A 66,631-nucleotide genomic window follows, 5' to 3' on the forward strand; every position below is an offset into this window, starting at 1 on the left:
TTGTGAACATTGCATATATATATATATGTGAATAAGTAATATTAAAAATACATACAAAACATATTTCTTTGTTAACATAATTTTAACATAATCCACCTTACATTTATGATTAATTAATTTTATAAAGTAAAAGGTTTGCTTATAGAATACAAAATGTAGCCTTAGCACCTAAGCTTTGCAAGCCACAAAGCATTATGAAATATGATTTTGGATTTATCTTCTAATTTTTTTCAGAAATGAGTGTGATAGACGGTTACACAGACGGACAAATGCACATTTTCACAAACAGATTTTTCCCCTTACGGGGGCGGCTAAAAAAGTAAAAACTAACCATTATCTGAATTCAATGCTGAAATTCTATTTTGTGATTCTCTTTGGACTGTCTCTAATTTATCTATAGGAAAACATGAACAATTTTTAACAGGTGAAATAAATGGCTGTGCGATAAAACTTAAAGTTACTTTGAAATGTTTCATAGTTTTTAACCAAGCACACATTTCCAGGAATTCTGTTATGAAAACGTAACAAAGCTTTTTCTAAATGTAATGCCTTATTTTCTTTTTGAGCTTCTTTGAGGAAATAAACTTTGCAGTCTGTAGTGGTCAATCAAATCATATATAGGTCATTAACTTAAGTAAAGGATTACAAAAATAAAAGAAAGAAAATAATGAAGAATAATATGGTTGCCTTATCTAACATTTTGTTTTTTATTAAGTGGGGAAGCGTGCACGAGATGCTAAGTACGCTTGAACTTGGTGTGGCTTGGCAGAACGGTTTGGATGACAATTCCCCAAAGTACGCTGCTCTGCATCAACGTGGCGCCCGGGTTGAAAAGTCGTGCGAGGGGACGACTAGGCTAAAAGGGTAGCAAAACAAGGCTCCCATGGGAGTGCCTAAGAGGGGGAGAGAGTATCCTCATTGCACTGTGCGGGGATGTCAAAGAGCTCCCGCAGCGATCTGTCAACGTCCAGGCGCCGTCCCTCAAGGGGCCGTTACATAAATGGCTGGCCCCACACGGTTAGCCTGGTATATTAAGGAAAATGGTGGGGGCCCCAGTGTACGTAAGTCCGGGATGTCCATGCCACTGTATGCGAGGTGTACACCTTTCATCCAAGCCGGTACAAGGGAGCTCTTGTTCATTTTTGTTGGCGTTAGGGTTTTAATTGCGATGTACAACTCAACACAATTTCAAATGGATGATATGCGTTTTTTATTTCAATTGTAAGTCTGTACTGGGTCTCTTTTTCCTTTTGGTTTTAGTTTCCACCTTGTCGGTTTTGTCTTTGTCATGAACTATACGCTACAATATTTCTTTCTCTATAATGTTCAGATCGCTAGTCCAATGTCTCATTCCTTCAAGTTGATTGATTTAGTAGTTACTATCAATTGGTAGGAGAACACATTAAAACGTTTCTTCTGGTCAATAGTGCAACGTTGACATAATTTTGAAAAAAAAATGTTTGTGACAAAATATTTTCAAATGACTTCAAGATGACATCTCAGTATTATACAATGGTAATAAGGTAAACCTTAAATGTAAGAGAAGTAGAAAAATAGTACAAACTTTTGTCAGCTGTTAGATCTCTAATCTCTTCTTTATACTCTTGAGCTGTCAATTTACAAACGAATATACAACCATATACTGAAACTATAAAAGCTCAACAGTTTAATATTTCAATATTCTCAACCTTATGTTATTTCTACGCAGTACAATTACTTATGTAAATTTATTTTACAGGCAAATTGTCAAATTACATATAACCCTGATAAACCAACATGACATGCAAAACTTTAACGATACATGTAAGGCTTCAACAAAATCGATAAATAATTGCTTATTTAATAGATAGGTCACTAAAAAGAGATATACGACATTGAAGGCTTACAGGATAAGGCATTGCTTATCGTACAAACATAATTTCAAACACAATAAAGTATTAAAAAATAATTTTCAGTTTAAAAAGAAATATATATATTTCTATAGGAATAGGGTTAGGGTTAGCCAAGAAGCGCTTGGCTTCCGAACCTGAGGTCCTGGGTTCAAATCCCGGTGAAGATTGGGATTTAGAATTTCTTGATTTTTAGGGCACCCCTGAGTCAAACCAACTTTAATTGGTACCTGACTTTAGTTGGGGAAAGTAAAGGCGATTGGTCGTTGTGCTGGCCACATAACACCCTGCTCGTTAACCGTTGGCCAAAGAAACAGATGACCTTAACATCATCTGCCTTATAGATCGCAAGGTCTGAAAAGGGAAACTTTACTTTACAGATGATGGAATTAATAGTGCCAATAGAGTTATCCTCTGCAAACATTATTGCCTTTGATATCAATTTGAGAATCGAACATGCCTCTTTCTTCTTATTTGTTATCACTACACATGATTCCAGTGGCTCTTCGCCAATGTTCTTCTATCTTACTGTACATTTTGCCTGATGTCCCTTTAATTAAACATATCCAGACAAAGTTATCCTACACATATAGGAATTTCTAGGGTGTGCCATTAGTGACTCACTTAATAGGAAATGAAATGCACTGACACTGTTTTCCTCATAATTTTATCTGGATTTTTGCAATGATTTAGTTGATTCTAGCAAACTTAGCTTATAATAGAGGCACAAAACCAAAATTGAAAGCCTAAAAGAACGGGCTTACCGCGCTAATAAATGTGCTTAGCGCGCTAATAACTGGGCTTACCGCGGTAATAAACTGTTTGCACTGAGACCGATATGTGTAGCCAGCTATGCTGTTTACAAGTAGAAGACTAAATTGCTGGATCTTTGTAGGCCCAGTTTAAAGACTGTGCAGGGTTTTAGAAGCGAGAAGTTTGCTACTGAGACACAGCACCTTGAAGCAATAAAGTTACCAAACATGGGCACATTTACTTGAAATCTCTATTCATGTGACAAAAAAAAGAAACTCACACACTTCACTGATTTGTATTGGACATTCTTGGCCTCTCAGGCATCAGATAGGCAGGTTGTGGAGAAACTACAACAGAAGAAGGTCACACTATTCGGTATATTGGCGATGAAAGGAACCATCTACACGGTGTTGGATTTATGCTCTCCAAAGAGAAAGCTAACTGCATTATAAGCTGTAAACCTTTCAATAGTAGATTGCCAATTAAGTCGAAGCTAGACCTCTCCAAGTAACAATAATTCAAGCGTATGCCTCAACGTCCGATTATGAAAACGAGGTAGTAGATGTCATAAAAAAGTAGATCACGCCTCTGCATTGGTCAACTCACTAGTTATTGTAGAAAAGAAAAGGAGTGGACAGCATGTACTGAACCTTATAGAATAAGATATGTGTAATTATAGTCTTCTCAGTGTATATACGATATCTATTATCTGTCAGAAGGCCCGACTACGCCCGCCACAACCGCTGGAATGAAATGGCATCGTAGCTGAAATCTGTAAACGGTTTTAATAGTTCTTTCAGATCTATACAATAGTGAGTGGATTGGACACAAAAAGCAGAGAAGTTCAGTCTATGACATTATTGCATGTGATCGACCAATAAGTGGTAGTAGTCTATAACATTATTCAATGGACGAATAATGAGTTTATTAAATGTAAGATTAGCACGTTCTTCACAAACGTCACTGCATTCTTAAATTTGAGAAGTACAGTCTTCCAAGAGAAAAAGTTACCATTGAAAGACATGTTTTTTTTTTCCAGTGATCCCAACACGAAGGAATGTAATTTGACAGCTTTGTCACTAAAATCAAACTCAATAAAAAGACATGTGAGTTTGACATGCTAAAGGATTTCCTAATAAAAGATAGGATAGTTGGGGAAATATAAGAATGAGAACAATCATGCCATACTTTTGAGAGAACCAAACTTAGACTTTGAAAAGGCAAATACTATATGCCGGGCAGCTGGGGCTTCTGATTGGCTGCTTAAAACCATAAACGTTAAAGTGAGGTACAAATTATGAATTCAGCAACCAATTACTTTAAAAAACAAAAGAAAATGTGAGTTGTAGATACTGTAGCAAGAAAGACAAACCACGTTTGTGTCCAGCTTATGATGAAATATGTCGCAAGTGTCATAAAACAGGCGATTTCTCGTCGGTGTGCAGATCAAAGCCTGTAAGTGAAATCAGAAAGTCGAGATGACTCAATTGATGAAAAATTGTTTCACTGATATATTGGTTCACTGAATGAAAGCGACGAATGGAACCCACTCATTATTGTTAAAAATAAACAAGTTGCGTTTTTTTCTCCTTGGATACAGGAGCACAAGTCACCCTTTAAGATGATATGAACCTCTTTTAAGAAAATGCAGACCAGGTATCTTAATTCAAACTGGATGCTGCAGTAAGATCAGTTGGCATGATAATCATTGCAGAAAGATGGACGATCAATAAAAAAGTTCAAAGCAGTTTAAGATTGACATGAGCAAACTGTAGAAATCTAATACAGTAACATCAGCTTCCAAATAAAATTAAAGCTGTATTCTTCGCTAGTGTTGTATTTACTCCTATATGGATGTGAGAGATAGACATGGAAGGATGAAAAAAAATCAAACTTTTGAGAGTAAATACGAAAAAAAATATGTTAGTACTGTTACAAGTCAACACTCTGGCTGAGAAAAGGAGAAACTCCTCAATACTGTGCAAAGACGAAATCTGAGTTGGTTTGGTCATATTGTATTACATGACTCAATGTCAAAAGTCATTCTTGAAGGTGCAGTAGAGGGAGCATAAAGAAAAGGTCATCCAAAGAAAACTTGTCTATATAATATAAAAGAATGGACTAACCTCTCTCTTGGCATCCTACTAAGAACAGCAGCTGACTGGTAAAAGTGTTACGCCAAATGTCACGACACCCATAAGACAAAAGTCAAGGGAGACAGGAAACACGAAACATTATTTCAAAAGTTTAAAAGATTGCAATTTGGAAAAACAACACTTTTCAATATTTCTCTTGAAAGGATAATGGAAGATGCTCTTGGCGACTACAAAGATAGTGTGAGCTTTCAAGAAAACGAATGACTAGTTGACTAGATGATCGAGAGAAAGGAAGATACTGTAACCATTGGATGAAGTAGAATATTTTAATTGCAATTAGCTGACTTGATGTTTCCAATATATCGGATGAAGGAACTAGTTCTCAACTACTGGCCAGAATTGCACAGTCCACAGCAGCACTTGCACAACTCAAAACAATCTGGAAAGACAAGGCATAGCCCTAGACACCTAGACACAAAAATCAGATTGATGTGCTCCTATGTCATGGCAACATTCTTATATGCTAGCAAATCTTGGACGTTGACAGCAGAACTAGCGAGGAATATCATAGCGATGGAATTTAGATGCTTCTGAAAGATCCTAGATATATACATAGACGGCATTAGCAAAAAATGGAAACTAAAACGCTAAAAACACATACAACATGGTCCTCAGGGCTCAGCAATACTTTCCTTCAGAGAACAGAACAAGGAAAAAGAAAAAGAGGTAGACAGGGCGAGCGATTGGAAGACAACAGAAAACAATGGTCGCGCTACTAAACAGTGGATATCTTGAGCCGGTCATTGATATATTTTTTTATATTTTCTTTTTTATTAATATTAATATTAACATCTTACAGATCAATTTGTTTCATATCTGGACAGTTGCCGAAGAGATATTCAAAATTTGCAATCAGACAAAGGTTTGTTTGTATGAAAGTGTTTACAAATTTTCAGCATTCAACATGTCTATAATAGTTGTAATAAATTATTTGTTCGCATTACTAAAAAACACATTATAAAAAGTAATTTTGTAACTTCTTTAACTAGATTTTTTTTTTAAATTTTGTGAATTTATAAATTTATTTGTTTTTTTTTACAGTTTTAAATTACCGTAACATTCTAAGGCAGTAACGATTATTACCAAAATGAATCTAGTTTCAATCTTAAACGTGAACTATATCTTGATGAATCGCGCAACTTGCCTATAAAATACTTTTCTTATTGTTAATAAATAGATGTCACTAATTCATTCGTTTTCTATGATGGAAAGGTGCTGTTTTTCTCTTTACAATTAGATCTTAATTTATATTTTTAAAATGTTTTAATTTGTGATAAATTCCTTGATACCTGGCAAAAATCTGTTAGAGAGAAATCAGAAAACATCGAGACATTTCATTGTTGTTTTGTTTTGTTAAGAAAATGGACACAAATTGAGAACTTTTACTATTTTGATAGATAAAGTCTAACTGAATTAGAAAAAAATTACAGTTTAAAAATTATTTGCTCATTTTATTTTAGTTCAATTAAGGACAGAGCTTCTGGATCGTGAGGTTCAACTTGAGACCATGACAAAAGAAAAAGGTAAGTTACTATTGAAAATGTTGTTTTCACCAAACTTATATCAACTCACTTTGTCTTTCTGTCGGTCTGGTAAAAAGTTTGTGCACCTTATTTGTTCGGTACAAGTTTAAAGTGAACAATTATTTCTTGTAAGTGACAAAATACACATTTGTATTTAAAAAAACATTAACCAATTAGTTATTTAACTATTGGTAATTAATTATTTTGTTCGGTATCGAAAACAAGTGGTAGTATAGGTTGAATTCTGTGGCATTTTACGTCTCGAGAGACGCTCTATTCCCTTTGCAACTTCTTGTGTGACTAAAGAGGCCAATCCTTGATACACAGCTGCGATCGCAGGTTGGGCATATATAATCACCAAGCGCCGTTGCATTTTCACCCTTCTTTCTGCTTCTGTTGTGTATGACATCTGCAATCTGTGACCCTTCCTTTATGCTCTCTCTCCATGTGGATCTGTCCAGTGCCACCTCTTCCCAGTTGCCAGGTCGATTTTGAAGAGCTTCATGTCTCGTTTGCATACATCCGTATAACGTAAGAGTGGGCGACCAGCGGCTCTCCTGCCTTCTATTAGATCGCCATACAGGATGTCATGTGGAAGTCGACCTACTAGCATTCTACGGACGTGGCCAAGCCAGCCAAGGCGTCTGCTGCTGATAACAGAGCGGATGTCCTTGCATCCTGCTCTATGTAGCACTTCCTCATTGGTTATCTTATCTTGCCACCTTATTTTAAAGATCTGCCTTAGGCATCGGAGGAGAAAGACATTCAGCTTTTTTTCCTGCCATGAGTAGGTTGACCATGTTTCACTTCCGTACAGCAAGGTGCTCAACATACAGGTCCGTTAGACTAGGGCTTTAGTACTGCTAGTTAGCAATATGTTGGCCCAGACTCTTTTCTGCAAGATCTAGTAGAGAAGCCAGGGCGACATCGTCTACTGTATTCTGTGTGGCATAGACTTCGAGGTAGTGTTCTGTCCATCGTTCTAGCTGCATGGTTTGATCTGTAATTTTTCTCCTGATTTGGATAGAAGGGGGGCAGGCTTAGACACTGTTGGACCCAGGACCGCTTTAGTGACATCAAATAGAGCTTTGCTATTTCCTGAGTGGATACTGTCTTGGATTCTGTTGCAGGTATCCCTCCAGAAGTTTTTAGCACATTTTCTAGCCATTTGTTTCGCCTCTTTATTAGCACTTTTGAAGGCCTCCACAGATTTTGGATTAGGCTTTGTCTTGTGAGCGAGGTGTGCAGATCGTTTTTTCTCGATGCAAGGTTCCATATGTGCTAGATTCGCCTCAAACCAGTCTACATTTTTGTGTTTGTGAGGCCCAAAGGCGGTGATTGCCGAACTGTAGATTATGTCTCTTAATTTCTCCCATCTGATTGAGATGTCTTCTTCATCACTTAACGAGGGAATTGAACTGTTCAGGAGCTCGCCAAAGAGTGCACACTTCTCTGGGTCACCTACATGGTTGACGTTAATTCGCCTAGTTCTGGGTTGAGTGGAAGTGTAAGCCTTCTTTGAGAAGTAGCTTGATTTTGCTTAGCACTAGTGAATGGTGTTATGACATGATTAGGAAGTAGTTAGGAATTAGTTATTTGTTTCGGGAATAGGGTAAAGTTTTAATTAGCGACAAGTGACGTGACAGATCTTTTAAAAAATAAGAACGCTCTAAACGACGCTAGAAGGAGGACGCTTATTGTAGAGTAGTAGACTTGAGTACGACATTATTGACATCGGACGATTCCCTTTTGAGTATTAAACATATTTGTAGAACAACATATCAGCGTCGACTACCTATTTGATTGTTTCGGCCTTTCGCCGGTGTTACTGAAGTGTTGAGTTCAGCGTTACCTACAGTCAGATCTACACTAGACAGATTGTCAAGAAGCAACACCGCGCGGAGGCTTTAACAACGTTGCGACCCCAGACTCGGAGCTCACTGGCATCAACATCCAGAAGGATAGAAGCCCTCTGTTAGGAGGAGGCAGAAGTTACGTCATCGGCCTAGTCTGCAGCTAGACCCTGATTATACAGCCACGTCGGCGAAGGAAAGCCAGTGAGACCCTGGACTCGTAGACCTAGGAGGTAACGAAATATAGATCTAGATCTACATTTGTAATTTGTAAACGCCCATACGTTGGGGCATCGTATTGAAGCCTGTAGTTCGGTATCGAGAAGGCTACAGTTTGTGGAAAGGAAGAAAACCGTCCTGTCGAAGCCGTACTGAAGAGATATCGCCTGCCCGGCATCTTGAGAACGAACGTGAAGGTCACCTCTGCAAGGCCAAGATCGACCGTTGAGGTCACGCCCGCCAAAGAACTTTTGACGTAGGAGCCATCTTACTGCCTACGGCACTTAAGTACAGTAGTGCTAATTTGATCTACGTCTCGGCTGAATCTGTGCTACACGTTAGATAGCCAGATAGCCGGTATTTTAGCACTGGACTTTGACTTTGTCGCTGTGTCAACTGTTGGACCGTTCCAGTTTCACTTGGGACAGACGACCACCAGGAACCACCGTACCTGCGTCGGAACTAGCAACCGGAACCAGACTCTACGTCACCGACGAACCGGAGCCAGACGACAGATCACCGTGAACCAGAACCAGACGCCGTACCACCGAAGAACCGGAGCCGTTGCAGACCAGTACCGAAGGACTTTGGAGAGCCGAAACGTTCGCTGTCCTTATCGCACCGCTAGGGAAGACATCGCCGTGAGCCTTGCCGCCGGGACAGACATTAGCGTAGGAAGAGTGGACCCGAGTGTTATTTAACTACTTTCTCCTTAGAATAATTAGAGTCTGTAGGGAAGTGACCACTCGCTAGATTATCACTACCAGGTTAAATCGTGGTGGATTGGGGATATCCTTAAAAAATTAGGTGTAATCTAGCAAGAGGTCCAGATATACGTTTAGCTGTTAATTCGTCCTGTATGTGAATGTGAATCATTTAGTTAATCATTTTTAGTAACTTCATGTATTAATTGTTTGCGATACTCCTGTCTTAAGTCTTACTGTCAGACGAAAGTCTCATTCATTAGAACTAGATCTATAGTTTGGTGTTTAACGTATTTAGGTTTAATTTCATAGTTTATTTGTATGAGTAAGTTATATACACTCCTGGCTGTGAAAGCAGGTAAGAAGTAACTAAGATCTAGCGTAATCTAGACTAGATCTGGGGAACAATCGAGGTGAAGCCTGATTGCCCATTTGTAAATTTTAGTATTTGGAAATAGACAGGTTGGTCTATTTACCGGCGACTCGTGTGAGAAACACGTAGTCGGGTGTGTGTGCGTGTGTCGCACAGCGTATTCAGTCGGGGGTCAAAGGGTAGTCTACACACTGGTACCAAGGATACTAAGTGTATCTTGGAAAGTACAGAAGTTATTATAAGTCGGATTTGGTAGTTTAGACGCCAAGGATAGAGTGACGAATTTAATTTATTTGAATCAAGAGGTATTAGGTAGCCGCGGAGCGAGGTTACGCTCAAAAGGTAATTTGATTTATAGAACATAGGTAATAGACGCTATTAGGCCTGTGTGTAAGATAATTTAAATAAAAAGCGAGGTAAAGTAACAAAGGTAATATGGCAGCTACTTCAGGTTACGACTTGGAAGAATTTAGAAAAAAGCTAATTCATGAAGCTAAGACAGAACTAGAACTGCGCGTCAAAGAACTAACTGCTTATGTAGAGCAGATGGTGGCGGCAGAAGCAGAGCGCTTGGAGAAGGAAAGAAGTAGAGAAGCAGAACGCTTGGAGAGAGAGAAAGCTAGAGGCAGAGAAAAGGAAAAAAAAAAAGAAGCAGATCGCATAGAGCGGGAAAAGGTTAGAGAGGCAGAAAAATTGGAAAGGGAAAAGGTTAGAGAGGCGGAACGGGTAGAGAGGGAGAAAAAAGAAGAGGCGGACAGAAAAGTGAGAATTCAAGTAGAACAGATGAGGATAGAGGCTGGTGTAAGTGTGCCCACCGAAGGAAACAGCAACAATAGTGCCAACATAGAAAGCCATAGTAGCGCCGCATGGATGAAGAAGAAAATCCAACCTTTTGCGGAAGACAAGGACGACATCGGCGACTATCTGAAACGCTTTGAAATTAAACTTGCAAAGTTTAATGTCCAGGAGAAGGAGTGGTCCGAAATCTTGTTGGACTTCGTACATGGGAAAGCCCTCACGATTTGCCAAAACCATGTCCACGCCATGCAAAACAGCTATCAGGTGCTAAAGAAGGAACTGCTAAACGCATACGGGCACAACGCGGCAACATTCCGAAAGAAGTATTACGAAAACACTCCATCCAGCCAAGTTGATCCGCAGACAACCATCAACTCAGAAAAAGACTTCTTCACTAAATGGCTCGCATTCGAGAATGTGGAGAACACCTACGAGGGGTTGAAGAACTTCATTCTGATTGATAACTTTATCAATAAGTGCGACCCTCAGCTACAGTCCTTTGTAAAAGAAAGAAACCCTAAGGTAATTGAAGACTTGGTAGAAATCATTAGGACCTTTAAAAACGCGTACCCAAACAACCCACTTTCAGTTAGCGACCACAAAAAAGTTATTGACCTGGTAAATTATGTAAAGAGAAATGATGGTAATGATAGGGATTATGGTAGGAGAAACGATAGGTCCAGGGAACGTGGGAACAATGGTCGTGATAGTTATGATGGCATAAAGGATAGATCCTGGGAAAATGAAAACAATGGCAGGGAAAGTTATGATAGGAGAATAGATAGACCTAAAGCGGGTGATAGAAACCTTAGGGATGTTACATGTTTTAAGTGTCAGGAAAAGGGACACATGGCATACCAGTGTAGGAAACATAGAGGGAATGGAGCTGGCAATGGGAATACACAGGATAATAGTGGCACTAGTGATAGGAGAGGCAATCAAGAAAACCGTAGACAAGAGAGGGATAATCGGCCATCGGATAGGGTTAATTTTGTAAGGAGCATCCAAGACAGGGATCGTGATAGTGGACATAGTAAACTAGATGAAGAAATTAACTACGTTGATTGTGGGGAAGATAGATTTAAACTATATCCAGGCATGATAAATAATAAACAGGTAAATGTGATCCGGGACACAGCTAGCAGTACACTCGCAGTTCGAGGGGGATTAGTGAAATCTAAGGATTATTTAGGCTATACCAAATCAGTCAGGTTGGCAGACGGCGCAGTTAAGAGATTCGAAGCGTGCAAAGTGTTCCTTCGATCTCCATTGTACACAGGGTATTGCGAAGGGGTAGCCATGCCGAGGTTATCTAGAGATGTTTTACTTGGAAATGTAGCAGGTGTCAGCGCCGCTTCTGACAAACAGGTTAGAAGTTGGAAAAGCAGGTATGGCAACAAGAAGCGAAACAAACCTAGAAAGGACATAATTTGTTTTAACTGCCATAAACATGGGCACATCGCTAAAGACTGTTGGAGTAGGGCAGAACAGTCTGAACAGAAGATTGCGCGTTCGGATAGGAGGCGCAGGTCTGTATCCGACAGTGATGGTAGAAGAGATGACTATGGTAATCGCAAGTCATACAGAGGTAGAAAGCCACAAGCGGGCTATAGTGGTGTAAGAAGAGATGTTAACTCCAGTTGGAGAGAACAAATGTATGAGTCGTGTAGATAGCCTGTGAAACATAGCACTATGAGACCGTAGTGTGTAAATAAGTTGGATTTTATTTAAATTGTTTATTCTTAATTAATTGACCTAACTAGTAGTCATAACTAGACGGGTATTAGGTTGTGTTAAGGTATCATTGAATATGATATTTATATTATAATGTAAATGCGATTGCGTTATTATTAGATTAGCTCATGTTGGTTATTTAATTTCGGGTAGTATGTATGAATTGTATGTATGTTGGTATGAATAAAAAGGGCATTTATAAGGCGACGATGTAGTTACATCAAGGAAAAGTAAGTTTTATAATTTATTCTTTGTATTTGATCATGATCATACATCAGTAAAGAGTTAGGTCGTGTGGGGACAAGTAAGTGGAGAGAGGAAATAAAATACACTTGTAAATGCCCGAAAGAACGTTAGGTGTATAGTGGGAGAACGAATATTGATAGATGTCAATTTGTCATATTAGGTAAATTGTCTGTCCTGACGTGTGAGGGAAAGCGGTGTAACCTCTGGAACGTAATGTGATGAAGTATAGATAGACACACCTATAGTGTCAGCGCAAACGAACTATGTCTGCACATCACAGTGGACAGTATCAGTTAGTGACACTTGAGGGAAATAGGTGTTCAGAGGAACTTGATTGTGGACACAGAAAGAGAAGTTGAAATCGCAATCAAGACTCAAGTTGTGTTGTCTTTTATGTTTCCCTACATTTTGGCCCTTGCACATTGTAAGACTAAAACAGTAGATTAAAAATTGACAGGCAATTTTTTTTTAGCGGGAGGGGGAGGAGTTGTTATGACATGATTAGGAAGTAGTTAGGAATTAGTTATTTGTTTCGGGAATAGGGTAAAGTTTTAATTAGCGACAAGTGACGTGACAGATCTTTTAAAAAATAAGAACGCTCTAAACGACGCTAGAAGGAGGACGCTTATTGTAGAGTAGTAGACTTGAGTACGACATTATTGACATCGGACGATTCCCCTTTTGAGTATTAAACATATTTGTAGAACAACATATCAGCGTCGACTACCTATTTGATTGTTTCGGCCTTTCGCCGGTGTTGAGTTCAGCGTTACCTACAGTCAGATCTACACTAGACAGATTGTCAAGAAGCAACACCGCGCGAAGGCTTTAACAATGGTCTGAGTTGCAGTCCGCACTATGGTATGAACGGGTGTGGATGACACTTTTCAGATCCATCCTTCGGGTGATGCAGAGGTCAAGCTGGTGCCACCTTTTTGAGCGTGGGTGCTGCCAAGAGACTTTATGGCGTTCCTTGCCAGAGAAGAATGTATTTGTTACACACAGTTCATGAGAGCTACAGAACTCGAGTAGCCTTTGGCCATTATCATTTATTTTGCCAACACCATGAGGTCCCAAGCATTTTGGCCATGCATCATTTCCATCACCAACACGGGCATTAAAGTCTCCATTTATATATCGTCCCGAGACATGACGTTAAACTGCGCTCCTCTTTCCTTAGCACTTTTGGAGCTCAAAAGTGCCCTACTTCTTTTCTATCATTGTGTCTGCCTCCTCTTTTCCTAAGTCTGCCTTCATTGATCATCACACTGTCTCCTTAACTTTAAATTCTCACTACGTCCTAGACCAGTCCGTTTGCCGTGGACTGCGACGGGTAAGGGGGGATAAAGAGATCCTGGTGTTTGAGTGGTGGCTATCTGAGGATAAACCACAACAACACAATACTTTGGCTCCAAGTTCCCCTAGACCTGAGACCCAGATGGCCCGCTCTGGGTCAACCGGCTGGTCATGCCGAGCTACCAGCATAGGTCGTCGACCTATGCTGGAGGGCGGTGGCTGGAGGGTCAATCAGGGAGCTGCTGTATCGGACACATGTCCGATGTAGCAGCTGACTGAGTATAGCACCTGTGTAGCCCTGGCGGGCTCATTCTGGACATCCGAATGGCCCGTCCCCTTGTTGGACTCGATGGCGGGTGGGGAGCACAGGTGCCGAATTAACCAAAATATATATGGACAAAAAAACACACACAAAACTACTTGCCCCAGACCTATGTCTGGGCAAGAAACGTCGAATTGACGATAAAAAAGAGGAGGTCCCAAAAAGCTGTGCCACCTGGCCATCATTTCTGGTGGTTAGGTGCACAGAGGAGGGTAAAAGCCTGACAAAGTTGAGCCCTTTTATTATCTATAAGGGACTCAAGTCAGTAGTGGGAGAGCCCAAGAGTGTGTCTAAGCTACACAAATCAATGGAACTCCTTGTAGAAGTAGACAGCAAGACACACTCTGATGGGCTTTTAAGATGCAGAAGACTCTGTGATCTCCAAGTGGAAGTCATGCCACACAAGAGTCTGAACACCAGCAGAGGTGTAATCAGCTCTAGGGACCTACTGGAATGTTCCGAGAAGGAAATAGTGGAGGGCATTGAAGGAGTCACCCATGCCCGGCGCATTACCAGGCGCAGGGAGGGTGAGGAGGTCAAAACCGCCACTATTATCCTCACATTCGGAACTAGGACACCGCCAGAGTATGTGAAGGCAGGATACCTACGAGTTCCAGTGAGGCCCTACATACCTAACCCCATGAGGTGCTTCAAGTGCCAGGGTTATGGACACGGCGCGGCAGTCTGCAAGAGGAACACTGTGTGTGCCAGATGTGCTGGAGAGGGTCATGAAGACAAGGGCTGCACAGCCCAGTTCAAATGCCCAAACTGTCAAGCTGGCCACTCAGCCTACTCCAAGGACTGCCCTGTGTGGAAACAGGAGGTTGCCGTGCAGGAGTACAAGGCAAGAAACGGATGTACCTTTAGCCAGGCCAAAACGGCTGTACTGGCCCTACCCAAGGGCCAATTCGGCTTGACAAAGACCTACGCCCAGGCTGTTGCTAAGAAAGGAAGATCCATAGCCACACAGACGGACACATTGACCCCACCACCCCCTCCTCCTCCTCCAACTCAGAAGAAAACACCGCCAAAGAACACACCTCTGAAGAAACAAGAGAGCCCTGTTGTCATGCTAAAGAACAGATTCTCTGTGCTCGCTGATGAGAGCATGGAGACTGAGCAGCATGTCAAAACCAATACTCCGGGAGAACCCGGAGACATCATGTCTGACACAGGTTCTCCTCAGAGAACCCAGCCAGACACCCCAACCTCTACCGAGTTAGAGGTTGACCAACTCCCTAAGGGGAGAAATCAAAGCGGAGAGGATGCCCGAAGTGAGAGAGGAGGAAATAACCTCCGCTCTAACCAAAGGGATCTCCCCTCTCCAGAGAGAAAGACTTCCCCCAAAAGGGGGTTGTCCTCCTCTCCATCCAAACCCAAGAATAAAAATACCAAGGTCACTGGAATAAAGGGAAACCCCTCCGGGGGCCTCCCAAGGCCAAATAGCTCCAAGTAGGTCATCTAGAATAAGCCATGGATTCCAGAATTGTACAGTGGAATTGTAGAGGCCTCAAGGCCAATTACGAGGAAATGCAGCTACTGATGGACTCTGAGACTCCTGTAGCTGTCTGCTTACAGGAAACATTTCTGAAAGATTGCATCAGCTTCCGAAGCTACCGTGCTTACACCAAGAATGTTGAGGATGCAGAGAGAGCATCAGGTGGAGTCTGTATCCTTGTGAAGGATAGCATCCCCCATGAGAGGGTAGAACTACAGACCAGACTACAGGCCGTAGCAGCTAGGATAACCCTTCACAAGGTTATCACTTGCTGCAGCCTGTATCTACCACCAGGCGCTCCATTAAACCGAACAGACATGGAGGACCTATTGAAACAACTCCCCCGGCCTTATTTAATCCTTGGGGATTTCAATGCCCATAACACCATGTGGGGATCCAACAATACCGACACAAGAGGTTGTATGCTGGAGGATATCTTCCTCCAACATGATTTATGCATACTTAATGATGCATCACCGACCTACCTGCACCCAGGAACTGGATCATTCACATGCATTGACCTCACCGTATGCGTCCCCGGACTTCTGGACGATTTTAAATGGTCAGTTAGCAATGATCTACGGGGAAGTGATCACTTCCCAATCATCATTACTAACAATCTCCCTTCATTGGGACGACCTCAGCGGTGGAAACTGAATAAGGCCGATTGGGAACAATTCCAAAAAAGATGCTCTGAGGATATCACAGAAAATATCCTCCATGAACAGAACCCAGCTGATACCTTTGCTAGCAAGCTACTAAGTATAGCCAGGAAAGTTGTACCCCTAACCTCTGCAAATCCAAAACGGCCTAGCAAACCATGGTTTGATACAGCTTGCAAAAGTGCTATTGGTGATAGGAAAAAACGACTGGCTGCATTTATAAAGAATCCTTCCCAGGAAAACCTAAAGCTATTCAGAATAGCTAGAGCAAAGGCTAGACAAACCATACGGTCAGCCAAAAGGAATTCCTGGAGAAGTTTTGTCGGCAGTCTGGATGCCAAAACTTCTGCTAGAGCGGTTTGGAAGGCAGTAAGGCGAATCAAAGGGAAAGAATCAAATGCAATAGGGCATTTGAAAAACCAAGGACGAACTGTCACGTCCCCCAGAGAAATAGCTGACTGCCTTGCATCCTCAATAGCAGAAAAATCATCCACTGCACACTACACGCCAGAGTTCCAAAAAGTCAAAACCAGGGAGGAAAGACACCCCATTGATTTCAGGTCAGAGAACAATGAAGACTACAACAAACCGTTCTCGCTTGAGGAACTGAGGGAATCGCTGGACAAGTCACATGACACAGCGCCTGGAGAAGACGAAATCCATTACCAGTTCCTCAAGCACCTTCCCGAACCCTCATTGGCAGTCCTGCTAGGGGTCTATAACTGTGTGTGGCAAACAGGCGCTTTCCCAAACAGCTGGAGGAAAGCCACAGTTATACCGATACCTAAACCGGGAAGAGACGGCTCTGACCCAGCTAACTATCGACCAATAGCACTAACAAGCTGCATCTGCAAAACCATGGAAAGAATGATTAACAGTAGGCTGGTCTGGTACCTGGAAAGGAATAAAGTGATCTCAAACTACCAGTGCGGATTCCGGCAGGGGCGGACAACAACTGACCACCTGGTAAGGCTGGAAGCTTATATTAGAAATGCATTACTCAGAAGAGAACATCTAGTAGCTGTATTCTTCGATATAGAAAAGGCCTATGACACAACCTGGAAACATGGCATTCTACGTGACCTGGCGCTTATGGGGCTTAAGGGACACCCCCCCCCCCCCCGTTTTGTGGAGGAATTTCTGAAAGATCGAAAATTTCAGGTTCGAGTGGGCAACTCCGCTTCTGACACTCATGACCAGGAAATGGGTGTACCCCAGGGCAGCATTCTGTCAGTCACCCTGTTCAACATTAAAATAAATAGCATCATAAATGCGCTGTCCCCTGGCATAGAGTGCTCTTTGTATGTTGATGACTTTGTCATTCTTACTTATGGGAAAAACATGAACACCTTAGAAAGAAAATTACAGTTATGTTTAAACAAAATTCAGGGTTGGGCAAACTATAATGGTTTCAAATTCTCAGACTCCAAAACAGTTAGTATGCATTTTTGTAATCTAAGGGGACTCCACCCAGACCCTGAACTATTTATACACAAAAAGAAGATCCCTGTCGTGAAAACTACAAAATTTTTAGGCCTCACCTTAGATTCCAAATTTAATTTTCTCCCCCACATTAAGGAACTTAAGAAGAAATGCCAAAAGTCATTAAACATACTAAGAGTACTCAGCCATACGGACTGGGGAGCTGACAGAGATACCTTGCTGCTGCTCTATCGGAGTCTAATTCGATCCAAGCTAGACTACGGATCCATAATATATGGAGCAGCAAGGAAGTCGTACCTAAAAATACTGGAACCAATACAAAATGCTGCCCTGCGTCTCTGTCTCGGCGCGTTTCGTACATCACCTATCCCAAGTCTCCATGTGGAGGCTGGAGAACTCCCCATGGATATAAGAATGAAAAAGCTTGCAATGCAGTATATAGTCAAGCTAAAATCCAACCCCACGAACCCTGCTTTTGACTCCATATTTAACCCCACAGAGGTAGAATTATACAATCGAAGGCCTAACGTCATACAGCCGTTGGGCCTTCGAATGAGAGAACCCATCCAAAATTTAACCCCACCCATTGACCAAATCTCTAAAATAGAAACCCCTCAGAATCCTCCTTGGCTAATGAATAAACCCAAATTAAATTTATCCCTCCTTAATTTCAAAAAAGAAAATACAGACCCAAGCATACTACAAGTCCACTTTAGGGAACTGCAGGAGAGCTACGGAGATTGTGGCACCATCTACACAGACGGATCCAAAATGGAGGGAAAGGTCGCGTGTGCCTGCTCCTTTCGGAACAAAACAATCTCCCGTAGACTCCCCGATGGCTGCTCCATCTTTACGGCCGAATTGCACGCAATATTGCTTGCACTTATGGCCGTAAAAGCATCAGAAAGGAGTAAATTTATAATCTGCTCCGACTCCAAATCTGCATTGCAAGCTTTGGGGCGGATGAAGACTGACATCCCATTGGTACATAAGAGCCTGAAGCTGTTGGACCTAATAACAGCCGACCGTAGGGATGTCACCTTCATCTGGGTCCCCTCCCATGTTGGCATTGAGGGAAACGAAGCCGCAGACAGAGAAGCAAAGAGAGCCCTAAATCATGCGGTGTCAGGAACCCAAATCCCCTACTCGGACCTGAGACAAAGTATTGCCTCTGCCACCTATCGAGAGTGGCAGAACCGATGGGAGGCTGAGACTCACAGTAAACTCAGGCAGATTGTGGCGGATGTCAGGTGGCGGCCCACATCTAAGGGTCTGACAAGGCGTGGTAGCACAACCATGTCCAGACTTAGGATTGGCCACACCTACATCACGCACTCTTTTGTACTGAAGAGAGAGGAGCCCCCACTTTGCGAGTACTGTGACTCTCGCCTCACCGTGGAACATATCCTCGTTGATTGCCCCAGATACCAGGATGTCAGGGCGAAACATTTTAGAGCCACTAATCTAAAAACACTATTTAATAATGTCGACCCTGGGAAGGTACTGGGCTTTATTCGGGAAGTGGGGCTATCTACGAAGATCTGATTTCTGAATTTGTGAACATGCACTATTTACATTAGATTTTTACCAAATATTTAAATTTTTACTACCTTTACTATTTTAACTGTGAATAGACCTTAATTTTAATTATATTACTGTATAGAATCTGGCCCTTGTTGTTTAGAGAGAGAGTAGTCCTTAAGGGACTGCAGGCACGACATGGCCTAAATTGTGCCGATGTGCCTCAAATCAACAAATCAAATCAACCATTTATATAGAGGTGCTCGGATTTTGGAATACTTTTAATTACGTCCTCTAGAGCTTGAAAGAATCTGTCTTTGTCCTCTTCTGGTGCAGCAAGGGTTGGTGAGTAAGCACAGATTATATTAACTTAGCCTTGCGGTGATGCAAATTTCATGTGTGCTACTCTTTCATTGCCAATGTAAAACATTGCAATGCAGGGGACGAGACTGTTTCTTATTGCAAAGCCGACGCCATGTATTCTAGGGCTTTGTTCGTGTTTTCCTTGCCAGTAGAATGTATAGTTGCTTTCTGTAAGAGATCCGCTGTCTGCCAGTCTGGTTTCTTGCAGGCAGGCCACATCAATGTTTAGTCTGCTGAGTTCTCTGTCGATGATAGCTGTTTGTCGCATGTCTGTGACGAGTTCAGGGTCAGTATTGAAGCCAGGACACATTGTCGTATGTTCCATCTTGCTAAACGCATTAATGTTGAGGGTTTTCTTTTGATTTTACTTGCAGGTGCGGGTGAGCAGCTTGCTTTTTGATTTTGTCTTAGCACCAAGCACCCAGTGGTGCGGCAAGCTGTGGCGTGATAGCACTTTATTGTCCGAGGGCTGCTCGGCTTAAGGCAGTAGCTATCCAGTGAGGCTAAAAAGCCCCTCCTACCGTCAAGAGTGGTCCCTGGCGTCTAGTCTGTCCAATGGCTGTGTGAAGCGTCTAGTGTGGTAGCTTAACTTGTTGCCACCGCTGGCTAGCATCTGTGAAAGGGGAGAATTTTGTAAGTCTCTCTTGCCAGCACCTAGCCTCTCCACAGCAAGTCCTATGCAGTACCTCCTCGTGGTGGCAGATGGAAACTGAGGCTGCGAAGCCTCAGGCTAAACTGCAAGGGTCTCGGAGGAGGTTTGGCCCCAAGATGTGAGGCAGGCATGGCCCGTCGGCGTGCGGACACGCCCTGTTGCCCACAAACCAAACCCCTAGCTATAGGTCAATAGCCGCACTGCCTTGTGTGTGTGTCCCTGTAAGGTCTAAGGCTAAGGGAGTAAACCCTAACAGAAAATCCGGTCCTGGAGCCCCGTAGGCGGGGGGACAGTACTAAGACTACTGCTCTCTGGCAAACTCCTGCAGCCACCTGTCCCCAAATTGTGATGGCTCGCCATTCCTTTGGACCCGGTCAGTATGGAAGAGAGGCGTGTGCTGACGTGTGGGTAGCCTAGCACTCGCAAATTTACCGCCCAGGCTTTCCCCCAGCAATGGAGAGGTCACTCCATCTCTGACAGTAATGTCTTTGAAAATACAATGAGAGTGGTAGTTACCGGTGATAGGTTGAATTAGTTCCCTTTATATTTGGTGTAGAGAAATAGATAACAATAATAATAGATAATTATAACGCCTACTGTTATCCAAATCTTTTCGCTGGTTAGTGCATTGATCTGAGAGGGCTTGAGACCTTGAGTTAAAATTAAAGTCATACAGTTTTTGTTTTTTCGTTAAATGCATTTATGTGACCTAGTGACCTAGATACATTTATGGTTTGCACCCTCCCCTCCTATTTTCCAAACTGGTCCAGGATCATATAGAGTATTGTGAAAACTTAAGCGTGACGTTGCTCTAAACAAAAACTTAAAAAAAAAAATATTTCTAATCGCACGAATTTATTATGTTAGTCTAGAACTATTACACATTTAATTACATGGCTGATCAAAACTAATTGATGCAATTACACATATTATAAGCTTTTTTTTAAATATTATTTTGTTTTAATGTTTCTTCCATTTATTTTAAGTAGGCGCCCAAAAGGAAAAGTAAACTTAATGAAGCTTTTTAAAAGTATGCGTTTTGTTTGTCTGGTGAACACTCAGTTGATAATCTTGTTTCAGTAGAGATTAGCTCAAATGTAACTCAAATGTTTGTACATACTAACTTTGTATCGTTGTACAAATAGGGTTTAACTTCTAAATTATAAATATGTTTTATTCTTTGAAAGATGAGGTAGATTCAAATTTTCGAAAGAGTTTGGAAGACAAGCAAATGTTGGAAGCTGAAAAATGTTCGAAACATTACTATATACATGTACATGTGATTTATTTTTTGTGTGTGCCATATTTATAATCCTATAATATTTCTAAAATTTACTTAGATGAATTAGCAGCATCATTACAAGCGTTACAGCAGAAAATAAACGAACTATCATCAGATAAAGGTTAGTTTTTATATTTCTTTTTTATTGAATTTATTTTATTTAAATTCATTTTTAGTGTCAAATTTAAATGGTTTTGTGAATACTATTAAAACATATCTTATACAAAATCTGCAATATTTCTCACACCCCAACAGAAAAACTTATAAATGTGATTATGGTCAATAAAATTAGCTTTTGATGTTTGATGTTAAAAGCTCTAGTGGTTACATTTTTAGATGCAGCTTCTAGATCTTTTCAGAAATATAAATAATTAAACATAGAAGTAAACGTAAAAATTAAAAAGCTACTTAAATTTAAAAAAATGAATTTTAAGCTGCACGAAAAATTTTGTTGGTCACTGTAGTAGACTTTCTTTTTATGACACAGAAACAGAAAAAAAGATAAGATGCGATAGTTTTATTGGTCCAAACAAATGGAAATTCTGTTTGACAACTGTCCACCTCAGAGAACTACAGTAACAATAGCAATATATAGATACAAACATGACAGCCATGTACACTCGAAATAAATACACACTCACACACACATAACCAGTTTTTATGAAATAAGCTTTTATGTACTTCTTGGTGACGACAGATGACCTTGACCTTAAAACACTGAAAAAAAGAAAAAATCTCTGTTTAAGCCCCGAGAAAGATTAGACGACCACTACGTCCAGAATAGATGTAACATTTGTTTGATGGGTGCAGAATGTCTTTAAGGATCGTTTAGATATTTATAATTTATGAATAAGTTCTTCAAGAGATTGTAGCTGTGTTTGATATACGATGCCTTTTTATTATTATTTTTTTTTATTTCAACGATGTGCCAGTAAATTTCTACCAAACCAGCAAGTTATGGCAAAGTCAACTAGAATGGAGATGTTTGATTTCTAAAATTAAAAGTTTAAATAATGTATTTTTTTTTTTATTTTTAATTTTTTTTTTTTTTGGCTTTTTAAGAAATTTGTTAAAAAGTCTTTTAAATGTTAATATACTTGCATTATTTGCAGAAAGGATACAATTGAATATGACAATATTACAGATAGATAACAGAAAATTAAAGAAAGAAATAAGTTTTTTTTTTAAATAATAATCACTTAAGTGTAAATTAATTGTGTAAGAGATATTTTATTCTAGTTAAACATTAAAAAATATACTTTTCTTTACTAGTTCATTATGAAAAAAATGCTTTTAACAAATTAATACTCAACTGATAACATTTTACACATGCGCACTGGGTTAGTAATTGAAATCCTAATGTAAAAGTTTTCTTAATTAACTAATAATGTATCAATTAGAGACTTAACAAGTTTAGGCTGAAAGAAAGATGTGAGTCTTGGGGATAAGAAACAAACACTGCGCTTTGTTTGTCTCTAACTTTATAAACAGAAATAGTGACTAATGTTTCTTAGTACTAGAGGCTATTAACAATTCTTACATTTTGGTATTAACTCATTTGTCTGAAGAACAAAATATGTTAGGGGGAGCAAATAACGAACGTTTGCCGTCATCTATCCCAGTATCTGAGCTTCCTGATTCCTTCAATAGATTCTTCATTGGGAAGATTGAGCAGATTAGAAATGACATGCCATCCCTCTCATCACAGCTTGACCACTCTCCAATTTTTCAAAATACTCCTTTTTGCGAGTTTCAGCGAGTATCTGAAGATTATGTCAAAAGTACTATTTTGAAGATGCCAAATAAGTCATGTGACCTTGATCCCATTCCAACCTCCTTGCTCCTTGAATGTTTAGATGAGCTTGTACCTACAATTACCAACATTGTGAACTCTTCACTGACTTCAGGCATTGTACCACAGCAATTTAAGCATGCACTTGTCAGGCCCTTATTAAAGAAATCCAGTCTTGACCCGGAATGTCTAAAAAACTATCGCCCGGTTTCAAATCTTCCCTTCCTGTCAAAGCTTCTGGAGCGCATCGTGTTAGTGCAAATTCTTTCTCATCTTGAACAGTACTGTCTCTTGGAAGAATTTCAATCTGCATATAGGAAGTGCCGTAGCACAGAGACAGCAGTGGTCAGGGTACTAAACGACTTACTTCACAATTCCGACAAAGGCCACATATCAATTCTTTCTATGCTGGACTTGTCCGCAGCCTTTGATACGCTAGATCATGAAATTATGATAGCCAGATTCTCTGCAACTTTTGGTTTAGCAGGAGTCGTCCTAAAGTGGCTTGGATCCTACCTGACGGAACGCACCCAAAGTGTCGTTGTTAGCGGGACGGAATCAACAAGCTTACTTTTGAAGTACGGAGTACCCCAAGGATCAGTTCTAGGCCCAGTACTGTTCACTATGTACACATATCCACTCAGCGGTGTCATACGGCCAACCGGCATCTTATACCATTTTTTTGCCGATGACTCACAGTTATACGATTCATCAGTACCCTCAGAGGTGTCGCATCTGGCAGAGAAAATCAGTAGTACCGTTGCAAGGGTGAGCGATTGGATGGTTGAAAATAAACTCAAGATGAACGAAGACAAGACAGAAATAATTAAGATTGGCACTAGGAACAATGTCTCAAAAGTTGAAAGCACAGATTCTCTCTTTATCACGAACTGCCATGTTCCTTTTTTCCATGTAGTGCGGAATCTTGGAGTTTTCTTCGACTCAACACTATCTTTCGACCCACACATAAATCAGCTCTGCAAAGGTCTTTATCTGCAGCTGCGCAGATTAGGCCAGATCCGACCATATTTAACAACGGAGTCAACAAAAACGCTAGCTGTGGCATTCATACTCTCCCGCCTTGACTACTGCAACGCCGTGCTAGCAGGTATACCTGATGACAAAATAGCCAAGCTGCAACGTATACAGAACAACGCCGCTCGAATAGTCCTTAAAAAAACTAGACAAGATTCTGCTACTACGCTCTTGCGCACGCTCCATTGGCTTCCCGTGAAAGCGAGAATCGATTACAAGGTCGCCACACTTTGTCATCAGTGTATATATAACAATGAGATGCCCTTGTACCTTAGCGAACTGATTACTCCATATGTCCCCCAGAGAACCCTGCGCTCAATGGACTCAACGCTTTTAGTAGTGCCACGTTTCTCCCTCAAAAGCTACGGTCTGCGTGCTTTTTCAGTTCACGGACCAAAGGTTTGGAACTCACTCCCCATTGATCTCAGACAGACAACATGCTATACCACTTTTAAGAAGAACATTAAGACCTACTTGTTTAAAACTTTTTTAGATTAACTGTTATTCTAGCAGTTGTGTTTATGTTTGTAATGTTGTTACAGCGCCTTGAGCCTACATTTTTGTTTGTTAACAGCGCTTTATAAATAAAATTATTATTATTATTATATATTTTTTTATTTTAGCTTGAACCGGCTATATCCAAATAATGAATCCATCCACTGTATCTACATGTATTTGAAAGAAAAAAACAGTTAAAAAATTTTAAATTCTTTTTTTTTCTATGCTGTAAATAGAATTTATTTTGTGTGTAGATCTATTGAGGAATGTGAAAGAAAATTTGCGACTTCAACTTTCTACTCAAAATGGTTTGTAAAAATTCAATTATTTTTTTAATTTATTTATTCTTTAAATATTATTAAAAAACATAGTTTCCATGTTGTCGGCAGTTGAAGTATACATTTTCTGTTGTTGTTACGTTGGCTAAAATATTGTTTAAATCCCATTATCCAAAATTGAAAATGACGCTAATAAAAGATTTATAGCATCGTTTCTTTGTTGTTATTAATGTACAATAATTCTAAATGTTATATATATATAATTTGATGTAATCAGCGTGTAGAATACATGTTTATAACTTTCAGCTTGTCTGGAGAAAACAAGTAAAAACAAAACATACTTTTTAATAAACTAGCTTTTTTAAAGGAATAGATCCGCACATTTATAGCCATATGTCTTAATTTTAGCAAGAATTATCCCATCGTTCCTAAATACAACAAAATTAATTAATTATCACTTATTAATTTGATCCGAAAGTGGAAACTGGCAGAAAGAACTTGACCAGGATTCCCCCCAGACTGACAGACAGACTGACATAATTGATCTTAAACCGCAGATTATATAAGCAGCGTTTAAAAAATGGTTTAGTCCATTGAATCCCCTCTGAACGTATTCATTTATACGAGGCTTCCGATGGTTCAATTGGCCTCACAACAAGTCACGTGTGATTAGTTGGGAATCACAGCTACTTAAAGATTTAAAGAAAAAAAAACTATATACCATCATACTTACCTTACCTTTATTGACTGAAAAGAAATAGTATACATTTAGAGTAATGTAGTTTGAAATTCTACCATTGAGACATTTCCATTGACAGAATTGTTGACTTCATTTAAGGACAGAATGGAACAAGAAACTCAAGCAAATAGACTCAGAGAACAAGGTTTTTTTTATATTTTATCAATTACAATCAATAAAGCTTAGCACATGTTTGTTTCAAAGCTAAACGTTTATTTCATCGCTTAATATTTGTTACACCTGTAAATATTTCTTTCACCTCCAAACATTTGATTCACATCTAACCATTTCTTTTACTACCTTTTTTCCAATTCAATAATTATGCAAAAGACTAATATACTTTTACAACTCACCCATAACAGGTGATTCCATTTTGTCTTGGGGATAATTCGTAATTAGGTGTAACCTGGCTTAATTTCCACCTAAAATCGTCATCAAATTGCAATGTTTCAATCAAACTTTTTATTTCCCTCCCACTGTGACTACCACACTGTGACTACAACACAATAACTACCACACATTGACTACTACACAGTGACTACCACAATGTGTCTACCACACTGTGACTTCCAGACTGTGACTTCCAAACTGTGACTACCACACTGTGACTACCACACTGTGACTACCACACAGTGACTACCACACTGTGACTACTACACTGTTACTACCACACTGCGACTACAACACTATAACTACCACACATTGACTACCACACAGTGACTTCCACACTGTGACTTCCACACTGTGACTACCACACTCTGACTACCACACTCTGACTACCACACTCTGACTTCCACACTGTGACTACCACACTGTGACTACCACACTGTGACTACCACACTGTGACAACCACACAGCTACTACCACACTGTGACTACCACACAGCTACTACCACACTGTGACTACCACACAGCTACTACCACACAGCTACTACCACACTGTGACTACCACACTGTGACTACCACACTGTGACTACCACACTGTGAGTACCACACTGTGACTACCACACTGTGACTACCACACTGTGACTACCACACTGTGACTACCACACTGTGACTACCACACAGCTACTACCACACAGCTACTACCACACAGCTACTACCACACTCTGACTACCACACTGTGACTACCACACTGTGACTACCACACTCTGACTATCACACTGTATCTACCACACTGTAACTACCACACTGTGACTACCACATAGCTACTACCTACTGTGACTACCACACTGTAACTACCACACTCTGACAAGCACAATGTGACTACCACAATGTGTCTACCACAACGTGATTACCACACTGTAACTACCACACTGTGACTACCACACTGTGACTACCACACTGTAACTACCACACTGTTACTACCACACTGTGACTACCATACTGTGACCACCACACTGTGACTACCACACTGTAACTACCACACTGTGACTACCACACTGTGACTACCACACAGCTACTACCACACTGTGACTAGCACACAGCTACTACCACACTGTGACTACCACACAGCTACTACTACACTGTGACTACCACACTGTGACTACCATACTGTGACTACCACACTGTGACTACCACACAGCTACTACCACACTGTGACTACCACACAGTTACTACCACACTGTAACTACCACACTGTTACTACCACACTTTGACTACCATACTTTGACTACCACACTGTGACTACCACACTGTAACTACCACACTGTGACTACCACACTGTGACAACCACACAGCTACTACCACACTGTGACTACCACACAGCTACTACCACACTGTGACTACCACACAGCTACTACCACACTGTGACTACCACACTGTTTCTACCATACTGTGACTACCACACTGTGACTACCACACTGTGACTACCACACTGTGACAACCACACAGCTACTACCACACTGTGACTACCACACAGCTACTACCACACTGTGACTACCACACAGCTACTACCACACTGTAACTACCACACTGTGACTACCACACTGTGACTACCACACTGTAACTACCACACTGTTACTACCAAACTGTGACTATTATACTGTGACTACCACACTGTGACTACCACACTGTAACTACCACACTGTGACTACCACACTGTGACTACCACACAGCTACTACCACACTGTGACTACCACACAGTGACTATCATACTATGACTACCACACTGTGACTACCACACTGTGACTACCACCTTACTGACTATTTTTGCACTCGATTAGAAGTTTAACTAATCAGTCGCACCACGTTCAGACCTTGTAATCAGATGATGGAAAGTCTATCTGTTTATGTGACCCACGGTTAAAAAGTTTGTCATGTGTCCAGCACAACCCTTTTACGGGTTCTTATAAATAAACGTTAACTAACACAAGGAAGGGGCCTTACATAACCCGAATTTAAAAAATCCAAGTCTTAAACGGGATTAGAACCCTAGACTCCTCTGATCAAAATCAAAAGATTTTCTACTCAGCCACCGCGCTCCCATTTTGAGTGAACTTGCTAAATCTCTTCATATCCACCTCAACAATTCCTTAACAGAACGTTGCATGTATTTCAATTGATCTCAAACTTGCCTTTCTTTAGCACTTCTCTGCTTGTGACGTCATAACATCAAACAGCCTTCCATGAGAAAGCCTCATGGCTAGAGACGCTGAGTGTCTCACTTCTGCTGGCCAGCTCAGCCGTCCACCTACTTTAAGTACTAGAAGAGATAGGTTAACAGTCGATATAGCAAGGACAATGTCTTCTTATAGCACATACAATCTATGATGATAAACACATAGGACAGCCTCTTACAGATGATGACACATTGTCTAAAATATCCGACTTCTTCTATTGAACGTTATCAATTGCTTGTATTGAACTAAATGTCTACAAAGTTTGATATGCGTTAACTCGGGTTTTCCACAAAACATTTTGTGCAGTTTTTGATTGACTCTTTATTTTAGTTATGAAATCAAAATATAAACAAAACATTTTACACACATGTATAAAGCGTTCTGAAAATACTATGACGCAGCATAAATCCATTGTAATATATTAGTGCATCATTAATTTTGTATTTCATTAAGATAGTCTAAAGAAAATGTGAACACAATAAATTATATAATTGATTTTTGTTTTTTTTTAAGAACAAGCTCAGCTAACTCAACTGAACCAGAGAAATATATTTCAAATACAGGTAAATAAACACAATATTTCTTCGGTATATATATATATAAACCTTGGCTCTAAAGATGAAGTCATGTGTCTTAAATTGTTCATAACTAAGTACATTTGATTGAAATCAGCTTCAATTTTGGAAGAATCATACTTGCATTATAAAATTTTTTGCTATTCTTTTCATTGAAACTAAACTTTTTATAAAAAAAACAAACAATGTAGAGAAACAGAACATTAGGTTTCGTAAAAATACGAAATAGAAATCAACAATTATAAAGTGAGTTGTGTGATCGAATTTAAAAGTGCGCTTAATTTAAATCATTATCTTTTTTTTTTAATGCATTTATATACCTCAACTATCGTTCTTATATATATATATATATATATATATATAATATATACTCTGGTATGAGTGTGTTTATTATGAGATAGGTTGTCAATCAAGGGTCTGGACCACAACCCACACCTTTTATACTATTGGCAGGGACAATAAGTTTGTTTACTTAAAGTCTCAATTAGGAGGCTGGACTACAAGCCAAACAGACACTGACCAGGGGTATCTTTAAAGGGAGGGCTCAAGAGACTCAACACGCTCAACTTCTTATTTGTTTAATCCATGACAATGTATTGATAGACATTGACCATTCTTAAGCCAGAATGGATTAACGCAGATTGTTGAGAAACATTGACACTGTCTAGAGGTGACTAGATGATGAGACTAAGTTTGTTTACTTGGAGAGAAATGTCATTTAGGGCGCTGAACACACGTTCGTTGCACAATAAAATAAAACAAATATGTGCATGTGTGCGTGTATGTATTTTTTCCCCTTGTATTAAAACTTTTAGAAAGAAAACTAATATCATTGTTTTAATCTATTGACTTAATATATTAAGGAAAACCTTACAGTAAAATTTAACATCGCAGAAAATAAATTAATCTAAAACACCACAATTAGATCTAGCAAACAAAGAAAAAATATGCTGGAATATTAAGAAACACTTGACCTCTGTAACTAAGGCACAGATATAATTTATCTATATGCTTGACTGGCCATGCCATTGTGTTATCTTTTTTCGCCTGCACACTAAACACTATTGCGAATGCCCAAGAACAAAAACGCGTGATGGTCAACACAATCATCTATACACACTACACTAGGACTACATGTGTAGGCTCACTACGTCTATCTGACCAGATTGTTACTATCAGTCGAACACAGAGTCTATTTATATTTTTTTTTGGTACGGAGGGTGTGAATGCGTTTTTTTTTCTTCTATAGTTGATTTTCCTGATTTTCTTAGATCTATATAACAGTAGATCTAAACATAGATACCAATAATAGGCCTACAGACTACAATTAAATCTATGCTTCGCAACATTTAAGGCTCAGGCTATGAGTAGGTATAATAGATGTTCCTGCTGTTAATAAAATATCGTTTGCCGCAAATGGATTAATAAATATATGACCTACTACGCTTCAGATTCCAACTATTAACTTACAGCTATCAGTATTAAGCCCTTGAAACCAGAACCAGAAGCAGTCTTTGGACTTAAAATTACAAGTCTGATGACCAGTTGTTGGTCAGAAATTCTTGAACACATACATCCAACCACCATACAAGCCAGATGAGAGATTTACATTAGTAACTAGTTAAATATATACTAACATATTTTACATTGACCCTCCAACACACAGCCTTTATGGTTGGTGGCCTCGTACATGCTACACAGATTAATTTTTGTTTATAAATACTGTTAAGCTTGAATAAATCAATCAGTACCAGAGTTTAAAACAATAAGGTATATAAAAGGAAAAAAAAATAATACCAACAAATATAGGTATGTTATTTAACAGTTTCGTAAAATGCTCAGCAATACAAGCTATTTACAAGACACTTAGGTATTCGGCTCCGGCTCCGGCCCCGGCCGAATATCAAATTTTACTATCCGGTCATATCCGGCTCCGGCCGGATATCAAAAAGTACTATCCGGTGCACCCCTAATATATATATATATATATATATATGCATATACATATATATATATATATATATATATATATATATATATATATATATATATATATATATATATATATATATATATATATATATATATGCATATATATATATATATATGCTCAGTGCGCTGTAAGCTACTCCAACAAATTTAGCGAAATAGTTGGGGAGGGCACGTATCTGAGAGCTTTGCGTGTTGCTTTTAAGTGATCAGTAAGCGCTGCTCTGTTTTCAAGCAAACTCTATTTCAATTCCTTATTCCAGAATAGTTAGAAAAGTCTTTTAATGATGACGTATTGTCCTGTTTTCTTTTAATTGAAAAATAACGCCAAACGATTTTTTGAAATCGTATTACTTTAACCTTTAAACGATCGAAACAAGCATGATTATTTTTGGTTCATGGATGGATTCGACGGTGGGCCGCCTCTGAGTTATTGTTATAACACAAACTCTCTTTATTGTCTTGTTTAGATTAATAATTTTAAAGATTCATGTCTAATTTTTTTTTTCATTTAAAATCTTAGAGAATATCTTCATTATGTAGGTCGTAAATAGAATGTTCTTGACAACGCCTTTTACCGATAATGTGCGAAATCAATTAATGTGCAGATTACCTTGTTATGTAGCATTGTTAAAGTTGATTGGTTAGTTTAGAATTAGACTTAGGGTTTATGGCTAGGGTTAGAGATGAGTGTTAAGGTCAGACTTATGGATTGGGGTATGGTTAGGGGAAGTGGTAGGGTAGGGATTAGGTGTAGGGATGGGAGTATTACTCTAATCCCTTCTCTATGGTCGTTATTTCATAACACACTGTAGTACCCGTTCAGAGAATTCAATGATTACAATAAAGCTCAATGTGTTTGTCCCTAAAAAGTCACACAAAATAGCTCTGCCAATCCCACATAACAGACATACTACATACTTACTTTCACAAAAAAATATTTAAAATAATTTACGAAGAATAATAAATTACTATTTTTTTAAATTTTAGATTCATTTTTAATAGGTAAGGGTTAGCTCTGAGCTGTAAATATCTAAATATATAATTCTCTTCATGGCTCAAGCATTCCTGACACCACCAAGAAATAATGGAAAGATCACTCTTTTATTTCTGCTATTCGGACTACAGTTACCCCACGTGAATTTAGCAACCAAAAAAAAAAGCGGTGGGGGGGGGGTGTAGAACAAGTAGTATTCACCCGTCACTAAATAGCAAGGCCGTATTTAACCATTGTGGGTCCCTATGCGAAACGGATTTCGCGGGCCCCAGTTTGGGTAGGAATACGGATTTAAGTGAAAAGTAAGTATTTGTATTAGAAAATAAATTCGTCTTTGCATTTTATTAATTCTATATTTCGTACAAAATTACTTTACCAGCCTTGCGTGTAGCGAATTCATTCAGTAAACATGAAAATTATGATTCCTACATAGATCACGCTTAGTAACAAGTCGGACTAGAGATACCCCACGTAACTATCGAGGCGACAGAAAGCACGGGTCAAAAAAAAAGTGGGGGGGGAGACCAAAAAAATCTTTCTCTTTATACATTCTATACACTTGACTATATTTGTGTGTGTATTTTTTTACACACGTCAATATCTGGTGTCATTAAAATAGTGCAAATCTGTAGCTTTGTTTTGATTTTGATCCTTCGTATTGCATTTCATTTCCTAACCATGGCCAACGCTTCACATATATTTCGTGGAGTCAACAGGCCTTTCAATGTAGTCGAAATTCCTGAATCAGGGAACTGTTTATTTTTATCAGTCGCATAGTTCTGGAAAAATGTCATCGACGAAGCTGTTGCTCTCAAAATTGCTGTTTTTACTCACGGCAGAACAGTCATACAGTTTGCTTGACAATACGCTGTCTACTTCCGGCGTTTATGGTGGCGAGGATGACATTGTGTCGATGTCTCAAATACTTCATGCTACTATCACTATTCACTTTCGAGAACGTCCGCATGACCCTTCTCGAGTTTACAATCCGGGTCAACGTATCTCCATATCCCTGCTATTTAGCGGTGGCATTCACTCATCGTACTGGAGTGTAAAACTTTCGCAGCTGCTACCTCACAAATTGCCTGGATATCCCTTACTCCATCAGATTCTAATTTGCGCCCATACAATTCCCTGTTAGATTAGTAGTCTTTGCCATGACAATCAATACAGCACAAAGCCAATATCTTCCAAAACCTGTTTTCAGTCAAGGTCAGTTGTTGGAAAGCGTGGTCAAGAGGCTAAGTACGCTTGAACCTACCTTGGCTGAGCTTACCTATGATGGAGGCTCAAGGTTCGACACCCGACTCGAGCAGAATTGTGTTTACTAAGCGCCTAACGGCAGCATGGAAAACCTCTCCCAGATACCCCTCCACCCAGTGGACCACAAGTGAGATTGGACCATAGCGCTCTGAGCATGCTATAAGTCTGATAAATAAGTAGCACTATATAAAAGCCATAAAATTGTATGTTGCTCTCTCCAGAGTTCCTTCTTTTCCTTCACTCACAGTCTCTTTCAGGAAGTGTCCACACGTCACTAAATAGCGGCGTATGCTACGCCGTTGGTCAACTAGTTCACTATATTTCTTTACTTTTACATGATCGTTTCCTTTTTTTTTTAGTCTAATGGAGAATTCACACAAAGTATAGTCAAACTACACAAAACTAATTGCAAACCTTCTGATTTGTTTGGCCACCGAAAATATAATTATCTTACATTATAAAAGATGCAATATTATAATGTTTTTTTAAAATGTTTACAAAACTTTAAGAAATACATCAAGTGAGAGCTAGACGATTAGGCTACTAAAAACCAATAAATGAGTGTCTGTCTTTTTAAACTAAATCAGCTCCACAAAGATTAATTATATTAATGCTTTTTTTTCAGCTTCTTCAGAGATTTCGAAATGCTGGATCTAAATACTTTTGTTTATATTATATAAGTTTACTAATAATACTATTCGCAACTAATATGTTAGTTTTTCCACTCATTGATAATTATATTTTTTTTTTTGTAATGACATGCTTGTTTAATTGTACTTGCAGCTATATCTTTAAAAAATGTAGAATCTAATTTCCATTATCAATGTCCAATGAAGTAATTAATCGCATAAAAATAATTGACTATTGTGTTAGTTTTTTTTAATTGATTTATGTTTTGTTGGGTACAATACATGATTGTTAAAAGTTTCAATTTAATTGGAGAATGGTTATGGGAGAAATGACTTGTTCAGTTTATCAAATGTTTACGGAAAACTACATATTTAGTTGCAAAGGATTAATTTCCACTGTCTGTATAAAACAAAATAATTATTTACCAGTAATTAATTGACTAATCGGTCTGCCAATGAATATTTGTGCAAAGTTTGAACTTGATCCGAAAATGTGTATGAGAGAAATAACATGTACAAACTTTTGACCAGACAGACTAACAGGGTGAGTTAATATTAGCTTTTTAAAAAGGAAGAGTGCTTAACTATTTAGAACCTAAATATTTGATCGTGGACGACTCTCTTCATTTGACAAAACTTAATGCTGAACTATTACATCAGCTGGAAACTCTATTTAATTTGACGGAGTGAATGTCTCTAACTATTTGCTTCATATGCCAATACGTATAGACATACTTTGTATGTCTTTAATAAAGATAAAAATGGTAACCTTAACAAATAGGTTATATTTACCTATCAATCATTGGAGTAGCCAAGAACGGTTCTTGGGGTTCAACCCCGTCTTCCGAATTGAAATCCCTCCCCCCTTCGGTGGGTTGAATTTAATGACTGATCTTTTGCTTTGATTTTGTTTATTTTGGGTAAGATTTTAATGTTAAACCATCACTCGTCCCAGCGCATCAAATAGGCTTTGTGTTTTGAAGTTAAACCCCCCTCCTCTATAAAAAAAAATACAAATGACAGTCACCAAATTTTATTAGCATAGCCAAGGGGGATTTTGAGTTTAAAACCCCATCTGAATCTTTTTTTTATAATAAACCCCCTCTTCAATATAAGACTAAAGCATACAACAGTCACCAGATACTATGAGGATAGCCAAGAGGAGGTTTGCATTTAAAAACCTACTCCAGTTGGCTTTAAGTAAAAATCCCTTCAAGAGAATTTGAGTTTAAAACCCTTTTCAGCGGGGTTGTAGCTAAAAACCACCTCTTCAATAAAAAAATAAAGCAAACTACACAAACAAAATTCTCTAAGCGTAGCCAAGATTTTACTCCCCCCACCTCCAGAGGGCCTTAAGTTTAAAACCCCCTCCAGATGATCTAGAGTTCCCCCCCCAAGCATTTGAGGTTTTAAAACCCCTCTCTTCAATATTATTCTAAAGAAAAATACAGTCACCAAATTCTATAAGCGTAGCTAAGGGGGTTTTGAGTTTGTTTAAAAAACCTTCAAAGATTTTTTAGTTTAAAACCTCTCAGCAGATGGTTTTGACAATAAAACTTCCCTTTTCGATGTAAAATCTAAAGGAAACTAAAGCCACCAAATTCCATGAGCGTAGCCAAGAGGGTTCACACATTTCTACTGAATCAGAAACCTCATTAGTAGCGAATCATGTTGAGAATTACTCCCTTAGAGCACGAAAGCGGGCAATGAGTTTTAAGGTCGCCTTGTCCCATTCAAGGGCAGACCTAATGCCGCACATGGACCAGTACCCTCTCTCATTTTCTTGTCCCGACAACCCATCAGGCAAAACGCGACAAGCTTAAAGAAATTTCTAACAATCGCTGGGCTTCATTAATAAAGTGCAGTGAATAAGAGATTTGGTTTTTGAACTAAAATTTCTAAATAGTAGGATAATGCACGGTATTTACCTCAGAATATGCATTCTTTTTGTTTTAAAAACCGGTGATAGAACTTGTCGAACCTCGCTACGGGAGCTGGGCGCGGTGTCTACAGTCTTTCGCTAACTCCACGAAAAACCTAATTTAGAGTACAATAAGTGGTATTATATATATATATGACCGGGGGGAGGATTTCCTCCCAAATTCTCCCAGACAAAAAAAAATTCCTTGCTACGCCTATGCTTTTCTTCTAACTCGCGCCTTTGTTTCATAGAATCATAAGATTTGCATTTTATATTTAATACTCAATGCATGATCTATTTATATATTTTGTTTTAATAAATCTTTGATTACGACGTATAGTCCCATATTTATATATATATATATATATGTATATATATATATACATATATATTATTATTAACACGGTTTGAAAGACCTATCGTTTGAACAAACTTTGAATACATATAACGTTCTGTTCAATGTAAATTTGTATCAACTAAATTTTACATTTTGATTTTCTATTATTGCTCAAAGAATATTTTTTACTACACATAAGGTGGTCTTTTTTCTTCTATTTTAATCTAAAATCTATTATATACTGAAAAATGAATTCAACCCTAATTCTCCCATTTACCGAGGACTAAAACTTACAAAAATTAAATTAAAAATTTTATTATGTGTTTCCAGAACAACAGAGCACTTTTCACGATGGAAGTCTCAGCGGTTAAATTTATCCAATCGATTAATTATTCGCAATGTAGCCCCAATATGTTTTTCAAAGACGACTCATTACAAAAAAACACTTTTTATTCTCCCCTGCTTGTAGGCTTAATTTTAATTCTACATATTTAAATCTAACAATCTCTTTTTTTTTAACCATATAGATTTAGACAAGAAATCTTGACATCTAAAGTATTTTTATTACTATTATCTTCGACTGTAATGTTTCGTTAAACATTTTATCTATCTTGACGTGTAGTATAGATTAAAATCTAAAAATCCAACAGGTAATCACTGTAAATATATTAATGTAGATTCTAGATCTAAACTTTGTTTTTTGTACTGTTTTTAAGTGCTTCAGTTTTTAAGAATATTTACCACTTATATCAAAACACTCGGTTAGCTCTGTCGAGAGAGCATCGAACTTTTACTTGGAGGTGAAGAAGCTCAACACCATAGTCGAGTGAAACTTTTTGTATATTTTCAAAATACTCTTCAATTAAACTTTTTTTTTCGCAATATTAAATGTTATAAATTTAATCTACATAGAAACTAAAACGTTATTTGTAACCTCGACCCTAAGATGATTTTTAAAACTTGGTTACAAATTGAAGGAGTTGGAAACCAGCAGAGCGCTTTTCAAATATATAAAAAGCCGACACTTCGAAGAATACTCAAATAAATCGGCCGAGGGGGGGGGTGGAAGGGGGGGGGGAGAAAAGCACTAAAGAGTTAAACAGGTCCGAATTGGGTCGTGTCAGAAGTGGGTCGTGTCAGAAGTGGGTCGTGTCAGAAGTGGGTCGTGTCAGAAGTCGGTCGTGTCAGAAGTGGGTCGTGTCAGAAGTGGGTCGTGTCAGAAGTGGGTCGTTCCAGATGAGCATAATGTAGACTAGAATACATTTCACTGGTCAAAAGGAGTATTGTTGAAATGTAAACAGTTTTATTGAAAGTGCCAAAGAATACAGGAACTGAAAGACAGAAACGTCACAAGGTGTAATTAAGAGTAGGCCTTATTTGTTACTGAGAACAGTTTGGGGGCTGGGAGAGTAGTGATACTTGACTTTAAGGGCTAGTCCTATTCTACGTACTAGACACTGAAACTAGAGACCGATGAACTTTATAGCATTCTATGGGGCTCGTTATATTAGATCAAGAAAAAAAAAGGGAATTTCAATGTCAAAATAAACACATTTAGGGTAAAGCCATTGGGTAATGTTTTTTTATATAATCTTTAAAAAAATCTACTATCCTTTATGTACGTTATTGGAAAGCCAGTTGCTATGAACGTTTTAGACACTGAAATCATTGTTATAGTACACAACACAGTGTAGTTATTATGTTTAACTTTGAGTGTGTATTTTGTTCTATTTACATTCCGTTCATTATAATACATTATCATTATAATTATTATGTATGTGCCTGATATTATACATTCCATGACTCATTACTATAATTATGTATTTTTATTATTTAAATTTGTTTATTATTTTTATTTATACATTCTTGGACTCATTATTTTAATTTGTTATTGTTAATTTTGATATTATTTTACAAATGAACTGTAAGGTTTTGTTATGACAATACAGGACCGAGTCACACTCTGTGGCATTTTACGTCTCGAGAGACGATCTTTTCCCTTTGCAACTTCTTGTGTGACTAAAGAAGTCAATCCTTGATACACAGCTGCGATTGCAGGTTGGGCATATATAATCACCAGGCGCCGTTGCATTTTCACCCTTCTTTCTGCTTCTGTGTATGACATTTGCAATCTGTGACCCTTCCTTTATGCTCTCTCTCCATGTGGATCTGTCCAGTGCCACCTCTTCCCAGTTACCAGTGTCGATTTTGAAGAGCTTCATGTCGCGTTTGCATACATCCGTATAACGTAAAAGTGGGCGACCAGCGGCTCTCCTGCCTTCTATTAGATCGCCATACAGAATGTCCTGTGGAAGTCGACCTACTAGTATTCTACGAACGTGGCCAAGCCAGCCAAAGCGTCTGCTGCTGATAACAGAGCGGAAGTCCTGGCACCCTGCTCTTTGTAGCACTTCCTCATTGGTTATCTTATCTTGCCACCTTATTTTAAAGATCCGCCTTAGGCATCGGAGGTGAAAGACATTCAGCTTTTTTTCCTGCCATGAGTAGGTTGACCATGTTTCACTTCCGTACAGCAAGGTGCTCAACACACAGGTCCGGTAGACTAGGGCTTTAGTACTGCTAGTCAGCAATATGTTGTCCCAGATTCTTTTCTGCAACCGAGTCACTAGGACTAAAAATTATAACAAGTTTATCGTAAAACTCGATGCTAGTAACCAATGCCGAAGTGTAGAAACGTGGGTTTTGGATTCTATATTATTTGTCTAGTATTATATATTGTAAAATGGTGCACCAAATGAGCGGACCGCTTTATTCTAAGTGGATTTTAACAGCGCGCCGCTTATTCTAAGTGGATGATAAAATCGCGCCGCTTTATTCTAAGTGGATGTTAAAGGCGCGCCGCTTTATTCTAAGTGGATGTTAAAGGCGCGCCGCTTTATTCTAAGTGGATGTTAAAGGCGCGCCGCTTTATTCTAAGTGGATGTTAAAGGCGCGCCGCTTTATTCTAAGTGGATGTTAAAGGCGCGCCGCTTTATTCTAAGTGGATGTTAAAGGCGCGCCGCTTTATTCTAAGTGGATGTTAAAGGCGCGCCGCTTTATTCTAAGTGGATGTTAAAGGCGCGCCGCTTTATTCTAAGTGGATGTTAAAGGCGCGCCAATTTTCTTGTAAGTCAGCAGTTGTTCTTTTTTTTTGGCAAACCCTTTTTACCATGTCATTGTTTGCGACCCCGAGCCCAAAAATTATTTGTGTTTATAAGCCCTAACTACTGTGTTTTTAACTGATGTTATAAAATGTAAATTATAATAGAAATGTCTTCGATTCCGAAGATAAAGGATGATTGCAGTGTTTCACATGACAACGCAAAGTACTAATTGCGTAAACAGATCTCTCTGATATGCAGTACCAAAGTCCTTTTGTCTAAGCACGGAATAATATGTAAATATATTTTATATGTATTTTAAACTGTATTCTGCTTCTAATTTAATTACAAATAAAGAATTTAAATAAAAAATGGACCTCAATTACTTGCATTTATTAACATATTCATATGGCATATTTATATAAAGTTCCCCTTCACACTATGCAATCTATGGAGCAGATAATGTTAAAGTCACCAGTTTCTTTGACCAACGAGCAGGATGTGGCCAGCACAACTACCAATGGCGGTTACTTTCCACAACGAAATTCATGTACAATAGAGTTAGGTGGACTTAAGGCTGCCCTAAAAATCTTTAAAATTAAAAATGAGGTCTTCATCAGGATTCCAACCTAGGATCATAGGCTCAGGTGCCAAGCTTTTAACCTCTCAGCTTAAACGTAAATTTCCGCCTCAGACCTTGTGATCTATAGAGCATATCATGTTAAGGTCATCTGTTTGGCCAACAGTTAACAAGCAGGGTGTTATGTGGCCATTACTTACCTTTACTAACGCCTGGTACCCATTAGAATTGGATGGGGTGGACAGAGGGGTTTAAAATCCCTAAATTCAAAATCCCACTTTTATCTATTTTTGAAACCGTTCCAGAATGTACCCACTCCTGAAAAGGTCTGCTTTGTCTTTTTATATGTATTGTTTATGTTTCATAAGTATTCTACTGTCAAGATAAGTTTCATTGTTCAATTCTGGATTCCTATTGAATGCTACGTCATGTATAGCCTTAATAAAGTAGGATCTTTCTTTTGTTGTTCTGATTGCTCCTTCTTCCCAAGTGTCATTAAACAATGGAATTTTATGTCCGTCACGTTTAGATTAATAATAAAAAAAACACCAAAGGCTATTAAAAATATGATTGAATCTTTAATGTTCCTTTAGAAATGTTGCAATAGTTTTCAGTATCTATAATACATTGTTCCAGATGTTTTGTGAAAAACAAATCAATTGCAACGAATTTTTGTTTGCTATTCTAACTTATTGTTACGAATCTTACTATCCAGGCTCTCTGCAAACTGCAGACCACCAATGTAAAGAACTTGACAACTCAGGGCTCCAGAGTAACGTAACACTTTAATAGTTGAATAAATAACAGCCAATACTGTACAATTGGCAACACGTACACTGTACAAATCTCTCCGATAACACTGTATCGCCGTATCAATTCTTGCACTGGCCTCTCCGTCTCGTTCCGGGCTTGCACTGGGTTCAACAGTTCAGGACTGACTTCACACACTTGGCTCGTTGTGTCAGACTCGATCACAGACCAAGATCAAGACGCCAGTCGTCTCAACTGTACTTTACAGTACTCCGCACTGAACCGTCGTAATGCTCCATACAGAAGCACACCGTTGAACTGTGCTGTGGTCGACCGTGTTCTGAACCCCTTCCGTGAACCTTCTCTCGGAAACCGTCTTGAATGGACACCTCCGCTCTTTATATAGGGTCCCTACTGGCCTTCTAGAACCGGACGGAACATCGCTCGACGTTTCTAGGTGGTCAGATGACTACAACTCTCGTGACGCCCCTGAGCTCTGTTCACGACTGCGATCCTTCCCGAATCGTCCTGTTGACACTCGACTCGGCTGACCGTCGTAACTCGTCACGGTTGACCGCTCGTCTAGACTTGAATCATTGGCCGCAGATGGATTTTCGAAACTACGAACATTGTTCAATCTGAACACAATCATCCACATATATTTTGATAGGAAATTATTCAGTAAAGCCACAGAGGCTCGGTTTCATTTGACTCGACAACTTTCTTTTCTAATAACTCTTGCTGTCAACCATACTTGTTGCACCATCAGTAGTCACTCCCACTAATTTCTCCCAAGCAAGAGAAAGATCCTCTATGATGGTTGAAACTTCTTTTACAGAACAGATTTGAAACTGGAACTGGTTGACTTACGAAGCTAAACTTCCCTGCTGGATAAATTTCCAGTAATTCAGAGAATGGATTTCTATACTGTTTTGCTTGCATAAACATTTCTAAATCTAAAACCAACGTTAACGATGATACCAATAGTTACTTATTAGTGACACTCATATTAAGTTAATCGTCTCACAGACGAACATATAGAATTCTACATTCAGGACTCCAACTCGGCGTCTAATCTATGTAACCGGATATTAAAATGTTGGTCTTGGATAAATTTTCATGAATCAATGTAAGTGATGGATTCAATGGTTTCTAATAAAAATGGTTTATTGTTGATGTGGCCCGCGACAGGACTGTCGAAAATTAAAATGGCCCGCCGACCGAATAAAGTTGAGCATCACTGGTCTAATCTGTCAGTAAACAGGTATTATAAAATGGACAAACTGGAAGTCCAGCTACATCGTAGAAAAGCAGAGAATGAAACATCAACCAATCATTGTTGTGGCAATACGGGTAGTTACAACAAAGGAGTTGTTGGTGGCAGCACTGTCGATGATCATAATGACAAGTAGTATGAGTCTAGCTTTCAAGATAAGGAACGTGACAACCTTCTCAACGATAAGTGCATACTTGAATATGAAGATGAAGGAACTATACAAATGACCTATAATCAGAGTGAAAGTATTGCTTTCGATGTCCCTGATGTGAATGCTTCAATGGGCCTGACCGAATCGGACCACGTTGGGTCTGTGTCCAATACTTCTGTTTGATTACCAGTAGTAACTGCAGACAGAAATTTAATAAGAACTGTACGGTCGGCAACTCAAATGGACAAATCAATTGCAAGCAAAGTACTTGAAAAACGTGTACGTCTGCCTTCACCAAAAAGAACAAAAGATGAGTCAATGTCAGCGGAACTTGGACACTGATAATGTGGTTAATGAACATGTATAGAGGGGAATACCTTCTTGAGATGGCTGAAAATTAATGTGCGTTTTATGCCCTGGCCTACAGTGGGACTATAACTTTCTTGCCAGAACTTCATCTACACTGACAATTCTGCAGCTCTGTCGTAAATCTGGTCATGTTCGGGACGGAGATAACTAGGAATGGGGCACTGTTATGACTCTACATTGCGCACTGTCATTTGGCGCGATATTGCGTACCATAGGACAGGATGGAAAAACAGAGGAAGTCAAAGATGGCCGATGTAAACAAGTGTTGTTATTACTAAGAAGTGTCGTCAGTAGGCCTACTCTAATTCACATATTGTTATCTGACTATTATTCTATTATTAAACTGCTGTTTCGATCAATCCCTTTCGTTGAGGTTCTTTGAGCTCACTGTAGACAGAGTTACAGCAATATTATGTTCCGATTTTAAAGGAAGAAAACTTCCTAACACCAAAGTAAGGTTTGAAAATCTCTCCACAAGACAATGGTACATCTAATTTTCATACAATACAATCCCAAAAATTTAATTAACGGTATTTCATCAATCTGAAATTCTTATTTTCTCTCAGTATAAATAGATAAACACCCGGAACATTCTATTATGGAAGCTTAAAACTATTTCGATGTTTCCGAAGGGAAAATTAAATTTTAATAAGATTTTTTAATAGCTTTCAATTAATTTTTTCTTTATATTAACATGACGAACAGACAGATGACAGACAAAGCAAAAAAAATGCGTCTATAATCTTTATATATATATATATATATATATATATATATATATATATATATATATATATATATATATATATAGAGAGAGAGAGAGAGAGAGAGAGAGAGAGAGAGAGAGAACCAATAGAATCTTTTCCATATCCTTATTGATTTCAAGAAAGCTTTCGATCGAGTATGGCACGGGGCACTATGGGCGACAATGGAAAAGTACAACATTAATCAAAACATAATAAAAGTTACTCAGAACCTCTACAAGGATGCCACCAGTGCGGTGTACTTCAACAACTATATTGGGGACTGGTTCAGAACCACAGTTGGAGTGAGACAAGGCTACCTACTTTCTGCAACACTCTTCAATGTCTTCTTTGAAAGGATAATGGAAGATGCTCTCTAGGGCTATGAAGGTACTTTTCGCATTGGTGGAAGAAGAATTACTAACTTGCGCTTCGCAGGGACTGAAGAACTGACCTGGTAATGCGCATTGACAAGACTTCCACAGCATATGGTATGCAAATAAATGCCGAAAGAACAAACACATTATGACCATAGCCAACAGGGCTTTAAAAGAGGCATTAGTTTTGGAGTTGAAAAACAGACAGCTTCAAATACCTCGGAGCTATTGTCTCAGATGAGGGAACAAAACCCGAACTATTGGCCCGAATAGCACAGTCCACAGCAGCCCTATTAAAACTTAAAATAATATGGAAAGACAAGGGCTTAGCCCTCGGCACCAAAATCAGACTGATGCGCTCCCTGGTCATGGTCACATTTTTATATGCTTGCGAGTCTTGGAAGTTGAATGTAGAGCAAGAGAGGAGGATCCTAGCAATGGAATTGAGATGCTACAGACGGATCCTAGGCATCACATTCAAAGAACGCATCACAAACCACGAGATTAGAGACAGGGTTACTGCAGCGATCAGTCTCCATGATGGCTGCTAACTATTGTAAAAAAACGAAAGCTTAAAATCTTTGGCCACATTACAAGATCTCTGGGGCTTGCAAAGACCTTCCTTCATGGAATAGTACCGAAACAAAGAAGAAGAGGCAGACAGAGAAAGCGATGGAAGAACACCATAAAAGAATGGACGGGCCAACCATTGAAAGAGGTTCTAAACAAGGCAAAAGACGGAGAGGAATGGAGAAAGACAGTCGACAAATCTTGCTTGGTGCCCCAACGGCCCGACAGACAAAGGGATAGGTAAAGGTAAACGTAAAAATAGCTAGATTTAGATCTAATCAAGCTTTTTACACCATATCTAGATTTTTTTACTCTAGAGCTAAATTTTTTACACTAGATCTATATATTTTAGAAAACTATATTTATATCTAAATTTTTATTAAATTCATTGTAAATTCTAGATCTAGAATTTGTTGGTCTAGTTTAGAGTGTTTTTTTTTTTTACATGTTTCAAATGTTCCCTCAGAGTTGAAGTCCAAACCTCGCGCAAGACGACGGGGGATGGGAGCGGGCAGGGTTTGAACCTGGGACCATCGATAAATCCAAGCGACAGTACAGCGCACAAACCGCACGACCAGACATCCATGATTTAGACTATGTCAAGATCTATAATTCCAATCTCTACACTTAAAGTGTATATTTTTATTTCCTAATGTCTAGATCAATATTGCAATGTTATAAAATACTAAAACTAATCTACAATTTTTAAATTTAATATTGCAGTCAGTCTATTATTAGATTATCTAGGCCTTTTTATTTTCTTATTTAAATTCATCTACATTATTCCAAATTTATATTTTAGATCTAGATTTAGATCTTGAGAATGCTAAATCGGAAGTTTCATTTAGGTAGCTCTATATCCTTATTCTAGTTCCATTTCAATGAAAATGCCAAAAGCTCTGTTGGTAACTGTGCTAGGACAGAAGTTGCCAAAGTACAAGCTCGATGCCTTGTTTTTTTTTCCTTTTTTCTTCAATTACATATCATTACCAAAAGAATATCTAAAATCGCTTGTTTATATTCGGTAGTTGTTATGCCTTAATGTGTAATGTATCTCTTTATCAATATTAGGCTATTAGTACCTCGGAGCTATTGTCTCGGATGAGGGAAGAAACCCGAACTATTGGCCATAATAGGGCAGTCCACAGCAGTCCTTTCAAAACTTAAAATAATTTGGAAAGACAAGGGCTTAGCCCTCGGCACCAAAATCAACGTGATGTGCTCCCTGGTCAGGGCCACATTTTATATGCTTGCGCATCACAAACCAAGAGATTAGAGACAGGTTAACTGCAGCGATAGGATCCCATTACGACCTGCTAACTATTGTAAAAAATCGAAAACTTAAAATCAATGGCCATATTACAAGATCCACTGGGCTTGCAAAGACCTTCATCCAGGGAACAGTACCAGGAAAAAGAAGAAGAGACAGACAGAGAAAGCGATGGAAGGACAACATAAAAGATAGAACGGGTCTACATTTCAAAGAGGTTTTAAACAAGGCAAAAGACAGGGAGGAATGGAGAAAAACGGTCGAAAAGTCTTGCTTGGTGCCCCAACGGTCTAACAGACTAAGGGATAGGTAAAGGTAAAGGTAAATGCCTGGTTGTGTGGTTAGCGCGCAGGGCTGATTATCTCGGTTTCATACCCTGCTCCATCCCCCGTCGTCAAGCGGGAGATTTGGACCAGGACATAAGTTATCTTTAACTTTAAAAATAAATTCCAAAACATGTCAAACATTTTACAGACAAAAAACATTTTTTACAACGCCAATGAATCTTTGAAACATTATTCTTTTGACAATCAAAACAAAATCACTTTTTGAATATTGCTTGCGAATATGCGGATCCGACAGGGATCCGACTCCGATGGAGGCCGCCTCTGAGTTTGTGTGACAACACAAAGTCTCTTTGTAATCTTGTTTCTTTAGACTTTGAATAAGAGATTGGCTCTTACAAAACAATTAATCATTAAATAACATCAATTAGACCTGGTTAACATCTAGCTTCACCTTCACTTTTACCTATCCCTTGGTCTACTGGACCGTTGGGGTACCACACAGGATCTGTCAACCTTTGATAGAATTTCATTATATTTTTTTCTGAAAATATTGAAACCAACCTTTTTACATGCCTGGGTGGACTTCTTCGGGGTACGATTTTCAGTTTGTGTTTCCGACAAACTGTCTTTGTAACCTTGTATTTTTTATTTGTGTATTATTTGTTTTTGCGATTAGCATTAAAATCTTTTTGTTGCTTTTTTCATTTTTGTTTGGAGAACATCACCAGTAGCTTCTGCACTGAGCATCCAATACCCTAGCTCTGTCACTTGTCTGAAACCTTAAGGTGACTCTATATAGCGTCAATACACTGATTTTTACCTTGTACGCAGACATGGAATTTGTTCATGCTACAGACATGATAGAAAAAATAAAATGGAAATTTAAGAGTCACGCAGAATCTTTCAATATTTCACAACTTGCAGACGGACTGACAGAAGAAATACCGGTACATTATTTTTTTCTGTTCCAAAACTGGTGTTTAGAAGTGAAATGTATGTATCCTAGTCCATAAAATAACGGCTACTTCCTAGAAAGTACTTCCAACTCATCTTTAAAAAAATCATATTTAATAGCACCTTAACATTCTGTATTGACCAGCTCCGGTGTTTTACAAACCTCCACATTGAAATAAAAAAAGAAACAGACACTCGTGTTACAAAATTTAAGGTTCACATTTTTATATTTTAATTATTTTTTGCAAATAAAGTAACGGGCCAGATTAAGCATTTGCAGTTCGCCCTCGGGCCGTATTTTGCCTATCACTACTCTATTCCATAGACATCGATTGTTCTGATTGCTTTAATCTAATATTTTATTATAGCTTTGAATTCTCTTATTTTATGCCACTTAGTCAAGACTGTTTAGTATTATAAAACATGTCAGAAAGAATCAAACACGCTAAGCCTGTATTGAAATAATTGGAAAAAAAAAATTAAAGTGTGATCTACTCTGAGTTACATTATTCAAAACCAGGAACAGGAAGATAAAACAAACAACTACAGGTGACCGTCAAGTCTTTTGTGTAAACTTTTAGACCAGTGAGTTAAAACCACACACAAAAATTAATTCGAAGAAAAACTCTATTTTTAACAATGACTTCCATAGCTCTATTAATAAGGGTGCGTTTTAAAAGATCAATATATGTAGATACGTTTGATTAGAAAAACTACATTTCTTGTAGCGTTGGAACAATGCTGACCTTGTTAAACTAGTTGGTTATACATGATATAGTAAGTTCTAGTTCATTTTAGTATGACATTTATGAACATATATAATTTGTTATTATACATTATTCTATTAAGTTTCGAGGCGCGGTGGCTGAGTTGTAAAGCGCTTGGCTTTCGAACTGGGAGTCAGGGTTCGAATCCTTGTAAAGATTGTGATTTCTTCTTTCGGAATATATTGGGCACCTGATATTAGTTGGGGAAAAGTAAAGGCGGTTGGTCGTTGTGCTGGCCACATGACATCCCCCTCTCGTAAACCGTGTAATACAGATACAGACGACCTTTATAGCATCTACCCCAAAGATCACATGGTCTGAAAGGGGGAGTTACGTACATGAAATGACGACGTGTACTTTATTTTTAATTAATTATTTTCTAAATTTCAGATTTGTGTTTGAGGACTTTAGGACAGCATCATTTTAAAAGGTGAAATTGATCTAGCTTTTCCTGGCCAAACATTGTTTGAATTCAACACAATCATTTTATCACATCTTTTTTTGTGATGGATGCGGCTGAAGACTATAACATATTGATCCACTTCGCTCTTGGCGAGGTTGACGTTAACAGCGTGGACAGAGACGTGAATTCATTACTTTACAAAATCTTAGTTCTTCATAGCCATAGACCTATTCATGTACAAGCCGTCAAAGCCTTGTTAGAGAATGGCGCCACGTTTCATAGATTCTCAATCAAAAATATAAGTGAATTCTTGATGAAATTAGTTTGCGCAAACGAGTGTGATCTTTTTACAATATCTCTACAAAGACTTTCGCCAGATAATGTGATCTTTGATCGCTCCACTGGCTTTAGTACTCAACTCTCCTTATATCAATACTGCCTGTTAGAAAACAAGAATTTTGCTAGACAATGTGTTGAAGCTGACTTCCTTACCCAGGCAGATATTGAATTCATAAAGAAACAAAATGAACAAAAAAACCTTTAGTAACTGTTTTGGAAACCCCACCTGATTTAACTTTCTTCAATAGATGGGTTTTAGAGCCAAACTGAAGATACATTGAATGTGCCACATTTTATATTTTGATTTGCAAAAATTGTGAAACTCTGTTGACGATGAAAGATGTTGCTATTGCTTGCTTTTGAATTACGTATTAAACAGGGATGTGTACACTAAAGCTGTATATAACAACAAGTATAAAATACTTTTCTATACATTTTTACAGTATCGTTATAGTTACATTTTTATAAATAACTAAAAACAATATGCACAAATAGAAAGGAGTCAAATGATAAACACAACAGCTTTTTTTCTCTATTTGTAGTCTGTAATTGTCACCAAAAGGGGAGAGGTTTCAAATTTCTACCAGAGGCTGGGCTCCATTAATAAATTGCAGTGAATAGTCATCTGCCGAAAGTGAAAAAGTCTAAATGTAACTAAACAGAGATGGCTAGGAAAGATTTCAGGAGTCATTTATAGAAATCGCGTCTTAATCAAAGAAATCCTAGGAGTCGAACATAAGGTTTGCGGGACATGTTCTCCGACCAAATAAAGAACGCTTAATTAATCGTTGCGATGACATGCATTTAAAAAAGACTGATCAGGGAACAGGTTAATCCCTCTTACGACAATTTTTTAAAGGTCTCCTTGAGAAGTGAGAGGGTTAGAGCTATATCACTATGGCGGCCCTTGAGTCTGTTAGAGTCGTTTTGGGATTGTTAACCAAGCAATGGTACTGCTGTATCACAATTGTTCAGGATTCTGTTAGGGTCATGTGTAAATTATTTCAGGATAGGTGTGTCGATTAAAAATTAATTTTTCTCTCATTACAAGGGGTTTTGAAAAAAAAACAATTTAATAAATAATAAAATATAGTTAATTTGTCTTAAAATATTACATTATTCATACAAGATTCTTGGCTTTCTATTGTCTGCCCTTGTCTATATTCTTTAGGATTATTGGTTTTGGTTATTTTTGTTTCTAGTGTCTTCGCAGGCTCCATTCAGTTGCGTCTTGTTTTCTTGTTCCTTTGTTTCCCGATATGTCTAGGACGAGGCTGCCGCTAAGATTTAGACATTGTCATAATGTTCTTGTTACGTTTCCACGGGCTTGCCGTGTTCTGTGAGTGTTGTACAGACACAGTTGATGTTGACTTGTGACATGCTCTCCGATCATGTGATCAAAGAGGACGTAACCGCGAGGGAGAAATAATTCTTCAAAAGTGTTGACTTCCCTTTAAAAGACAGTTTCTGAGTAGTTTTCCATAGATAAATAAAGTTCAATTTGATTCCTATCCCGCATCACTCAGCCCAAACTCTCTTTAACCCAGGTACATACACACTCTCACACACTCGCATAACCACTTAAACTAACTGACATAATACCAATAGAGTAACTTTACAGAATGATTACAGTATTTAGATTTTTATCTCTGAGGTCTGACAATTTAGTCAAGGACAATAAATTATACAATAATTACAATTTCTGAATTTCTATCTAACCAGTATAGTGATCAATTCTATATTCAATTATTTTTCTAAATATTATGTCAAGATTATAAGGATTTAAAGATACATTGTTATTAACAACTTTAATTCTACTGTGCTACACAAGACTTCTGTATTCACTCACTAGTATTACATTAAATTTATGAATTATCTTACTAGTGATTTTAGGCAATTTATTTAAAACAATAGCTAGGTTAAGATTAACATTGGTGTTACAGTTTGCCTGTAGTAGGTTTTTCATAGTGCATCTAAACATTATAAAATATTTTACATTTTAAAACATTTGGCTTTCATTGTTACCACTATCTGTGTGACATAAAACACATGTGTGTACATTTCTTTTCTTACTTCCTGCAGGGTTAATCTGGAAGATTAGTCTGTATGTTATTTCTCTAGCTTTGGGTGTAATGTGTTTGCTGTGTAGATTTATGAAAGTATCTCAGAAGATTATTATATTTAGCTCTCTACTCCATTTGATCCTATTGAATAATCTTTCATGTAACTGTTTCTTAAGTGTTGTATATGTGTCTTTTAATTTACTGTGTATTAGATGTTCATTGCCAGGGAGTATACTTGATATCGATCTCTAAAATGGATGTGTGTTTGTACCAAAAGTAGTGTGGGGTGTCATTTTTTTATTGGAATTATTTTATTTAATCTTAAGCCGTAGTAGTATATTGTTAATGGAAAATTGTTTGGGTTCTTGGCTACTTGTCCTATGTATTTTAATCTAAGTGCTTGTATATTGGTTCTAATGTCCTGTAAGTTTATCCCCCCCCATCCTCTTTGTTTTGTATAAGTGTTGTGTGTTTAATGTTTCTGATAGTGCTTTAAAAAAAAAATTCCTAATGATTGTGTTTATGCTTGGTATAAAAGTTGGTGGAGGTTCTGTGATGTTTGCTAAATAAACTATCTTCGGGATGACCAGGTTGTTTACTAGTATTGCTCTACCAAATATAGTAGTTGCTGCATAATAAAATCTTTTAAGTGTGTTTTTGGTTTTCTTTAAAATATTTTTCAACTGCTGTGAGTGGTAATATGTTGGGTTGCTTGTCCACGTGATGCCACATATTTTAATTGCCTTCTCTATTTTAAGGTTAAAGGGGATGTTTAAGGGGATTTCCCACCTGCTCAATCTCATAATACAAGATTTATTTATGTTGATTTTTGACCCGCTTGCCTCCCAAATTGAATAAACTTATCTATGATTGCGACTATGTCTTTTTCTGAGGAGGGAAAAAGGGTGGTGTCATCAGCGTATGCTTTAACTTTGACTACGGGCGTAGGGCCTGGGATTCTTATCCCCGTGATTCCACTATATAGTCCATGGGCGTAGCCAGGGGGGTGGGTTGGGGTTCAAACCCCCCCCCCCCCCGAAATGAAATCCCCCCACAGGGGGGGGGTGTCAGTGTTTACTGACTTATCTTTTGCTTTTTTTAGGTGAAATACTAAATACTAAACCATCACTTGCCCTAGCACAGCCAAGGGGGTTTTGATTTTAAGTTTTTTTGAGTTGGAAACCCCATACCAGGGGGTTTTAAGTGTAAAACGGCCTAACAGGGGTTTTTGAGTTTGCATTTAAATCCCCCTCTTCTATAAAACAAAAAAAAAAATGCAAACGACAATCCCCAAATTCCAAGAGCACATCTAAGGAAGATTTTCATTTTAAACCCCTCTCCAAAATTTACGATAAACCCCTCTTCAATATAAAAAAGCAAATTACACACTCAAAATTGTATGAGCGTAGCCAAAGGGGTTTTGAGTTTAAACCCCTCTTTAGCTGGGTTTGAAGCTAAAAAATACCTCTTCAAAACAAAAGTAAATTACTCAAAATGTTATGAGAATAGCCAAAGGGTTTTTTAGTTTAAAACTCCCGCCAGCGGGGTTCGAAGCTAAAAAATAAAACTTCAAAAAAAAATAAAAAAAAAAATTTCGCAATCAAAATGCTATGAGCGTAGCCAAGCCTATTAGGTGTTTTGAGTTTAAACGGGTTAGGTTAGGTGCTAAAAAATACCTCTTTAATATAAAAGAAAAGCAAATAACACACTAAAATTCTTTAATCGTAGCCAAGCCACTGGGGTTGGGGTGGGGTTGAGTTTAAACCCTCTCCTCCAGATGGCTTTTTCAAAAGTTTAAAACCACTCAAGATAGTTTTGAGTTTAAAATCGCCATACAGAGCGTTTAAAGGTTGAAAGCCTCTCTTTTCAATATTATTTCTAAAGCAAACTAAAGTCACCAAATTCTATGACCCTAGCTAAATGTGGTTTTGAATTTTAAAAAAAAAAACAACTCCAGATATATTTTAGTTTAAAACCCGCCAAAAGATGATTTTGACGATAAACCTCCCTTTTCGATATAACATCTAAAGCAAAATAGTCACCTAATTCCAAGATCGTAGTCAAGAGAAGTTACACATGACTACCAGACGCTGGGCTCCATTAATAAAGTGCAATGAATTTGAAAAGCACTAAATGTGGCTCAATAAAAATGGCTAAGACGTATTTTAGGAGTCAGTTATAGAGATCGGGTCTAAATCAAGGAAATCTTATGCGGAAGTGGGATTCGACCACTTAGTAAGGTTGTCACAGAGCGTCGCATGAGGTTTGCCGAACATGTTCTTCGACAAAATGAATTACGCGATGACATCCTAGTACAACATAGCGCCACACTTTCATGGAGGTCCTCAGAGCAGGTAAGAAGAGGCTTCAGACATTGCCAGTGACAGATTTTTGTGGAAACAGCTTGCCCGCAAATGCTTCGAACTGCGCGGGAGGGTCTAAGTGAGTAAGAATAACACATTAGGTTTTTGAAATAAAACTTTTTTAATAGCAGAAAAATGCACTGTAGATACCTCAGAAGATGCATTTTGTTGGCTTTTAATATCAGAAATAGTGCTTGGCGGCGGAGCTCCGCCCCGCGCTGAGGGAGCTCTCAGTGCTCCCCCAGACCCCTTGCTGGCAAGGGCGAGGAGTCTACAATTTTTTCACTAACTCCAGGAAGAACCTATTCTAGGGCACAAAATACGTCTTCCAAAAGAAGGAAGGGTCAGAATGTAATAAGGATTAATTATGTACACACACACACACACATCCATCCATACAAACATATAATTCTCCCCCCCCCCCGAAAAAAAATCCTGGCTACGCCCATGATATAGCCTGATGGTTTCTAAAAGAGGTTCTAGGCAAAGGGTGTATAAAAAGGGGGAAAGGGTGTGGCGAGGATTTTATTATTTTTAAAATGATTTTTGGTTCGTTACTGTCACAGTCTTAGTTGACATTGCATGATCTAAAGTTCACGTCATGTTAATAGTTTAAAAGACACGTGGAATTCCTGATGTAGAAAACAGGAAGTAAAATGAATAAAGTTAGACTTAGAGGTCAGTCAGTCAAGTCAAGCAGACAAGAGAAGTCAAGTTAGAAGTCAAGTGTTATTCTTTGGACCGAGTGGTCAAGTATATTTTAGTCCGGGATGGATAGTAGTCTGTAGTAATTTCAGTTAGAAAGTAACTTGTGGGCAGTTGTTGCCAGTGGTCTTTTGAGACATGTATTAGTTAATCTATATTTCTACACAGTTTTGCCCGCTGAGATGCGGACGTGATTTGTTGTTAACGTATTGGATACTTTTGATACCGCTGTTATGCGGATAGGATTATTATTTCTTGACTTGTAGCACTAACAAGGAGTGCAGTACATTATTATTATTATAGTAAAATAAACTTCATGTTGTCTGCTGAACGGACTTGAGTCAGTCGTATAGTGTTTGTCTTGTCACGTGTCTAGAGTACTTCAGGAAGTAAGAACTCAGTATTACACCATTCAACGTTCATTGACAGTTACTCTAGGGGAAGTAATTTTGAGTTTCCCCGCTCACATAAGTAAATATTGAACAGGCACACTACGAGCAACAATTAGAACAAATGAACTGACTATAGGTTGAATAAAAAAAATACAAATTTATTAAACAACAACAATATCACTACTAGCTTGGGTAGTGAGTCAACAATGATTCAGGTGGATTAATTTCATCATTGATTGCATATGACGGAGTGGATAAGTGTTTCTATTTTTTGTTCTTATCTTTCTTTGCTGGTCGGTTGGCCGCTGGTCTTCTCTGGTAGATGCGGGAAGGACTCGGAGCTGAATCTTCTTGTAGAGTGATGCTTGAGTTGAACAGGAGTATGTCTGTAGCGAAAGGTGGGAAGGGTATTCTCAGGACCGTAGGTAGTGGGCAGTGGATATTGGGCAGTGGACAGCTGGAGCCTGTACTGGGCAGTTCAATCTGGGCAGTAGGCGCTTAACACTGGGCAAGTATCTGGGCACTGAACCGTAGGCAATTGATAGTGGGCACTGGGCTTTAGGGCCGTTTATAGTGGGCACTACTGAGATTCCTTCAGTTCGTCTATCGTAATGGGAGCGTCTGTCTCTATCTGTTCTGTCATAGGTATTTCTTTGAAGTTCTGTAAAAATACTTTTTGTGCGTTGTCGTCCGTCTGTTCTTTGTTACAGAAATTAGTAAAGTGTAAAATATATCTTTTATTTTGTCCAGGTCGTGTATAGTTTCTCCTTTACTATCAACAATGTTGTCAATAGTTCTGTCAATTTGAATGTTTTGTTCTGCGGATAAAAAAAGTTTGTTAGGCCCTTCGGTTATTTTATTACTTTTGCACCTCAATTCCGCTCCTTTGTATTGATAGTTAAATAGTTCTTCTAGTTGTGTTAGTATATGTGTTTTGGCTGCTGCTTCTTTTTCGTGTGTTAGTAAATTTTTAAGTCTTTCTTCTTCTTTTTTCTTTTTGAGTTGACTAGTGTGGCTAGTATTTGGCTTTGCTGCTTAATGGAGCTTTTAATTAGCGTCCATATTTGTGTGACTTTGAAATGGGGTGTGTTTGAGTCATGTAACATATTTTTGAGGATGTCTGCGATTTTTTTTTATATAGAGCGGGTCATTGAGGAGGTCGTTGTTAAGTTTCCGTATTGGTGTTTTTTTGTTTTTTTCTTTTTAGTTTTGGGTTCGGTTCCACTTAGACTCCTTTGTGGTCTGTATATTGTAACGTCTCTACGAGATGTGTTACACTTTTTGTTTCGCACGCCTTTGGCATATACACTCTATCTATCCGTGTTTCTATTTGGTGTGCCTTGTCCCTGAACGTGGTGACCCGGCCCGTGACCTCTACTTCTCTATAGGCATCTACTAACCTGAAAGCCTTGATGACTCCCCCTAAATAGTCATGCGTTTTAATTGTTACATGAGGAGCAGGACCTTCCATGTTTGTGTTTTCTTTGTAATTGGGAGTCAATGTAATTTAAATCCATCCTATTATTAAATTGCGTACTGAGTGTGTAGAATGTTACTTAGCATCCCGAAAAACTCGTGTTTCTCTTTGTTTTGAGCGGGTGCGTAAATGTTAGTTAAAGTGTATGTGTGTTTTTTGTAAGCTTGTTCTAATAATAACTATCCTCCCACAAAATTTTGTGAAGGAATAGTTTCATTAGCACAATTCATGATTTTCATCATGGACATCGAGTAGAATTTTTTTTTCTTTTTCCCTTTTTTTTTAAAAAGAAAACACAAAACATATTATTTTATATTAATAATAATACAAAGAATATTTCATAACATCAATATTTTTATGAAGAAAATAGCTTTAAAAACATATTCCAGGATTTCCAGCATGATCTTGGAGTAGGCTGCAGCAAAGGTCCATTAAATGATGACAGCAAAGGTCCAGAAAGTGATGACAACAAAAGTCCAGAAAATAATGGCAAAAAACATTCACAAATTTAATGAAAATTTTCCTCAAAATAAATATTCCCCTCAATTTTTTTTTATTTTTCTTTAAAGACTTATGAGTTATTTAAATTCATTATTATTATTAGTATTATTTTTGCAACAATTTTTCACTTTAGAATCTAAGACAAAAGACCTCCATCCTATATCATTAGGAATTCTCTGGGGTCTGCTAGAGTTACCAAAATGTACATATAATGAAAAAAATTATTTCTATAAAAATACAGAGCAGAAAGTGAATATGTGCATGAAGAGCTTAAAAATTATTACCTTTATATATAACTCATTTTAAGATTAAATTTAATAGTTAAAAAACATTTTATAAATCAATCTTGTTCATATTGAAATAGTGTTTTTTTATTTTGCTTTTTTTTTTTTTTAACAATTTCGTAGTCCATTTGGTCCATTATCATGAATTCATGTCCTGTTTGGGTTGTCCTGAAAATTTATTTATTTGGTCAAAGGGATATAACCGAAAGAAATTTCCACCTTACATCTTCCAGTCATAAATTGCCTCTCTTGTTGAAAAAAAAAATTGATAGGTAATTTTTAGTATTATAATTTTAAAGCAAATAAATAATGTATTAAATACATACACATGCAGATTGGTTAATAGTTATCACTTATACAAACACACACGCACACATACATTCAACTTATTTTCTTCATTGTTTAAACAGATTTTTGTAAATTGATATTTATGATACAAGTTGAATTTTCCAGTTCATTGAAAGAAAATAAAGGAATCCTTAAAAAACAAAACAAAACAAAACAAAAAAAAAAAAACACATGTCCATACAATGGATCAATATAAAATCAATTTTGGGGTCAGCCTTTATAGTGTTTAATTTTCAATTTTAAAATCAAATATATTTCTATATATTTTATCCACATCAATGGGATTAAAAATGACATTATGATACACAGCTTCAAGTCTTAACATTTCAATAATTCATTTACTTTAATGTACATTTTAGTTTTTTTTTTTAAATATATTCTACATTGTATAATCCTTCTGTATAGCTACTAATTCAATCTCTTTATCGAATCCTCAAGAAAAAAAAATGCATTCCCGTATAAAAAAAGAGAAAAGAAAATGCAGTTTACAAGATCACTATTCGTTTTAAATTATGTCTAACTTATAATGCTTACTAAATAGATATTTTCTCTTTAAAAAATAGTATACATTTGTTTGTGTGTAAATAACAACACTACAAATATAAAAACAAAAAGTTTTGACAAAAAATGTACAACCGTTTGCATAAATGTGTTAAAAATATAGAAAACTGTTGTCTTCCCTGGTTAAGAGCCTCAAGTGTTGGAGTGTTTAATAGTTAATAGTTGTAAAAGTGGTGTATTTTTATGAAAACAAAACTGCTTGCATAAGGGATTTAAAAAATTAGATTTTTCAGAAAAGAAAAAAGTCGTTGCATCAGAAGTTTGAATAGTCTAAAATATTGTGATGTCGGATTTTCACTATCCTTTCTAGTTAACGAGATATAAACGGGACGGACGGACAGACATTTCACACAAAACTAATAGCGTCTTTTCCCCTATCGGGGGCCGCTAAAAAAATAGAAATTGGGCCTAGATATCCATTTTTCTATGTTCAAATTCTTACTTTGTTGCTGTAATCGGAGGGTACCTATAGTATTTAGTTCTTGCACGCGTAAACGTGTATGATTTGATAAGCAAAATAAGTAATACTCTTTTTAGATTAAACTTTATTTTATCTAAATATGTTGTTGTATTGAAATGTAAATCTATATTGAAAAAACACTAAAGCTATCATGCTTTTAATCTATTCATCACTTTGATATGTTTTTATACTACATAATTCCTTATCAGTGGCTTCACAAGGGGGTGTGGAGGTGGAGGTGCAGGGGTGCGGTCCGCACTGGGGAAAGCTCATTGGGGGGTTGGAAAAAATGGAAAAAAATGATTATTTGCAAAAACTAGAAAATCAAAGCCCGAATGGAAAAATTGAATATCGACAAAAACATACAGATTCAAAAAATAAATAAACAAATGAGAAGAAATCTTAACATATATACTCAAATATGACCAGGCAGTTCTACTGTACTAAACTAGATATATATATATATATATATATATATATATATATATATATATATATATATATATATATATATATATATATATATATATATATTGTCTTGTAGGCCTCATTGTATATATTTTAGTTTCTTTGGTAAAGATGTCCAAAAAAAGGAGGGACGCAAAGGTAGTTGTTGTTATTTTTAGAACAAAAATTGTTTGTATTTCCTTTTTAGTCATTTCATATTTTAGTTAGGCGAAAGAGACTGTAATACTAAATTTAAAGACTAATTATGTGACGTCGTTTTATCGTCCCAGTAGAACTTTTCTACGTTAGCAACAAGATCGATTCAAAAGTTTCTTGCAAAGAAAACATTTTATTGCCTCTTCAACAACGTCATTCTAGAGTCTACCCGTTTTTTTTTACAGCAGTACAAACTAATTTCTCTCGACTAACGTGCTATCCTAATGTTGACGTGTTTGTTTTTTTTTTTTTGTTTTGTGAGTGAACAGAACCTGCACGTTACAGGACGTCTTTCTAGACATGAAAATGATGTTAGGAAAAAACAAGTCCACTACAAACTTACATAAACTACTGCAGCTTTGGGGGGGGGCACCCTTTGGTGTGTGGGGGGGGGGGGCGATTTTCTCTCATAAGGGTGAGACGTCCTGAGCAATGCGGAGAGGGTGAAGCTTTTTAAATTATTTTACACGAGTAAGATTAGAAAGTTGATTGTTCTTTGTAGTTATCATTTAATTTTAAAATGTTTAAAAAGTTAAAATATTGTAAGATAAAGACTTCGTATTATCTACTAACATGGATGTTTTAAAATGTTAACCGTTTTTTTGTGTGAGGTTTCAGCAAAAATATCGATTAAAAACTTTCTGAAGAAGGTATTTCAAAACGTCTCTTCTTGTGTAATTCTTTTTGAATGGTCAGAATGGTTAAAATTTTCTCAAGTGTTACAAAAACTATAAAGCTTCTTACTAAACATGAAGATGATCTTAAGACATACGGGCGCTATATGTACCTCGAACATCCCCCGTATTATAGTATTGGCTAATGCTGCCTCCTTCTCTAATAGACTTAATTTAAGCAACTTTTAAAAAAAAAACTAGTAATATTAGTGTGCTCAGATTCCAAGAAAATATTTCTTTTTCGGAACATCCCACTCCGTAATAATCATTGACATGGACTCTTCTTACTACGGGAAGAAAAATACGTTGAAGACGACACAAGCTGAGAACAAAGGAAAACGCTTGGAGGAGCTAACTGTCGTTCGGGAGGTTTTGGACTAGAAAGTAAACTATCTTCAACTCTGAAGGAACATCCGAAACATGTAAAACAAACATTTAGTTTATAATTGCGTACATAGCACTATTTCAGAAAAAAAAATATAGCCGGCGTGGTTTCCAACGGTAAATGCTTAAGAAAGACTGCCTCGAATATTTTTGCGACGATTTGTAAGAAAATTAAATAATGTTAGTCGATTTCTTTTTTAAAACAAATATGAAACAGTTTTTTCGGATTAAAAAACTTTGGTTGTTTCGGCAAGAAAATTAACTGTTAAATAAGTGTAAAAAGTGATTTTCAATCATCTTTTCTAGTAATTTACTTTCTTATTTTAAAATCCTGAACAACCTATTGTCGATATTTTTGAAAAAATAAATTCATATGACATAAATTTGTTTTAAGTTAAAATACTTAACAATTGATATTAATAAATAATCTATAGTGACGTATTATCAAAGAATATAAGTGTAATATTAGTCAATTATGCGATTTCAAACAATCATTTTACATAATTATTTTTTATAAAACAATATCCGGAAGAACTTTATAGTTAATGAAATATAAGTCAGAATAGAGATTTTGTGAATGTGGAATGGTGCGAATGTGTGATGCAAGGGTAGAGAAGATGGACTCCGAAAATGAAGTAATGTAATGTAACTTAATGCAAGAGAGCATTTGAGCCTCTCACACCCTCACTCAAATGGATGATAATGATGATGAATCAAACGTTAGCAAAATATGCAATCTAGGGTTTTAAACTTTTTTATCAAATGCACACAAAATTTTAAAAGCGCACGGGAATGTGTCAGGCAAGATTAACACTGGAGCGCCGCAGGGTGCGTCCTGTCACCAGTATTGTATACCATCTACACCAGTGACATTCGGAGACAATCAGCTGACAACATGAGAATACGTTTCTGTGGTGAAGAATGCAAGAAAACGGCTGGCTAACAGAGCTCCACAGATCCTCTAGCTATCTAGAGTAAGGCCACCAACATGACTGTTTTTTTTTGTGTGTGTCTTTTTTTTTTGCCAAACGTTGAGAAACACCGATTTTTCAATACATTTTCACATATATATATGATTTTAATTTTTTTCTCACCCCCGACCCCCCCCCCCCCCCGCGAAAAAAAAATTATATGTATGTGTGTGTGTGTGTGTGTACATAATCTTTATTACATTCTGACCCTTCATTCTTTCGGAAGACGTTTATTGTGCCCTAGAATAGGTTCTTCCATGAGTTAATGAAAAAAATGTAGATTCCCCGACATTACTAGCAAAGGGGTCTGGGGGAGCTCCTAGCCCCGCCTCCAAGCACTATTTCTGATATTGAAAACCAACAAAATGCATATTCTGAGGTATCTACAGTGCATTTTCCTGCTATTAAAAAGTTCTATTTAAAAAACCTAATGTGCTATTCTTACTGACTTAGACCCTCCCTCGTCGTTCGGCGCATTTGCCATCAAGCTGTTTCCATAAAATTGTGGACTCCACGCCATTTCTAGCAAGGGGGTCTGGGGGAGCGCCAGGAGCTCCCCAGCGCGGGGCGAAGCCCCGCCGCCAAGCACTATTTCTGGTATTGAAAACCAACAAAATGCATATTCTGAGGTATCTACAGTGCATTTTCCTGCTATTAAAAAGTTTTATTTCAAAAACCTAATGTGCTATTCTTACTGACTTAGACCCTCCCTCGCCGTTCGGAGCATTTGACGTCAAGCAGTTTCCATAAAAATCTGTCACTGGTAATGTCTGAAGCCTCTTCCCACCTACAACGAGGACCTCCATGAATGAGTGGCGTCAAGTTGTACTAGGATATCATTGCAACTCTTCTTATGCGTAATTCATTTAGTCGGAGAACATGTCCCGCAAATTTCATGCGTCGTTCTCTCACAATCTTACTAAGGGGTCGACTCCCAGTTTGGCATAGGATTTCCTTGATTTAAACCCGATCTCTATAACTGACTCCTGAAATCTGTCTTAGCCATCTTTGTTGAGCCATATTTAGTGTTTTTCGATTTCGGTAGATGACTATTCACTGCAGTTTATTAATGGAGCCCTGCCACTGGTAAAAATGTGTAACCTCTCTTGAATACGCTCTTGGAATTAAGTGACTGTAGTTTGCATTTAGATTTTATATCGAAAAGAGAAGTTTTATCGTCAAAATCTTCTGTTGGGGGTTTTCCACCTCAAAATGCTCTGTAGGGGGATCTTAGACTCAAAACCATCTGGAGGGGTTTTAAACTTTAAAAAAAAAAAGCCATCTGTAGAAGAAACTCAAAACCCTCGATTGGCTTGGCTACGCTCAAATAATTTTAGTGTGTAATTTGCTTTTTTTTTATATTGAAGATGTATTTTTAGCACCAAACCCCTCTGAATAAGGGTTTAAACTCAAAACCCCTTTCGGCAACGCTCATAGCATTTTGAGTGCGTAATTTGCTTTTTTTCTTACACTGAAGATGACGGGGGGTTTAAACTCAAAACCCCTTTGACTACGCTCATAGATTTTAGAGTGAGTAATTTTCTTTTATTTATATTGAAGAGGTACTTTTTAGCTTCAAACTCCACTGGAGGGGGAGTTTAAACTCAAAACCCCATAGACTACACTCATAACATTTTTAGTGTATAATTTGCTTTTTTTTTATTATAAAAAAGAGGTATTTTTTACAAGTGGGGTTTAAACTCAAAACTGAGTCAAAACCCATTTAGCTACGCTCATAACATTTTGAGTGCGTAATTAGCTTTTTTTTATATTAAAGAGGGGGTTTATCGTAAATTTTGGAGGGGGGTTTAAAATCAAAATCTTCCTTAACTGTGCTTTTGGAATTAGGGGATTGTCGTTTGCATTTTTTTTTGTTTTGTTTTATAGAAGAGGGGGAGTTATTTGCAAAAACCCCAGGTAGGGGGTTTAAAACTCAAAACCCCTCGTAGGGGGTTTTAAACTCAAAACCTCTAGTAGGGGTTTTTAAACTCGAACCCCCCTGGTAGGGGGTTTTAAACTCAAAACCCTTTTGGTAGGGGGTTTTAAACTCAAAACCCTTTTGGTTGTGCTAGGGCAAGTGATGGTTTAGTATTAAAATCTCACCTAAAATAAACAAAATCAAAGCAAAAAAACAGTCACTAAATTCCGACTCCCCCCGGGGGGGGATTTCATCTCGGGGGGGGGTTTGAACCCCAAGAACCCCCCCCTGGCTACGCCCATGTATATATATATGCTGTGTGTGTGTTTATTCACAGTGCTGGGGTATACTGGGCGTTAGGGTTAGGGTTTGGAAAAAAAATCGCCCCTCCCACCACTCCAAAGTTCTGGATCTGCTACTGGCTGTAACTCCCATCATAAAAATTGCTGACGACACAGCAATCATCGGCCTCAATGCAGACGATGAAAATCAGTACCTTTGAATAATTAACATTTTTTAATAATGAGGTATACACAAATTTCTAATTTTAAATGTTCAGTCAACTAAAGAACTGATAATAAATGTAGGAAACATAATGGCCATCTTGCAGAAATTCACATTAACAACCAAACCGTAGACCAAGTGCAAGAATATAATTACCTAGGTAAACCATAAACAACAAACTGAAATAGAGTGAAAACCTTTACATCAAAATTCATCAACCACTCTTGTATCTTAGAAAGCTAAGAAAGTTAAAAATCGACAAAACAATAATTAAACTTTTCTATATAGCAACCATCAACAGTCTAATTAACTTTGCCATCACCTCCTTTCCATTAGGAATATAACAGAAAGATTTTAAAACTCCTTCATCCCACTTTCGGTCAGAGTGTTACAATGTCACATCTGTCGTCATCGAGAAGTACATAGAATCAGGAACCCCATTAGTAACGAACCATGCTGAGAATTACTCCCTTAGAGTACGTGAAAGGAAGCGAGCAGTGAGTTTTAAGGTCACCTTGTCCCCGTACAAGGACAGACCTAATGTCGGACATGCACCAGGTTTCTCTCTATCTAATCATGTCCCGATCGTCTTTCGTGCAGAACTCGGCATCGTAAAGAATGTGTTTAATTTATTCGTCATACTTCATGCAGTGGCGGCACCGTGTGTCGTAATTTTCCCTCCACTGTTCGAAGTAAACACCAATTGGACAGTGACCGAAGTACAAAAAAGTCTCATTCATAAATTGCTGGTTGTGAGTGTGCATGTGTTTCGTGTGTGAATGTTGTTCGTATTTGCATCTATATTGTTATTGTACGATAATAACGCTGAGATGTTCAATTGTAGTCAAACTTAATTTCTATTTGATTCGACCAATAAAAATTACTTTTTTGAGTGTTTGTCGATATCGTTAACAAAAAAACTGTGAAGTATTTCATCGCTAATCTTTTTTTTTTCATTTGATACTGAAAAGTCTAAGTGGAATACGTTAATATTGGAAAAAAACATCATTAGGCAGGTGCGAGGGGTGCGGTTCGCACCGGGTGATACCCACAAGGGGGGATGACACTCGAGTGGAAAAAATGCAACCTTTGAAAATATTACTACCTCAAATGTCTCTCGAGATCTCCCAAACTTTCTTCATTTAATTCTATTGACTTGTAATCTTCCTTTTATGAGAAAATTAATGCGTTGTAGACGTCAGGAGAAAGCGTTTCTGAAGATCAGAAATGTAGAAAAATTATTGGCGGACAACTTTTTATGAGCTTAAGGAGCTTTCCAAACATCTTTTCTGACCAGTTGAGTGGCGAACGTAACATTTGTAATACACTCAGAAATACATGGACTTAAGCCCCTCGCACACCATTCGACGTATAAGGCTGCAAGCTACCTCCACAGAAATCAGTCTAAGGCGACTTTCACAGCCACTTCTCAGCAGGTGCCCACAAATTCAGAACTACTAAAAAAAAGGTGTGACGTCATGTTTGACGTGGACGGCCATGTTTTTGCTTTCCTCTTTTCGGCTTTTATGTTTAGTTTGACTTTGTTAAACGTGTTTCGTCTTGTCTAATGGTATGATTCACACATGACAACCGAAGTTAGGTCGCCACTTTTCTTAGACGGCGAATACCTGTGCGAGAAATGATTTCTCAATTGATAACATTATCTCGGTATGTTATTCGTAGGATCCTTCTCAGCAATTACTGCTCAGCTTCTTTTTAGCCATCCACGTCTCGACGCTAGTGACCGTTGGGATAATGATTGTATTGAATAGGTGGATTTTTAATTGATGTGTTTGTTCAGATAGAGCGTACTTTTTGAAAGACGGCTCCTACTTTCCAATCCGACATGCAACACAATGATATGCATCTTCATCGCTTGAGATAACACTGCCTAAATAGGTGAACTTTTCTATTTGTTCAGGATCTGTAGGACCAATGTTGATGGAGGTACTGGGTAACCTCCACCCTATATGCATAAGTTTGAGGGCGACTTTATCCGTTATCTTGTGTGAACATTTAATTGTATATCAAAGTAATGCTTTGTGGTCTGCAAAATCTAACTCTGTTTTGTTTACGCCATGGGAACTCGAATGCAGCTTATTTAATGTATTTCTATAACATCGTCGATAATTACAAGAAAGAGTCTCGATGTTGAAGAATTCCAGCATCTGTTGTGACACAACAGCTTGATTTGCTTTAGACATATCGCTGAATATGGACTAATTGTTTCGAGATGCCTTATTCTCTTGCTATTTTCAGAGGTGATTCCTATGGACGCTAGCAAACTTTTTTTTTACAATCTACAATACAAATCTACATTCTTTGCTCGACATAAACCTGTTCAGTATTGATTTGTCTTTTCAGAAGCAGCTGAGAAACACTAGAATACTTTAAAACATTTTTCTCACTTAATAATTGTACATTTTTAATTTATATAAGACTAAGACTAAGACTGCTTTATTGATCCTTTATTGACTACACACAGGTATCTTGGTGCATTTCATGTTCCCTGATCAATGAGAGACGGTGATAGAGTCTGACTGAGTGAGGTACGAACGAACGAACAGACAACATAAAAAATTCATTCAGCGACTACACACAGGTATCTTGGTGCATTTCATGTTCCCTGATCAATGAGTGACGGTGATAGAGTCTGACCGAGTGAGGTACGAACGAGTTTTTGTACCTCTCCGTTCTTGTTTCGATTGACAGCAGTCGCCCACTTCGCGACGACCTGACGTAGTTCTGATGGAGCGGGTGGCCGTTGTCTTCCAAGATTTTTTCAATTTTTCTTAGGCACGTTTGTTCAAAAAGTTCCTTTAAATGTGGTAATGTTGTGAGTGTAATTTTTGATGCTTTTTTAACGATGTTTTCTAGACGTTGCAACAGTTTAGATGAGGCGTTGCCTTGCCGACAACTTATTCCTTATGTTAGCAGATTTTGTACAGTCGCGCTGTAAAATGTCTCAAGGATCTTCTTGTTTAATTTAAAACTGTTGAGTTTGTATAGAAAAAAGAGTCGCTGGGCTGTTTTCTTTGTCAGAGTTCCAAGGTGGTCTTCCTATGAAAGCTTGTTTTTGATGATAACACCTAGATATTTATATGCCTTTACTTGTTCTATACATGTAGTTTTTATTTGCAGTTCACGTATAGTTTGTTTTTTCTTTCTAAAATCTATTATAAGTTCTTTAGTTTTGTTACATTCAGTTCTAGAAAGTTGTCGGTGCACCAGTTTGTAAACTCTTCTATCGAGCTTCGATACTGAGTTTCGTCTCCTGAAGACCGACTATGGCAGTATCATCAGCGAATTTAATGAGTTTAACTGAGTCATAGATGCTTCTTATGTCATTAGTGTAAAGAGTGTATAGCACAGGAGAAAGTACACAACCTTGTGGAGCACCCGTACATAGTAGTCGAGTTGACGATTTGGTGTTGTTGACTTTAACATACTGGGGCCATTGGGTTAAAAAGTTTAGAACCCATGCTTGTAAGTAAGGGCTTACATTTAAGTTACTCAGTTTGTTTATCATTAGATGTGGCTGTATGGTATTGAAAGCCGAGGAGAAATCTACGAAGAGGACTCGTGCATATGTTTTGGGTATATCGAGATGCTTATAAAGCTGGTCCAAAAGCAATAGAATGGCATCCTCAGTTCCTCTAGCTGCTTTGTATGCAAATTGGTGAGGGTTTAGGCTGTTATTGACTTTTGCTACAAGTTGTTTAAGCATATATTTTTCAAAACATTTCATAACAATAGGTGTTAGTGCTACTGAGCGGAAATCATTTAAGCAATCTATTTTTGGTTTCTTAGGCACTGGTATGATTTCTGAAGTTTTCCAGATGTTTGGAATTACGCACGTTTGCAATGACTGGTTAAAGATATGACAGAAGATAGAAAAAATTTGCTCTGCACATAGCTTGATCAGCTTGCCACTAATTTTGTCTGGTCCAGAAGCTTTTGTTACGTCTACTCTTTTAAATAACAAGGTCACTTCATCCTCAGTTACAAAATTGACGTAGGGCTCTTGTTTTCCTTTGGACAGAGTGTTGAAAAGTTCTTTGTGTAGATCAACAAAATCTTCTTTGTCAAAACGAGAATAAAAATAATTTAGTTCGTTGGCGAATTTCTCATCATCAGCCACTAAAATTTGTTCTCGTTTTGAGGCGCAGCCTGTTATTTTCTTTAATCCCTTTCAGCATTGTTTTGAGTTGTTCTTGGCAAAGAAATTCTCAATTTTTTCTTTGTATGTTTTTTTCCCTTCAATTATTGCTTTTCTCAGTTTATTTTTAGCATTTATAAACTCTTCGTTGCTAGCATTATACTTTGTTTTTTTTTCAGTAATAAGGTGTTTAATTTTTTTGGTCATCCAGGGCTTATTGTTTCCATAGACTTGTATTGTTTTTGTTGGAATTGTTAACTCCTCGCAGAATGATAGATATGAGTTAACAGTTTCTGTTAGTTCGTTT

At 37.8% G+C, this 66,631-nt stretch overlaps 1 protein-coding gene and 2 long non-coding RNA genes across 3 annotated transcripts in view; 2 read left to right on the forward strand and 1 right to left on the reverse strand.

Moving 5' to 3' along the window:
- The window catches only part of LOC106065546 (uncharacterized), a 6,886-nt gene extending 6,496 nt beyond the window's left edge, over positions 1-390 (reverse strand). Inside the window, exon 1 of the mRNA XM_056045741.1 lies at positions 332-390. The gene's annotated coding sequence lies outside the window, so the exon portion shown is untranslated. The remainder of the gene's footprint in view (positions 1-331) is intronic.
- Positions 391-21,137: 20,747 nt separating this feature from the next.
- LOC106063171 (uncharacterized) lies at positions 21,138-39,437 on the forward strand. The gene is made up of 6 exons (XR_008780452.1): positions 21,138-21,255; positions 21,346-21,408; positions 24,867-24,920; positions 25,709-25,774; positions 28,763-28,812; positions 33,699-39,437. It is a non-coding gene; the product is annotated as an uncharacterized LOC106063171 (long non-coding RNA).
- A 7,644-nt stretch (positions 39,438-47,081) lies between these two features.
- On the forward strand, positions 47,082-50,614 carry LOC129921827 (uncharacterized). The gene is made up of 2 exons (XR_008773800.1): positions 47,082-47,165; positions 47,546-50,614. It is a non-coding gene; the product is annotated as an uncharacterized LOC129921827 (long non-coding RNA).
- Positions 50,615-66,631: the final 16,017 nt, after the last annotated feature.

This window comes from Biomphalaria glabrata, chromosome 11, assembly GCF_947242115.1.
Source record: "Biomphalaria glabrata chromosome 11, xgBioGlab47.1, whole genome shotgun sequence".
Taxonomy (NCBI): domain Eukaryota; kingdom Metazoa; phylum Mollusca; class Gastropoda; family Planorbidae; genus Biomphalaria; species Biomphalaria glabrata.